Source organism: Theropithecus gelada, chromosome 7b, assembly GCF_003255815.1.
Source record: "Theropithecus gelada isolate Dixy chromosome 7b, Tgel_1.0, whole genome shotgun sequence".
Classification (NCBI taxonomy): Eukaryota; Metazoa; Chordata; class Mammalia; order Primates; family Cercopithecidae; genus Theropithecus; species Theropithecus gelada.
Window position 1 is genome coordinate 57,053,865 of NC_037675.1, and position 72,089 is coordinate 57,125,953.

At 43.3% G+C, this 72,089-nt stretch overlaps 1 long non-coding RNA gene and 1 pseudogene across 1 annotated transcript; one reads left to right on the top strand and one right to left on the bottom strand.

Annotated features, from left to right (window-relative positions):
* Window positions 1–25,697: 25,697 nt before the first annotated feature.
* Window positions 25,698–26,305, top strand: LOC112629188 (annotated as a pseudogene).
* Window positions 26,306–39,886: 13,581 nt separating this feature from the next.
* Window positions 39,887–54,845, bottom strand: LOC112629326. Its single transcript, XR_003120577.1, has 3 exons — window positions 54,760–54,845; window positions 50,865–50,953; window positions 39,887–41,528 (listed from the first exon to the last, which is right to left on the bottom strand). It is a non-coding gene; the product is annotated as an uncharacterized LOC112629326 (long non-coding RNA).
* Window positions 54,846–72,089: the final 17,244 nt, after the last annotated feature.

Consider the following 72,089-nt stretch of genomic DNA (forward strand, 5'->3'; position numbering starts at 1 on the left):
AATCCATTTGACACGTTTTTATTTTGTTGTTGTTTCTGCCCAGTGTAAATGAGATCTCCAGTAGGGAGAATGACTTTTAAATCTTTTGTGACCCTGGAGTACAAAACGTTCCCAATTCCTTCCCCTGAGCAATTTTTATTTCTGTGGCAAGTCACAATAGAGTGCTTACTTTTGTCAATAACAGTTGGGCAGCAGGAGAGGTGAGAGAGGCTGGCCCCATGAAGCTGGGTGGCTGGAGTTTGCTGCCAGTTAACTAGCCTGAAATAGGAGGGAGCTGGGAGCTGGAGCTGGGCTGGGGACAGAGGGCAGCTGTGGGCAGCTAGGGAGGAATGTGGGCACCCGCCCTTGGGCCCCTGTGCAGACCCCGGAGAGCTGATCTTGGATCAGCCTCCTCTGGATTTTTGCAGACACGATCCCAGGTTGCCAAGTTATCCAATGAGCCAGAAAACAATAAAACCACTGTAACCCAGCTGGGGGTGGATTTTGCTTGGTTCGGAGCCTATCTCGCCTGGATCTTATATTGGACTTACACAAAGGGATTTATTCCGGGATGGGTAACTATTTTGGCAGGAAAATCAGGCACTGTGCCCTAAACATACTGGGCACCTAACAAATATTTGTTAAGTCAGTGAATACAAATTTGCGGTAAGGAATACCATTTTCAGTTAATTTGCCACACAAGTACTACCCGGTGGGAAAGCAAGTCAGCAAAACATTGAAACCTATAAGGTGTTTCAGTGAAACCTGTAATGTAGCTTTGTTCTAAGATGGCCCTAAAAACCCTCAGGGCAGTGGGGCTGCCCTGAATGAGGTCTCAGCTGGGCTAGTTGTCTCAGCAGTCTTTTCCTGCTCTGAGATTCTGCAATTCTCTGAAATATGCCTGGTCATAATTGCAGGTGGTTTCTGCTGGGATACATATCATATGGCGTGGAGGGTGTGTGGATTTATCTTCCCAAGCACTATATTTAGCACACATGAAAACTGTCTGCTCTTAGTGCCCACTGGGTGGGTGGGAGGCCTGGTGGGGGGAGGAGGGCTCCTGCAGCACAGCGAGGCTCTGGAGGTGGCTAACTGCACACGGACAACGCCCGGCACACTGCATCGTCCTCGGTCCACATCGCCCTCCTCTATTCCTTGGGGAGGGCAGCAGTTCTAGACCCTGAATATCCACTAAAATCACCTTGGAGGCTTTTCAGGACTTCTGTTTAATCAGTAGCAGCTAGCACCTGAGCATTTTCTCTCTTGCTTTCTTTCTCTTCTTCATCTTCTTTTTCTTTCTCTTTCCTTTTTCTTTCTTTCTCTTTCTTTCTTTCTTTCTTTCTCTTTCTTTCTTTCTTTCTTTCTTTCTTTCTTTCTTTCTTTCTTTTTCTTTCTTTCTTTCTTTCTTCTTTTTCTTTTCTTTTCTTTTCTTTCTTTTCTTTCTTCTTTCTCTTTCTTCTTTCTCTCTTTCCTTCTTTCTCTCTCTCTCTTTTTTTTATTGACTGAGTCTCACTCTATTGCCCAGGCTGGATTTCATCTCAGCTCACTGCAACCTCCACTTCCTGGGTTTAAATGATTGTCCTGCCTCAGCCTCCTGAGTAGCTGAGACTACAGGTGTGCACTACCATGCCCCGCTAATTTTTGTATTTTTAGTAGAGACAGGGTTTCACCACGTTGGCCAGGCTGGTCTCGAACTCTTGACCTCAAGTGATCCACCTGCTTTGGCCTCCCAAAGTCCTTGGATTACAGGTGTGAGCCATCACACCCAACCGCATCTGTATTTTTCTGAAGCCACTCAGGTGACCTATCTGCGCAGCTGTCGCTGAGAGCCCCTGGTGTGGCAAAGAGCCTGGGCTCTGCAGTCGGGCACCCCTGGTTCTAGTCCCAGCTGGCCCAACTTCTTTGAGGTTACTTGTTGATGAAACTGGGAATAATAATTGCCCCCTCCCAAGCTGTAGTGACAGGTAAAGGAGGTAATGTTTCAAGGAAGCTCTTATTGTGAGGTGCCTAATAAGTGCTTAGTAATGCCCCTCTCCTTTCAGGCCGTCCTTCCCCTAGCTACATCCTTCCTTCCCGGTCTCATTCCCTCTGGCTCCGAGCTGGGTCTCCGGGCACTCTTTTGGAATCTCCATGTGACTGATGTGGGTTGTCTCAAGTCTTGACTCCCTGTGGAGCCTCTTCTGTTTTCTGCACCTGGAAAGAACCAGTTTCTGCACACTTTTGAGGCCCTAAGCCATAGCAGGGCTCAGAGGGATTTCCCAGGTACTTCTAGCAAAACTGACCTGAGGGGCCAGCAGTGACTGCCAGGGCAACACAGGAAACACATTGCTGGCTAGGAGTATGTCTCCATTTGGTCTGCTATTTGTGTGTGTGTGTGTGTGTGTGTGTGTGTGTGAATAGGGAGTGGGTAGGTGGGGCAAAGCAAGCCTGGGTCACACTTAGTAAGCCTGGGTCACAGGGGTCAGCTGAAGGTGACACGAAGAAGAGAGGTTCCATTCATTCTGTTGCTCACTTATCCTTTTATTTTTTTTAAAATGGCCCCCTGCAGATGCAGGTCCCTGGAATTAGAACAATGCCTCGGTTATGTTGAGTTAGGGAGTGATAAATATCCTAGAGAAGAATGCTCTTGTGTAGGCCTGTTGGTCTCCATGGGGGCTACTGACCCAACACAGTGTTTAACCAGGGCCAGCGGGTTCCTGTGGACATCTGGCCTGAGCCCGCAGTTAAACCTACCCCTCACCACTGTATCAAGCAGAAATTCTTAGTCATGGGTGTATTTGCATGGAGTTGAAGTACCCTGTAAATTAGCATAAATGTTAAAACCTCACCCAATTATTTCCCTAGTTCATTCTCTTCCCTTGGATTGCAGTGCTTGTCAAATAGAAGAAATGAATGTTCTTCCATGGTTTACCAGAAAAAGGTCATCCTGGCAGCAATTTTTTTAAACTGGATACTCTGGGTAGATTCTTTGACTTTGCCTAATACTAATAAGAAACCTAATATGAACATTTTATTTGACCACTGTTCTGAACCAGAGGTGATTTTTGCCTTTCAGAGGACATTTGGCAATGCCCGGAGACATTTTTGGTTGTCACAACTAGGGGAGGATGCTACTGGTATCTTAGAGAGTAGAGGCCAGAGATGGTGCTAAACACCACATAATGCATAGGACAGCTCCCCACAATAAAAAATTAGCCCAAAATGTCAATAGTGTTGAGGTTGAAAAATCCTGTTAGAGAAGCAAGTGTCCAGTGTTGGCACTGGGATGTGAATTCCAGTGGTTCTGTCCAACTCAACCCCAGCTCGCACCTGGTGGAACAGCTCCCTTGGCTTGGTGATGGTAATGGTTGGATCTGGGCACACTTGGCCAAATGATGATGATAACTATGTTCATGATTGTATTTCATTAGTACCTACTGTGTGCTGAGTCCAGAGCTGGGCCCCTTACAGATATTATCTTGTTGAATATGCCAGCATCACAGCCCTGAATGATGTAGATGAGGGAGCAGCACCTCAGACAAGTGAAATTGCCTGGCTGCAGCCACACAGCCAGTAAGCTAAGGAATCCAGGTTTGTACCCACGCCCCTTCCCTGCAGAGCATGGGTTGCCTGTTACCCACATAACCAAGGGAAAAGGCAGTGGCTAAGCAGCTGCATTATTTATTAATTTTTTCATTTTTTATTTTTTTTTGAGACAAAGTCTTGCCCTGTCACCCAGGCTGGAGTGCAGTGACACAGTCATGGCTTGCTGCAGCCTCAAACTCCTGGGCTCAAGCAATCTTCCCATCTCAGCCTCTTGAGTAGCTGGGACTATGGGCGTGCACCACCACATCTGGCTCACTGCAACGTCCATCTCCTGGGTTAAAGGGATTCTCATGCCTCAGCCTCCCAAGTAGCTGGGATCACAGGCATGCACTATCATGCCCAGCTAATTTTTGTATTTTTAGTAGAGACAGGGTTTCACCATGCTGGCCAGGCTGGTCTCAAACTCTTGACCTCAAGTGATCTGCCTGCCCCAGCCTCCTAAAGTGCTGGGATTACAGGCATGAGCCACCACGCCCAACCTTGTAGCTGCGTTCTTTCATTCAGCTTTAGGACAGATGTTTTTCAGGAGTTGGTTGTTCCCTCCTTTAGGTATCTGCTGTTGGATCCAGTCTTCACCTCTGTCACTTTTTTTAGACGCAGGGTCTCACTCTGTTGCCCAGGCTGGAATGCAGTGGTGTGATTGTAGTTCACTGCAGCCTTAAACTCCTGAGCTGAAGCGATCCTCCCACCTCAGCGTCCTGAGTAACTGGGACTACAGGAATGTGCCACCACACCTGGTGAAGTTTTTTTAAAAAAATTTTTTTTAAGAGATAAGGCTCTCACTCTGTTGCCCAGGTGAATCTTGAACTCTTGGCCTCAAGTGATCTGCTTCGGCCTCCCAAAGTGCTGGGATTACAGGCATGAGCCATCCCACCCAGCCATCTTTGTAACTTATAACCCTACCTTGATGCGTTTTTTATGAATAGTGATTTTGGCCATTACCCTTTCAGAAGTAACGGTAATATTTCACATCACAGGCAGGGTAACTTGCTTGAGTCTCTCAAATTGCCGGCTGGCTAAGGAAAGTGGGTGGCAGCCCCTGGCTTTCTCTGTTTACCTCCAGGTGTTCCCCACCAGCCAGAATGCTGCTGCTCCCATTCACAGAGGCCGTGGGGAGACGGAAGTTTGGGGACCTTCCAGGCTGCCCATGTGTGGTGTCTGGGAAGACTCCTGTCACTTCCACGCTGTCACCCACCAGCTGTGACTCAGAGGCTCCCTCTGGACAGCTATGGAGAGGTCCCAGGGCACACTGGGTAGCTAGGCCAGAGACTTGATTCTAACACAAGTTCAAAAGGCTTGTCACATGGCTTCTTTGGGCCTCGGATTCTGCATCTGAAAATTAGAAGATGTGCCAATTTACAACTCTTTTCCCTTTTTTGTGTCTATCATTCTGTGGACTCAAGACAGAGAAACATTTGAGTTCCAGTCTAAGGAGTACAAGGGGAAAGGGAAAGCTCAGAGAGATTCTCATCGGCCAAGTCAGAAGGGAGGCTGATTCTTCAGACTTTCAGAAGCTTCTGTGGCCTTTTCAATGTCCTCCCTTTGTTATTTTGTTTTCTTGTGATTAGCAGTAAAACCCTGAATGTGGGGTGTGAATGAGGAGGAAGGAGGCAAACTGATTCTGGGTCCTTCAGAAACACTATCCTTGGCTAGGCACAGGTGGCTCACACCTATAATCCCAGCACCCTGGTAGGCCAAGGTGGGTGGATCACCCAAGGTCAGGAGTTCAAGACCAGACTGGCCAACATGGGGAAACCTTGTCTCTACTAAAAATACACAGTTATTTTTAGTGTGGTGGTGTGTGTGTGTGAATAGGGAGTGGCTGGGTGGGGCAAAGTAAACCTGGGTCACACTTAGTAAGCCTGGGTCACAGGGGTCAGCTGAAGGTGACACGAAGAGGAGAGGTGCATGCCTATAATCCCAGCTTCTCAGGAGGCTTAGGCAGGAAAATTACTTGAACCTGGGAGGTGGGGGTTGCAGTGAGCTGAGATCGCACCACTGCACTCCAGCCTGGGTAACAGAGTGAGACTCTGTCTCAACAACAACAACAACAACAAAAAACACAAAACACTATCCCTTAGATCTCACTCCATGTTCAGTACTCCCAGAGCATCTCTGTCTTAGAGAGGGCCAGGGGACTATCTCTCCACTTCTGGCAAAATACTCCTGAGTAAATTCTCAATCTCTCTCTTTTCCCCTCTCCCAGATATACTCTGAGCTGGCTTGCCCTCTCCCTACCTATAGGGTGAGACTCTGCTGTGCTCACAGGCCCTGTCATGTAGGCAAACACATGACCTCCCACTGCCTGAACTCCACTATTCTGCACCTAAGGGGGGTCCTTATTCGCCGACTGGCCAGAGGGCAAGCTCCATCAGATTCCCTCTCTGGGGAATGTTCCAGTTAGAAGTCCCAGGAAGTTGCTTGTAAGTAGAAAACACTAAGGCCAAAAGACCCTGATGAGACGGGCATCAGGTGAAGCTGAGGAGAAAGCTGTGGACACGGGGCTCTGAGGACAAGTGGTCTCGAGGCCCGGGAGAGAAGAAGGGGTTTTTCTGTAGTGCCCAGCAGCTTTCCTGTCCCAGATGGCACATGATGTGCTGTCATGGAGTCCCAGGGTCCTCCAGGGTCCTTGCAGTGAAGCCACCGTGCATCCAGGCTGAAGTATGGGTTCCTGTGACTGGAGGGACCTGAAGTAGAGGACTCTGTGCTTCCCCTGTGATCTGAGGAGCAAAAGAGATGCCACTTTATCAACTAAGAGGGACCCTAGGGTTAAGGAAACAAAAGGTACCTGTGGGTGGAGGGTTCAGTGCTTGACTGGCATGCCAGTTTCCTAAATTCCTATGGCTATAGGAAAACCCACACTCTTGGAAAACTCCCTAACAGGAAGAACTATCAGGTAAATTGTCAGACCCCTCCTAACTGTGGTCTACATCCCAGACCACTACGACGCTGACTGGACAGAGGACCAGCCTTGCAGACACTCTTTTCTAAGCCACTGCAGACCTTAAACCAGTTTCAGCCAGCTTACAGAGGCTGCGCGCAAGCTGACTCTATGTCCTATAGTTCATCTTTCAACATCAACAGCCAAAGTCCACTTTGTGTTAAGGACAAATCCCCACTCCAAAGTGAACATGGGATGTATGCTATGTATATGTTTACCCATTATGCATCTGTTTGGCTCCCCTCATAAATATATGAAGCTTTCCCTCCAAGCCTGCTGAATATGTATGATACAGACCCTGTGAGGAATAAAACCCAACCTGTTCTTCCCCTCTTTGAAGAGAGAGAGGAGCTTTGCTCTGCACTGGAGACTTTCTCTTCCTGGTTTGCAAACTGTATTGCCAATCGAGCTCTCCGTTCTACCATGTAGCCATCCTGGGGTCTTTTGGATGGCACTCTCTAGCCGAGAGCTCCGAGAACTCCGAGAGCAGTATTCTTCTTCCTCATCTGACTCTTCCTTGAAGAAGGAGGTATTTCTCACTTGGCGGCACTAGGAAACCAACGTCACAGTCCATTTTCCAGGTGAGGAACTTGAAACGTGAAAGATACTCATTGAGGGTCAAGATTTGCATTTGTGATGGAACCTGGACAAGTCCGGATTGGCCATTTCCTGCCCTGAGCATCTGCTGCACTCAGGATTGGCCGCTTCAGGGCAGACAAAACAAGTTAGACAAGGCCTCTGCCCTCTGTAATGTGCACCAAGAGACACAGCAATTAGAAGAGACTCTAACAGGATTTGTTTTCTGACTTGCCCTTTGCTTAAAAGTCTCTTAGTACAAGTGGGAATTTGGATTTCATGAGGAATAGTGCAAGTATAAAATCTATTCTTTAAAGCCCAGCTTGGAGCAAGCCCTAGGCAAAATTGCGATCTCCGTGAAGCTGGCTTCTAGCTCCACGAGGCCCTTGTTTCTGCCTGCCTTGCCTTCTTTCTTTATTCTTCCATCTATTCCCGCAGCTCCACAGCCACCTTTCCCCTTTACAAAATTTCCCTCTCTAGTAAAGTGAAAGAAATGACTGTTAAGACAGTGTTACTTATACTCCTGGAGAATTTTACCTTTTGAGGACAAGCAGCCTTAAACCAAAGCACAGTTGCATTTGTACAGTAGAAAGAAAAGCCCACTGCAATAAAAATAGCATTTCTTCAGCACCTTCCGAGCACCTGGCAACTGCGGTCGACATTGTTGCTTCTCTATCTAGCAGCTGTTCCATGCCAACCTTCCTTCTCCCTGGTTTTGTGTTTCAGGAAGGTGACTGTATCCCAGAGTTAGGAGGAGCACGTTGCCTTGGTCTAATTCAGCCATGCTCCCTGGATTCCTGTGGCTGGGAATTGGCTTAGCATGGAGATGTGATGTAAACTTGCCAATGACACATAAGGCAGCTTGTGGGCAAGTCTTTCCTCCTCGGTATAAGCAGCGTCTCGGGACAATCTGCCTGCCTGCTCTCCTGCTGGTTGTTGCCCCATGGGGTTGTGCTGCTTGGAGCATCTTCCGCCATCTTGTATCCATTCAGAAGCTGCGCTGAAGATGGCACAGCAGAATGATGGTGACAGTCTGAGTCCTTAATGACATTAAAAGACACAGCTCAACAGCGTTGGAACTTCTCGTTCTGGGAGATAATACATGCCTTATAGATATTTTTCATGATACTTTTAGTTGGGTCTTCTGTTATTTAGAGCTGAAAGCATCCTAATTAATGCCCTGCTGAATGTTTTATGTAGATCATCTCACTCGATCCTCACAACTTTATGTTGATGAGAAAGCGAGGGCTTGGACAACTTAAATGACTTTTCCAAAATCACGCAAGGAGCAAGTGGCGCCGCAAACACATATACCTGCCTTTGCCATCAACCGTTATGGCCCCAAATCTGGTTCTTGCCTCTACCTCATTCTGTGACCTTCAATAAGTCCCTTAACCTTGTTGGGCTTCAGTTTCATCCATGAAGAAAGGGACTGTGCTGGGTGACCTCAAATGTCCTTTTCACTCTAAAACTATAAGAATAAAATTTCAACTCTAAAAGTCCCCACAGGGGACCAAGTCCAGGTACCATTGTGCAAGAGAGGAGGTCTTGATTTTGTTGACTCCTTGGATGCAGATAAGATAATCCAACTCTGGGTAATATAAGTAGAAACAAACGTGTTGTAACATATCAGGTGGATTACAGTCAGAGTAATGCCTAGGAATGACCCGGTGGGGGCTCATACCCCATAGCTGCCCACTGAATTCTGCAGCTGATGCCAATGCTACCACCACACTGGGCACTGGAGGCCCTTGCTGGTGGCCTTAGAATGAATTCTAGACCGTCTTTAAATTCTTCACTTGCTCCAGGGTGAAAGTCTCAGACTGAAGCATTTAGGTCCTATGGACTTAAGCTGTAGGCCCTGGTTGCCAGGATCTGGGAGATCAAGTATCTTAGGCTGGGTTTCCCCTGGAGCAACCCTGAAACAAGGAATTGAGTGCCAGTGGCTTATTTGGGAGGTAATTCAAGGAAACACTGGTAGGGGAGTGGGGAAGTCAGATAGGGAAGGGAGTGAAACAATAAAGGGTTTGTTATCAAGCAAGTTCCCCTGCGAGCAACTCCAGCTTAATCTTGCCTGGGAATTCTGAAAGACAGTGGAGGCCATGTGCTCAGGGTTATCCCACTGAGAGGCATGGTGGGGGGTCTAGGCTGTTTACCCATCAGCTCTTGGCAGTCATTGGCTGAGGGTCTGCTGGGTAGGGAGGTGAAGTGTACATCTCTGGCATTCTCTGCTTGTCCTGCAAAGTGGGCTCTGCAGGCCAGAGCAAGCCCTCAGGCATTGAGTTAGAGGAGTTGGCAACTGGAGTCTGACATTGCACAAGCACCTGGTGTTTGCTGCTTCTCACCAGCATTCTTACAAAGATGGGAAGAAAGTAAAGATGCCAGGCAGCCCCAAATGATCAATACCCATCACAGGTGCCTTGTGAAATCTTGTCAAGCAGACAGCAACACTGTGGGGGAGGCCGCAGCCCACACAGACCTGGGTCCTGGGGTGCCTGCCACAACTGGCTCGCTTTTAGGAAATGCAGCTGTGCAGGCCCCATGGTGTCTCTTGGCTTCCTATGTAACCTCTCATCTCTTATGGGACCATAAGCTTCTCAAAGGCAGAAAGAACCTTCAACATTTTAAATTCCCTTACCTCTTACCAATTGCACTCTTTACAATGCTCGGCACATAGCAGTCACTAATACCTTAAAAGATTAAATTCAGTGTTTTCATAAATACCATCATTTTTACTTTATATAGGTTGATGAAAAACTAAAATTGTTCATATTTAGAAGGACCCTGTAAGTCAAGCAGAGCACACCGTGTCCATGCCAAATCCCCTTCGATAGCACCCTTGTTGTGACAGGTGGTCACAGGTATTGTCCAAGGACTTCCAGGGGGCAGTGTGGTGTCATGGTGAAGAGTGGGGCTCTGTGGGCGGCCTGCCTGCTTTTGAATCCTGGCTGAGCAATTTATGCATAGTCTCGGGCAAGATGTGCAATGTTCCTTAGCCTTAGTATTTTTCTCCACAAAATGGGGATAATTATGGTATCTGCTTACATAAGGCCATAAGGGTTGAATAGAAAAAACAGATATAAACATAAGTCCATATACAAATAATATACATACATATGTATTTATATATCTATATCTGCATCTATATAAATACAGATATTTAGAACAGAGCAAATAACAAACATTCCATTCCCAAGGTGGCTATTATTATTCCAGAGACAAGTTATTCCATCCTCCTGAAGGTGGACGTTCTCATTGGGGAATAGCTGCTATTGTTAGCAGTGCGTCAACATATCAAGCGCAGATCTTTCAATATATCAAGCCCAGATCACTTGTCCATGCAAGGGTTCAATCTTCAAGCTACATTTTAAATTTAGCTCTCCCAAAGAAATAATTTTTTAGCTTTATTTCATTTTTAATTGACAAATAATATTGTATATATTTATGAGTATAAAGTATTATTTCCATACATGAATACATTGTGGAATGATCAAATCAGAGTAATTAGCATACCCATTACCTCAAATATTTACCATTTCTTTGTGTTGAGAACATTTAAAATCCTCTCTTCTAGCTATTTTGAAATATCCAACACATTAACTGTAGTCACCCTGACATGCAATAGATCACCAGTACTTATTCCGCCTGTCTAAAACTTTGTACCCATTGACTGATGTCTCCCCTTTCCCTGTTCAGCCCCCTCCCACCCCAGCCTCTGGCAACCACTATTCGACTCTCTACTTCTATGAGTCTGACTTCTTACGATTCCACGTACAAGTGAGGTAATGCAAGATTTGTCTCTCTGTGTCTGGCTTATTTCACTTAACGTAATGTCCTCCAGTTTCATCCACATGGTTGCAAATGACAGAATTCCTCTTTTTTATTTTTTTTTAAGCTAAATAGTATTGTATTGTGTGTATCTACCACACTGAATAATCCATTCATCTGTGGACGGACTCTTCGGTTTGTTTCCACATCTTGGCTGTTGTGGATAGTGCTGCAGTGAACATGGGCGGGCAGATGGCCCTTTGGCATATTGATTTGTTTCCCAAAGGAATTATTTTTAAACATGTGTTGATCTTGTTTGGCCTTCTGAAACTACAGAGGATAATTCTTTTTCATTTGCATGATTTGCCTTTTGTTTTGTTTTGGTTTTGAGACAGTGTCTCGCTGCAATGTGATGCCCAGGCAGGAGTGCAATGGCGTGATCTTGGCTCACCGCAACCTCTGCTTCCCGGGTTCAAGCGATTCTCCTGCTTCAGCCTCCTAAGTAGCTGGGATTACAGGCATTTTCCACCATGCCCGACAAATTTTTGTATTTTTAGTAGAGACAGGGTTTCACCATATTGGCCAGGCTGATCTCAAACTCCTGACCAAGTGATCCCCCTGCCTTGGCCTCCCAAAGTGCTGAGATTACAGGCGTGAGTCATTGTGCCCAGCTGTGATTTGCATTCTAATAAGAAAAGTGTGTTATCACTCGTAAGTGTGTTTCCCAAAGTGTCTTCTGAAAATGCTACCCTCCAGAGGACAAAAGTCACAATGCCCATTTGTACCTTAAGGGCTCTGAGGAGTCCTGGAATAAATTGTTCCTAAAACTAACTTGAAGAATGTGACATCTTTTAATATCCCTGCAGTTCCTTGGCATAGATTTTGATTTGTTTGCTCTCTTTTACCCAAGTTTCTTGGTGTTGGCCACAAATACTACAGACATTGAAAATAAGTGTTTTTCTTTTTCACAAAAATATGATTTAATAATCTTTTTTTGGAAAGAAGTTAAAAAACTTCTTTTTCCGCATCTTCCTCTTGCTCTTTTCAGAAGCGCATTTTCTACTGTGTGCACAATTGGAAAGAAACAAGAAGGGGACACAGAAAAAGCCTGCTCTCTCTGCACTTTCTCCTGCCCCTCCCGTGGAAACCTCGCAGCTAGAGATCAAGGAGAAATTCCACATAGTACTAAGCTTGCTGCTCTTTCCCCCCTACTGCTGCCCTTGGAGAGTGGTTTTCCCACATTGTGAGCATAAAAAATTAAAACTCAAAAAGGCGGGCATGTTTTCACCAGAACCTTCTCCTCTGCAACCTCTTCTCAGTGCTCCTAAAACATCAGTGCTAGAGAGGAGTATCTGCTCCGTTCATAAAAGGAGCGACTGGGCTCCTCACCCAAGTCAGTGGTTCATAAATACCATAAATTCAGGGTTTTCATAAATACCATAATTTTTACTTTATATAGGTTGATGAAAAGCTAGAATCGTTCATATTTAGAAGGACTCCATAAGTCAAGCAGGGCACACACCTTGTCCATGCCAAACTCCCTTCGATAGCATTCTTGTTGTGACCGGTGGTCACAGCTATTGTCCAAGGACTTCCAGGGGCAGTGTGGTGTCTGATGTTTTCACAGCAGAGCGTGGCATCTGGGTTCCAAGAGGGAATGTTCTAAGCACAGGTTGAGAAAAAGGTCAGTTCCAGGATTTGAATGACAATGGCTCCTCCTCATTGTTTTTGCCCTGATCAAGGTGCTCCTTTTACAGGCAAACTGTGTAATTAGGTTTGAGGGACAGTGCCCTGGGAAAGCACAGAGCCACAGGATCTCAGTGCTGGAAAGGAGACCTGGAGATCATCAAGCCCAGACTTCCCCTTTTACAAATGAAACAGCTGCAGCCCAGAGAGGTGAAGTGCTTTGGCCCAAGCTACACAGCAGAGATGGCTTCTTCCTCTTGCTCCAAAGATCTCTTCTTTCCTTTCCTTTCTGCTGTCCTGTGGTTGGGGGTTATGGGGAGGAGGGAAGGGCATATGGTTTCACAAGTCTGATTTTTGCCTTTCCCCCACTTGCAGCCAAGAAATGTATTGCTGTGCTTAAGATCTCTTTCATTCATTCAATAAATATTTATTAAGTGCGTACTGGGTGTCAGGCATTGTGCCAGGGCATTCTTTCACTGCGTCTGTTAAACAAACATGATTTATTTCTCTCTGAAGCTGGTAGAATGAGGCCTCGGGCTAGTTGCTGTATGCACAAAAGCATACCAGTTTGTATATTCTGCTTCCTGGCACCAGACACTTTGGCACCAGTCACCAAAGAACCCCACTGGTGTTTCCAGCACCTTGGTATTTCTTGAACCCAGACAGTCCATGTCTGAGGCCTCTGACTTAAAGCTTTACAGAGATGACCCACAGAACCTTCGTGTACCTGTCTCTTTACAGGGGATAAGAGGTGACCTCTTCCTTGAACACCCTGGTGGTAGTATAGCTCAAGGATGGCACACTCGTGCCAGCCCCCAGCTCCACAGTGCATGAGGCTTGGCTAAGCTCACTGGGGCTGTCTCCCAAATTCTTAAATTTGGCTTAAATTTGGTTGGGCACGGCTCACACCTGTAATCCCAGCACTTTGGGAGGCTGAGGTGGGTGAATTACTTGAACCTAGGAGTTTGAGACCAGCCTGGGCAACATGGCAAATCCCATCTCTACAAAAAATACAAAAACTAGCCAGATGTAGTGGTGTGTGCCTGTGGTCCCAGCTACTAGGGAGGCTGAAGTGGGAGAATGGCTTCAGCCTGGGAGGCAGAGGTTGCAGTGAGCTGAGAGTTTGCCATTACACTCCAGCCTGGGTGATAAATAAATAAATAAATAATATTTAAATTCAATAATTATTCACTGAGCACCTTCTTTATGCCAGTCACAGGTCTAGGTACTTGTAGGTATCATTGAACAGAACAGGCCAAGATCTCTGCCCTTGTGGAATGCACCTAAGAACTGGTTGGCACCTCCCTATGGATTCACTGGTAACTGAATCCAGAGAACAAATGGTGCATAGGACAGGCCCCAGAGGCTGCTCACCAGGATGGAGTAAGGAAGCGATAATGAGGCCTTCCAGAGGAATAAACTTTTTCCACCCCCCTCAGGTTTTCTGGGCTCTGACTTTGCTGTGCTCTCAAGCAGCTATTGCCCATGTCTTTCCTTATAATTGAGAGCTCTGATCTCTGGACACTCCCATAGCTGTGGGCAGTGGAGGCTGTGGGAGGACCAGCCTTACCTCCATCATTCAACCTGCAGAAGGGGGCTCTGTTGTGACTGGGGACAAGGTATCCAACTTATTTCTGCCACTGACCTGGTGGACAGAGTCTAGAAGGATGCTCCACTAACACTGTGGAACTCAGAAGTATTAAAACCCAGTATTTCCCTGCCCCATAAAGTCAGAAGACTGAAGAAGAAGCTGTTCCATTAGAGCCAAGGTTTTCAAAGTGTGGTCCTTGGAACAGCAGCCTCAGCATCGACTGGTGTGTGTTACATATTGTTGCTTAACGAGTTACTCTAAAACTCAGTGACTTAAACAAGAAACATTTGCTATCTCACAGTTTCTGTGGCTCAGGAATCTGAGCATGGCTTTGCTGGGAGCCTCAGGCTCAAGATGTCTCATGAGGTTGCTGTCAAGCTATCAGCAGGGGTGGAGGTCTCATCTGAAGGCTTGACTCAGTTTGGGAGGGGGATCCACTTCCAAGTTCATCACTTCCAAGTTCATGCATGTGGTTGTTGTTGGGCCTCAGTTTCTCACAGCATGAGCCTCCACATGTGTCTGTCTCATAGCATAACTTCCCACAGGGCAAGCATTCAGAGAGGGTGAGAAAGCACCTGAGATGGAAGCTACAGTCTTTGGAGAACATTGGAACTGACATTCCATTACTTCTGCCATATTCTATGCGTTAGAAGTAAGTAAGTTCAGTCTACATCAGGGGAGGCTATTACAGAAGGGTGTGAATACCAGGAGTAGGGATGATTGCGTGCCTTATGCAAGAGGCTTATCTTAGAGGCTGCCCACCGTACCTGGGAACTTATTAGAAATACGAATCATTGGACTCCATTCCAGACCTACTGAATCAGAAACTCTGAGAGTGGGGCCTGGGAGTGTGTGTTCTACACTCCTTCTGGGTGATTCTGAGGCATGCTTAAGTTTGATAGCCATTGGCTTAGAGTAGGGGGTTGGTGAACTTCATTTTAGGCACCAGAGGCCCCTGCTATCTCTGCCTCAGCTACTCAGCTCTGCCACGTAGAGGAAAAGTAGTTATGGACCATATGTAAATATTGGATATGGCTGTGCTCTAACACAACTTTATGAAAAGAGGCAGTGGATGGGATTTGGGCCCCCAAGCTATAGTTTGTCCACCCATGCTTGAGAATAGCAGGGGCATTTTATGTGATCAGCATTAGATGGTATTACCTCCATATTTCTTTTTCTTTTTAAATCAGGCAAAGCTGTTTTCTCTGTTTCCTTCCAGAATAGTTTGAGATAATTCTGACTCCCCAGCTCCTGAGAGATTACCAAGACTCAGAATAAAGGATTGTGTATATGCTTGAGTTTTCTGATGTATTTTTTTTTTTTTTTTTTTTTTTTGTGGCTGCCAGAAAATCGCAAGCTCTTTAAGATAGTATACAATGGAGGCTATAAATGTGGGCTTTGGAGATAGATAGATGTGAGCTTGAAATCTGGTTCTACCAGCACTGTGAACATGGTGACTTAGCCTCTTTGTGCCTCAGTCTTGTCATTTGTAAAACAGAGATGATACTAGTGTGCACCACACACAGTTATAAGCAGTTGTTCTAATAACCTACTGTCATGTGACCAATCACCAAATTTAGTGACTTAAAGCAGCAACGGTTCGGCAGGTCTTCTGCTCCAGTGGTGTCATCGGTGGCTGCAGTCATCTGTAGGCTGGGTGGCGGTACATCCAAAGCAGTGTCCTCTGTCACTCACGTGGCTGCCAGTTGGTGCTGGCTGTCAGGAGCACCTTCTTGTCTTCCACACGGCCTTTCTCTGTGGCTTGATGTTTACACAGCAGAACATGTGAACCTCTTGGGTTCCAAGATGTCCTAAGCACGGACAAGTCTTGGGAGCTGCACAGGATCACTTCTGCAGCCAGTGTCAGGAGTAGCTCAGATCCAAGAAAAAAAAAAAAAAATGCAGCCATCTTTAAGCCACTCCAGGAGTAAATGAAAGTAATCACAAGAAGTGCTTGTCGCATGCCTGGGCTAGGACAGAAAATAAATACTAAGTACTTACATTAGGAAGCAGGAACTCTCTTGCCTGATTCTTTGTATCCTGTCCATGAGGGCTTATTGCTATTCAGTCAACAAGTGTTTCTTCAGGGCCTGCTGGATATTTCTGGAAGGTCACTAGTAGGATTCCTCTCCTTTCTACACTCTTTAATGATGTGGTCAGTTTCCTACACTCTTTAATGATGTGGTCAGTTATCACGACACTTTGGTTTCCTGAGAGCCCTCTAGGCCTTGCACTCTCCATTCAGAAGCTACCTGCCCTTCAGCAAGCCCAGGGAGAAAAGAGGTGGGTTGGACTAGAAGGATGTTCTGAGATGATTTGATTGGAACAAGGTTTTTGTCCCCTCTCAGCTGCTGAGATAAGGATTCTCAGCCACAGAAAAGGGCAGTCTGTGGGTAGACAGAGGGTCAAAGAGGACTGTCAAAGAGAGGAAATGCCCTCTTATGCTAATTCTCCATAATAGAGACTCCTGTGAAATCTGCCCCTTTGGAGCCCGTGCGGAGGGGAAGTGCCGACTACTTAATTCCCACTAGGACACATCTTTGGGACAATAAGCAGCCCCCAAAATTTCACAGCATAAGAAAATGAGGCTTGTATTTGGAAAGTTTATTTTAACTGGGTGTGAAGGCTTATCTCAAGCTAGAATAAAGTAATAGTTGCCAAAAAAAAAAAAAAAAAGAAAAGAAAAAAAGAGACCAGGCAGGTAACATGAGTTAAGGGGCTGGGTGTCCCACAGTAGGGACTGGTGCGGACTAAGGGAAAATGGAGAGTGAGACCCCATTACAGGGGCAGTCGCTGTCTATTTCCACTTGTGGCTCTATGGGCTATTGTGGCTGGATCTTCACATTTTTAAAGAAAAGCCTGAAATCTAGACTTTTAATTGGAATTTTCCACATACAAAATGTTGGCAAATAATATAAAAATGTAAAACAACCATGTTGGCCCTTTACACACACACACACAGACACACACACACACAAACACACACACATCAGTGGTCAAAATACTCCTGGCAGATGTTCTGCAAGTTGACCTGCAAGAGATACAGGCAGCAGATTGGACCCTTTTCCTGAGCAACATTTCTCCTTATTGTTTTAGCTTGAGAGTCATATCACAGAAAAAATAGAACAAGAGCAGGGAGACATTGGGTATTTATGGAATGTTTTGGGGGTAAAATAGTTCTGAAAATATAATACAACCTTTTATCCTTACTTATTTAGTCACCAAAATGATGTCACCTTGCATGAGTGCTGATCTCTAGAGTATTAGCAAATGATTAAGTTTTGATAAGCTTCACATAAAAGAGCAAAGAAATGTCCATGTCTACCCCACTGACTGTTCGAAGGCTTGTGGTGTCTTCCTATTTTAAAGAGGAGGAAATAGAGATTCACTGAGGTTCTTTTAGGAACTGACTAGAAATCTCAAGGAAATCCTATTCTTGAACTGAAATACTAAGAGTATCTATGCTTGTATCCAGGTAAAACTACATGTGTTGAAGAGAAGTAATTACGACTAATATTAACTTGTGAAGATGGGAAGGCAGGGGAGATTTAGGTTAAATATAGGAAGTATTTAGAGATTGAAAGGGCTAAACAATGGAAAAAAGTGGAAAGCTTTTTTTTTTTTTTCTTTTTCTTTTAACATGGAGTTTCTAAAAGAAAGAATGAACAGCTTTCTTCCTGATATATCCTGCAAGCAATTCTGCTCGGAAGGGGGTGGGTGAAGCAGGCGCCCTATGGATACTTTCCCACCCTGTGAGTTTTTCTTGGGCCTAGCAAACAAAGGCCCCCCCAATTTACTAACTTACCAAAATGATTTACCAGCTGTCTCTTCCCCCAGGAGGTAAACAGGCAATAAAATAAATGAAATTCCTATTCTTCATTACTTGACCCCCATAAATCATCACCCACCCAGGGTGAGTATTTATCTCTAAGGCATCACAAAATATTTTAAATGCTATTTCCTTTATTTTTGAATGAATAAACAAAGAATCCAATGATGGTAAGTGTAAGATAATTCTGCAAGCAGTAACTGATGAATTTCAGAAAATGGAGACTGTGTGTGTGTGTGCGTGTGTGTATGTGTGTGTGTGTGTGTGTGTTGCGGGGAGTAAAGATTCTTGGGGGCTTCTCAGTTTCTTTTATTCCGTGCCAAACCTTTCCTAGGATTAAATCACTTTTGGAACTTCAGGTCCTCACAGAGCAGTTGATAAGATCATGTGGGATATTACTTTCCATATTTGGTTACTTATGCGGTTTATCTTGAACTAAAAGCTATTGTGCCCAAATAGGGGGCTTTTGTGTGGTGCTGGTGAACAGGGGGTTACTATCCTGTCACCATGACAACAAGCATTTGCATTAAGAGCAGGCTCCTCAGGCCACATTACAGTCACGTGGTCTAGAGGGACCCCTTTGAAGCCCCTGTAATCTTTTCCGAGCTGATTGTTAACATCTTCTAAACATAATCATTAACCATGTTCTGTAACAGATAATTACCTCCTAGAGTTAGCATATTCTATCCCTGGTCTGTGACATTCATATAGGGTAAGACCTATTTCAGTGTTACTTTACCTAAGCAAGCAAAATAAAGCAATTTGACTTCTTAAAATCTGAGTAAGTTTCCCTTTTACAGAAAAATATTGTGTTGACCCTGGCATCATGTGTATCTGTCATCCTGTGCCCCAGGGCTGTTCTTTGCCCCTGTATTTGAATACCTACCACAGGGAGCTTCCGAAATGTCATGGGCTCCTTTCTTCCTTCTGTATCTCCTCATTTTCCCATGATGTCTGCATACTTATTGAACTTCTAGTGCCAGTTTGTTTGTCTCAGATTTATTGCATTCACTTACAATAAATATTAGGGGCATACAAAGATACTTTTCTTTTTTTTTAATAAGTTTTCCCTGTGGATTTCTCCTTATCGCCTAACATCATTCCCTAAGACTCCCCAGGCTTGCGCCATGACCCAGGAAATTCATGTTTCTCTCTTGGCTCTTGTACAAGGGAAAGTCTCCTGTTTCAAATTCCCTAACCTCAGCTTATCTTTGAGGGGTACATTTAAAATTTCAGGAGAGCTAGATGAAAAGGATGATAAAAAGAACGCATGAGAGAAAAAAGAAAAGAAAAAACACAACTCCAAATCCGAAGCCATACTGGAGATTGATCTTCCTAACATCTAAGGATATGATTAAAGCACTGAACTGTAATATCCTGTTGTCGGACAACTAGGATGCAGAATCATTACGATGATAAAGAGTGCTTAGGTGTTTTAAATGTCACCTGGCTGGGGTACCCAGATTCTGGAGGTCAAGCATTTGATTGTGATACCCCGGGATACCTCTTGAGGGGTTGGCGTGGGACCAGGAGGAGGGAGATTGTGAATCATACATGTCTACTCCCCACCCTGCTCATCTTTCTTTGCCAGTAAAATTTGACCAAAATGAGCACCAGAGCTATACAAGTGCCATATTTTCTGAAATCCAAATTAGGACCCATGGTAAAGCCATCACGCTTGTGTTGGTGATAGAATCAATGTCTCCAAACTCCTACTGCTGAAGGAAGTAGTCAGACCTCTACTGTGAAAGAGCAAATGGCCCAGGAGAAGAGGCAAAAAGTCTACCTGCTGGATGAGGGGTGTGGGGTTCCCTTGGGGAGGAGCTGCTCTGTGCTGCATACAAACATATATACATATATATAATGTGTCTGTATGTCTAATATATGTATATATGTGTGTATATTATGTGTATATATAATTTTTAAACGAGCCAGTCTGGTCTTTAAAACAGCAGCTGGCTGGGCCACCTCTATCTACTCGATTTGCTTCTGGCTCCAGATGACTGATTCCTACAGCGTTACAGCTCCTCTTCCTCCACCTCCTCCTCAAAAAGCCCAGAAAATGGGGCCAGCTCCCTATTTGTGCTGTACTCCAGGCAAAACTTCTATCATAATGAGCTCCCTTGTGATGCAGAAACCAATAAACTTGTGCTATGAATGCCCAGTAGTGAACCAAATGATACATTTCTTTTTCCCAATTGAGCGTTGTTTTATTTAATATGCTCATACCTTTCTAATGGTAGGTATAAAATCGTCATATGTCTGGGAAAAACAAATTGAGCTCTGATAGTTTGTGTATGCACATGTGTGGAAACTTCTTTAACACTAGCACGAGTGAGTCCTTCTGTGGTGAGGTGTTAAGACTGGAGGCACAGAGAGCCCATGCGGCCATGTTTCTGAAGGCCTAAAGCAGAGGAAATTCTTGAGGTACAGAATATAATTTTCCCAAAATGGAAGGCAGCTGAGGTTCTGGAGTTAAGAATTCCTGCTCTTACACAAAGTCAGGTATTTCAAGAACCTTGTCATAACCGATTGGACACACTTTTTAGGGATGAATGGCAACGTGCTGGGGCAGGGAGGCAGCAGCTGGCTGTTTGGCCAGTCCATTGTTGTGCATTAATTTCACTTTATTTATTTATTTATTTTGGTCAGAGCCCCAGTGGTGATGAGCTCATTTTGAATCTCTCTGCCTGCCACATGTCAGTTCCAGAAATATTCCAACACGACGTGGCATTTGTTATGTGTTGTGGGATCCAGGCTGATCAACTGGATCCAATCAATGTAGATGAGCTTTATTCACTAACAAAATTAATAAACATACGTTGTGACTTGAGCCAGTCAGAAGACAGCTTATTCATAACATAATAGTTTAGTGCCTCTGGGATGAACTGATCCAGTTCTTGATTCATCTCAGGCAGGCAACAGTTCTGTTATGAACACAAATCAGTATGTGGGGGTCCGCAGAGGCACTGTCAGAGAGCTGCACTGATATCCATCAGACAAACCGATTAAATCTGCACTCATCAGAGCGCCCAGTGCAAGTGCCGTCAGTGCCCTTGAATATTGCCAGGAGTATTAATTGCATTGGTTTGGAAAAATAAATGTGTTTCTATCATTGATGGAAGCTATTATCTGGTGACAATGTTCTAGTATCTTGGTAATGTCTTTTAATTAAAACTGAGGAATAAATTCTGACCATGACCACATGTGTATGCTATTCAGGGAGCAGGTAGAAAGAGATTGAATTTTTCTATTTCTTACATGGAATAACACACAAACTCCATTCAATGGCTTACAAGAGTCAGCATTACTGACTTCAGTCTGCCATCTGATCATTCCCTGTCCCTCTCTCTTCGTGCGCTATTCTCCCCAGATGCTGGCTGTGTTCCTGCCTTAGGACTCTGTGCTTGATAGCCTCTGCCTCGAATGGTTTGTCTCCCAGATGTTTGCATGACTGGCTCTCTCTTGTCACTTACATCTCAGCTCAAATGCCACCTCCCCGTGGAGACCTTCCCCCATTACCACATAGTAAGGCCCCATTCTCTCACTCCCTATTATATCATCCTGGTTTATTTCCTTTCTAGCACTTAGTGCCCCCTGAAAGTCTCCTGTTGAATAGGTTATTTGTCTATAGTGTAACTCTCCCGAGTTCTCCACTGTGTCCCCAGCTGCTGGCACTGAGTCTGGCATGCAGTGGTGCTTAATCAACCTTGCTGAATGACTGAATTTCTCTGGCTTCTATACCTGCTTTTGGACAAGTCAGTGGATGTAGGGTTTAGAGGGCAGAACATTTCACCAAAGGGGTTAGATGCTGCTAGTATGGATGCTACCTCTAACTTACGGGGTGGCCTTGGATAAGTCACTCAACCTTTTTGGGCTAATTGACCACCTCCTCAGCTCTAAGACAATGTTTCCAAATGCTGGTTTTGGTTGAGATGGGAGCAAGCTGGGTAATAGGTATTTTCTGTTTTAATCATCTGAGTTTTAATATTGAAGGGGATGGGAATGGGCTATGGAATTTTATCCCGGATGAGATGGGAGAGAGGTACCTACGAAGGGGCCAGTATGCAAATCATTGAATAGCTTCCACACTATTTAACAAATATCCAGTCGGCATACCATCTGGGAGAATGGTTTTCTTTCGTGACCTGTAGCCAATGAATATTTACAGGTCAGTAAAGTTAGATTATTAGTAAATGAAAAAACTAACACTCACCTTAAAATAGTTTCTGCCTAGATCCCCAAGATCCAGTTCCTCTCACACAGCTTGTGAAGAAAGCTTAGGCAAAGCTCCAAGGAGAAGCTGAGCTGTGAGTAGTAGGAAAAAGGTCCCTGTGCTCCCCTCCCCATGGGGCCCCAGGCTGCTCTTTTATCCTGTGCTGAGGACAACCCCATCTTTCATTCTTACCCAACACATTCAGGTTCAGGAAGCCTGAAAAGCAGATTCATGAGGGGGTGGCTATATCCTTCCCAGCTTTAAAAGGCACTGCACCATAATGTGTTTTTAAAAGACCACAGCAGGTTGAAAAATGGTGAAACACAAATGACAGAATGCTTGTGTGAAAGTGGAGATACTACTCCCAAGGGCGGGGACTGAATACTGTCTTCTGAGAAAAACAGAAAATGATGCTGTTAACTAAAAACAAGAACAGGACAATCAACTACACATATATTCTTCAAAGAAAATGAGGCGCTTTTCACTAGAAGTTTTGGAGCAGTAGTTTTGTTTCAATAGATATGAGTGGAACTGACGTAATTTTCTGATATTATTACTTGTTTCTTGCATAGCAACCATCCAACCTGCCCCACTACATTCATACACTAAGTGGAATACTTTTTATTTTCCTCCTGAAAACCAAAACAGGAAAAAAGGAAACTTTTCAGAGGAGCTTTCTATTGAAAGAAAACTCTCTGCAGCCAGTGAAGAATTTTCCTGTGCTCTACACAAAACATACAGTTATTTTATATCCAATCAGCTTACGTTCACCCAGAAGTTATTATTATTATTATTATTATTTGAGATGGAGTCTTGCTCTTGTCGCCCAGGCTGAAGTGCAATGGTGCAATCTTGGCTCACTGCAACCTCTGCTTCCCAGGTTCAAGTGATTCTCCTGCCTCAGCCTCCCAAATAGCTGGGATTACAGGTGCCCACCACCACGCCTGGCTAATTTTTGTATTTTTAGTAGAGATGGGGTTTCACCATGTTGTCCAGGCTGGTCTCCAATTCCTGACCTCAAGTGATCGCCCGCCTCAGTCTCCCAAAGTGCTGGGATTACAGGCATGAGCCACTGCACCCGGCTGCCCAAGTTATTTTATTGGAGGGAGAACATGATACTTTTTATTAAAAACTATTTTGTTTTTTAAAAATTGACTATTTCATACACATTTATTAGGTTTCTGGCTATGATAATTCTATCGCTTATAGCAGACCATTGGCTCTGCCAGGAGCACCTAGAAAATCTGGGTAAGGCACAAAATAAATGTAGGTTTAAAAGCATCAGAAAGATACCACGCCTGCTAGAACTTGAAGGGCGAGAGTCTGGAAAAAATAAAGGCTAATTGAAATAAGGCATTTTTAAAACATGCTGCTTTCTCCTTGGCACATTTTGTGAGTTTAGGCCTGGGACAAGAAGCTGAGAATTCGGGCAGAGGATTGACTTCCAAGATCCAGGGCAGACGTCTGAGTTTTAAACAATCTCATGAAACTGAAGAGACAAAATCTAGAGTCCATATTTGTAGGGCAACCAGGAGTAAGGGTCCAAGATTCTAGAGAGAAGTGAAACAGAAGCACTGGTTTTCCCTTCAAGGCATTTACTGATTAGTATCTGATAATCTGATTAATACTGAGGCAAAAATGCAACCAGAAAACTGATGAAACAGAATGGAATCAAAGGCAGTTTTGAAGAGACAAAATTTCAGTTCAGAGCCCATCAAGAAGGAATAGCCACAGGAATCATACTAGATTCTATGTTGGGACCCATGGATCTTGATTGGGCTGAGGAGATGAGCCTCTGTGAAATGCTTGGCAGAGAATAGGGTGCATCTCTGAAGGGCTATTATATAATGTAGAGCTTCTATAACTTTTCATGTACAATATTCAGCAGTCAATTAAAAATTATGAAGTATACCAAGAGAAAAAAGTAAACTGGAAAAACAGACCAAGAAATGACCCAGACACAGGAAAGATCAGACATTGGTTTTAGAATAACTGGAATTAATTATTCAAGAGAATAGATGACAAAATGAAGAATTTAACTGAGAATAAGAATTTATATTTAAAAAGAACCAAATTGAAATTCTGGAAATAAAAAACACTACAACTGAAATTTAGAACTGAGTAGATGAGTTTAACAGCAAATAAGACACAGGTAAAAAGAGTATTAGTGAGTTGTACAATAGGTGACTAGAAATATTCATAGTGAATCATGGAGAAAAAAGATGGAAAATACATGAACGAGTATGAGACATGCAGAATATGGTGAATAGGTCTAATATTTGAATTTGAATTTAACAAGGGAAGAAAGAATGGGGTAGAAGAATATTTGCAGAGATAGTCAAGAATTTTCCAAAACTGATCAAAGACATCAAGCCATAGATACAAAAAATCACTGTGAACCCAATGCAGAATAAATATAATGAAAACCATGCCTAGGCACATTATAATAAAACTAATGAAAACCAAAAACAAAAAATCTTAAGGAAAGTCAGAGGAAATAAAAAGATATGTTACTTTTAAAGGAACAATAACAAGACAGAAAGCTAATTTCACAACAGAAACAATAAGATCCAGAAGGCAATGACATGATATCTATAAAGTGCTGAAAGAAAATAATCTTAGTTAGGTGTGGAGGTGCATGCCTATAGTTCCAGCTACTTGGGAGGCTGAGGTGGGAGGATTGCTTGAGCCTGGGAGGTGGAGGTTGCAGTGAGCTGAGATTGCACCACTGCACTCTAGCCTGGGTAACAGAGCCAGACCCTGCCTCAAAAATAAAATAAAATAAAAAAGAAAATCATCATCAAGCTAGAATTTTACATTAAAAAATTGTTCAAAAATTTAACCTAGAAACAGACATTCCAGACAAATAAAGAACTATATTTCAATGGCAGAAAGATAAATAAAAATTTTAAAGAATGGGCAAAAGGCATAAACAAGTATTTCCTAAAAGAAATACAAATGGTAGATTAACATAAAAAAAGGAACAGAGAGTAAAGAATCAAAATAAAACTGTTGTAAGTTCCAAAGCATATTTTCGTAATTCATTAGATCTTTTAGCTGGATAAAATAATAATAGACACTATACCAGCCTTCAATAATGAAGCCAGGAAGATAGAGCTTTATCTTTTCATTTTACAGAACTCATTTTATCTCATCTGCTTTACAGGGAGGAAACACAGAGGCAAAGAGGTCAAGATACTTACCCAAATTTATGAAGGAAGAGGTAGTAGTGGGACTCATATTTTACTGTCCCTGTAGTCTTAGATCTTCTTAGACCCTTCAACTGTTCCTGGAAAAAGGCAGTTCAACACTGGTCCCTGTCCTCTTGGGACTTACATTCTAATGGCAGGAGACAGACATTAAACAAATGATAAGGACTTTGAGGAAAAATGAAGCAGGTAAGAGGATATGAGGCATAAAATTACCTTTTCGGATAAACAGGTTGGGGGGGGTTCTGTCAGAGGAGGTAGTGTTTGAGCAGTTATCTAAATAAAGTGAAGGAGCCTTTCCCAGGCGGCTGCAGAAGATGGCAGAGGTGCAGGTCCTGGTGCTCGATGGTCAAGGTCATCTCCTGGGCCGCCTGGCGGCCATCGTGGCTAAGCAGGTACTGCTGGGCCGGAAGGTGGCAGTCGTACACCGCGAGGGCATCAACATTTCTGGCAATTTCTAGAGAAACAAGTTGAAGTATCTGGCTTTCCTTTGCAAGCGGATGAACACTAACCCTTCCGAGGTCCTACCACTTCCGGGCCCCCAGCCGCATCTTCCGGCCGACAGTGCGAGTCATGCTGCCCCACGAGACCAAGCGAGGCCAGGCCTCCCTCGACTGCCCCAGGGTGTTTGATGGCATCCCACCACCCTAAGACAAGAAAAAGCGGATGGTGGTTCTTGCTGCCCTCAAGGTCGTGCGTCTGAAGCCTACAAGAGTGTGCCCTTCTGGGGCGACTAGCTCACGAGGTTGGGTGGAAGTACCAGGCAGTGACAGCCACCCTGGAGGAGAAGAGGAAGGAGAAGGCCAAGATCCACTACCGGAGGAAGAAACAGCCCATGAGGCTATGGAAACAGGCCGAGAAGAACCTGGAGAAGAAAACTGACAAATACACAGAGGTCCTCAAGACCCACGGACTCCTGGTCTAAGCCCAATAAAGACTCTTAATTCCTCATGCTTGGCCTGGCCGGCCCTTCCTCCCTCATCTCCCTGGAATGTGCGGGACCCAGGGGCAGCAGCAGTCCAGGTGCCACAGGCTGCCTGGGACTTAGGAAGCTGGGAGCAAGGAAAGGGTCTTAGTTACTGCCTTCTAATGTTACTTGAAAGCACTCGGAGAATTGTGCAGGTGTAATTTATCTATGACCAATAGGAAGAGCAACCAGTTACTATTAGCACAAGGGAGCCGGAAGACTAATTGGAGGGGCCCTACCTTGTGAGTGGAGCGTCTGTTTAACTTTCCACCTGGTCATATACCATACTCTGCAGCTGTTAGAATGTGCAAGCGCTTGGGGACAGCATGAACTTGCTGTTGTACAAAGGCTATTTATGGCAGCATAGACTGGGAAGATGGGCAACCAAGGGAATACAGGCATTGCCTGTGCTCCTCACCTGTATTTTGTAATCAGAATCAAATAAATTACTTCTAAAGAAAAAAAAAAAGTGAAGGAGCAACTCATGTAAATGTTCAGGAGAAGAGCATTCTAGGCTTCAAGCAAAAAGACCAGTATGGCTAGAGCAGAAAGAGTAAAGGGGAGAGTGAAGTTGGGACAAATAGCTGTGTGAAGCTATGGTGAAGAGTTCAAGTTTTACTTTCAGTGTTGGGCAGTCATTGCAAGACTTTGAGCAGAGAAATAACAGGATCTGACCTAAGTTTTGAGAAAATGACGCTGACTGCTATGTGGAGAATAAAGGGCACTGAGGATGGATTCAGAGTTTTATATTAATCCAGGGGGTATTATATTAGCCCAGGCAAGAACTGATAGAGGCCTGAACTAGGATGATAGTGGTGAATTAATGATAAATAGTTGTATTTGGAATATATATTCTAAATAAAGCTAACAAAGTGGGAAAGTAAATTAGTACAGCCATTATGGAAAATTGTATGAAGGTTTTTCAAAAAACTAAAAATAGAGTGACCATATAATCCGGCAATCCCATTTCTGCATCGATATGGTTAGGCATTGTATCCCCACCTACATCTCATCTTGAATTGTAATCTCCATAATCCCCATGTGTCAAGGGAGAGACCAGGTGAAGGTAATTGAATTATGGAGGTAGTTTTCCCCATGCTGTTCTCATGATAGTGAGTGAGTTCTCACGAGATCTGATGGTTTTATAAGGGGCTCTTCCCCACTTCGCTAGGCATTTCTTCTTCCTGCTACCTTGTGAAGAAGGTGCCTTGCTTCCCCTTCACCTTCTGCCGTGATTGGAAGTTTCCTGAAGCCTTCCCAGCCATGCTGAACTGTGAGTCAATTAAACCTCTTTCCTTTGTGAATTACTCAGTCTCTGGCAGTTGTTTATAGCAGTATGAAGATGGACTAATACATAGGTGTATGTCCAAAGAATTTGAAAACAGTATGTCAGAGATATATCTGCACTCCCATGTTTATTGTGGCATTATTCACAACAGCCAAAATAGGGAATCAACCTATGTTTCCATTGACAAATGAATAAAGAAAATGTAGCATATGTACACAACGGAATACTATTCAGCCTTTAAAAAGAAGGAAATTCTGTCATGTGGGACAGCATGGACATTATGCTAAATGAAATAAGCCAAGCACAGAAGGACAAATACCACGTGATCTCATTTATATGTAGACTCTGAAACAATTGGACGAAGAGAAGAATGGTGGTTATCAGAGACTTAGGGGTAGGAGAAATAGGGAGATGTTGGTCAAAGGGTATAAAGTTTCAGTTAGACAGGAGAAATACGTTTTTTGTTTTGGAATTTATTGCACAGCATGGTGACTGATGAAGAATAATATGTTGCTATGGGAGGATTGCTTGAACCAGGAGTTGGAGACCAGCCTGGTCAACATAGTGAGACCCCATCTCTATTAAAAAATAATGAAGAAAAGAAAAAAAAGGCCGGTGCCGTGGCTCACGCCTGCAATTCCAGCACTTCTGGAGGCCAAGGTAGGTGGGTCATTTGAGGTCAGGAGTTTGAGACCAGCCTGGTCAACATGATAAACCCCAGTCTCCACTAAAAATACAAACATTAGCTGGGTATGGTGGCAGGTGTCTGTAATCCTGGCTACTCAGGAGGCTGAGGCAGGAGAATTGCTTGAACCTGGGAGGTGGAAGTTGCAGTGAGCCAAGATTGTGCCACTGCACTCCAGCCTGGGTGACAGAGTGAGACTCCATCTCAAAATAATAATAATAATGTATTACATATTTCAAACTTACTAAGAGATGGAATTTCAAATGTTCTTACCACAAAAGTACTTAAGGTGATGGATATGACTATTAGCTTGATTTACAATTCAACATGTAAACATATAGCATCACTTTGTACCCCATAAATGTGTACAATTATAATTTGTCATTTTGCAATAAACACAACAGAAAATAAAATAAAGCCCACAAGATTTACTAAAGGATTATTTTTGTGGGATGAGGAAAAGAAAGGAGCCAAAGATGATCCCAAAGTCCTTAGGAACTAAGGGAATAGAGGAAACATTTTGCATTTGCCATACACCAGGACAAATACCGCTAGAAGTAAGAATAATGGGTGTATCAGCCAAGGCACCTAACATGAGCATGAGATGGAGTGTGGCCTTTAGGCGTTATAAGGAAATGATAATGCGTGCGTCTAAGTCAGAGTTAGTCCTACCAAGGAACAGAAGCTTCGAAAAAATAATGCTCGTGTGGACCCTTTTTCAGTCATCTTAGAAACCAGCCGTTCCTCTCTCAGATTGAAGGCAGTACTAGCCCTGCTTCTGGTATAGAGAAGAGTTCAGACATGGAAGATGGGCTGGTCTCACCAAATGCTGCATCACAGGTCATGCTATGCTGGAGCTGAAAGGGATCTCAGAGGCTATTCAGTCCAATTCTTCAATTAGATGAGGAGAGGAAAAGCTTAGAGTTCTAGACACAAAATTACATATATATTTGAAGACTTATTTAACCTCCATGCATACTATATGGCCTTTTGTGCTCATGATTAGCTATTTCTGCTGGGTTCATATCTGAAGGAAGGGAAAGTAGACTCTTATGGCATATACTCTTTGTCTGTTCCTGTTAGTCATTCGTTGAATTAGAAAAATGCTCGCTGAGTATCTTTCACATATCTGAAACTGTTTTCAGCTGAGAATACAGCAGTGAACTGGACAAACAGCTCTTGCCATCAGGGTCTAGAGGGAAGAAACAGAAAACGGTCAAATAGGTTGGGTGTGGCTGCTCATGCCTGTAATTTCAGTGTTTTGGGAGGCCAAAGTGGGTGGATCACCTGAGGTCAGGAGTTCAAGACCAGTCTGGCCAACATGGTGAAACCCCATCTCTACTAAAAATACAAAAATTAGCTGGGTGTGGTGGTGCGTGCCGGTAATCCCAGCTGCTGGGGAAGCTAAGGTGGGAGAATCACTTGAACCTGGGAGGCGGAGGTTGCAGTGAGCCGAGATCACACCATTGCACTCCAGCTGAGGTGACAGAGTGAGACTGTCTCAAAGAAAAAAAAAAAAAAAATCAAATAGATTATTTAGAAATTGTGGTATTATAAAGGAAATAAAACAAGGGTTGTGTAAACTAGTGAAAAACAAGGAAGAGCTACTTTAGATAAGGTGGTCAAGGCAGAATATTCAGAAGAATAGAGTAATTAGGAGTTAACTAAAGAAAATCTGAGAAAATTTCAACAGGCCTTGTTCAGCTCCAGACCCCCAAGGACAACTCAGGTTTGGACATTTGAGGTGACCCTTGAGCTACTCTTCCTGTCTGACATCCCTCAGGTTAAGATGCCCTAAGTTGCTGGGAGCTTCACCAACTTGGCATGGTCCAATTCATGGAGACCATAGCCAAGAATGGCCTGAGAACCAGTGAAACTCCACACTGGTGGTCTGGAGAGAGGGAGCATCAGGACATTCAAGTTCTGGAACTTTAGCCCTGTATGTTTCCAAACAGAATCAGCAATGCAGAACTTGGAATGCAGAAGTCTTGAGGGCCTCTTAATTAGTTCTTTGTTCCAGGAAAGAAGTCTGGAAACTCCATGCTGTTGAGAAAACTTCCAAAACAATGAACAACTTGGAGTGCTCACAGATCATCAGAGCCACTCTCCTTCTTCCAACCTGGTGGTGATATGTATTTATTCACATGCCCTTTGCCCACCTCCCCCTCTTCTCCCACTCTGAGCTCCCTGGAAGAGAATCTTCGATTCATTTATGCCTCCCGGAGCTCCTGGAACAGCACTGCCTTACAGATAGCAGGTGCTCTATGACTGTTTCTTCTACCCATGTATCTGGCAATTTGCAGAGCTTATGTATCATGAGTCTGAGCTTTTTCAGCTGGGGCCTCCCAGAAAGGCTTGGCTCCTGGTCCTCCAGCAGAATAATTCCATCCCTCGGAGTTGAGAACCATCTGGAGTGGAGGCTCCCAGTGGGGAAGATGGAAAATCCAGCGTCGAAATCAGGCTGGGCTAAAGGCAGAATGCCCTCAGAGTTCACATTCCAGTGAGGTCCTGAAGGTCTCTGCCTGAGCTGGGGTTGTGGACCAGAATGGGGGCTTCCTGAGACTCCTCTTTGTACTCAGGGCAGAGGGCTGAGCATCTCATGTGCTTTACCATCCAGAATGCCAGGAATCTATCCTAGAATTTGTATTCAGATGGAAACCCTACTTTCCACTGCTTTTCATTTTTGGCCTTGAATCAAAAGGAAAGTCATTCTAAATGAAGAATGTACTTAATGACCTTTCCCAAATGGAAGGCAAGATGCCCATAGCCCACAGTGTTAGTCTAAATCAATTCCTTTCCTAGCATGAAAAACAACAATAACTTCCCAGAAAGGGGAATACCAGAGGGGAACCTGAAGGGCTCTGGGGGTACTTTAGACACTCAGTAGTTGATTGTTTCCAAAGGTAAACGGTACTTTTACCTTGTTGGCTTCTGAGCAATTTGTGGGGTTATGTGTACCAGGCTTCAACAAAACACCATTGTGAGGCTGAGCACCGAGTGCTTTGTGTGAAGGGCAGATCTGTGTTGGTGTGTGATGTGCAACCACGTATGGGCAGATGCCTGCTGTTTGGAAGGAATTGCAGGGCAATTAAAAGACTTTTTGAGAGTTGGCAATATTGTTAATTCCTTTGCCATTTTATATGAGCAGGAGGATTAATTAGTGTTGGCTTTATGGAGTTATATCTAAATGCATATGTTTTGGGTTAGATATTTCTTTTTACTAGATTAGTCAGACTTGTTCCCAACTGTGCAGGCCACCCCATGGGATTCATTTGTGCTTGCCTGAATGCTTCTTGTTTGCTGGAGTGTGTTATCCAGGACTGACACCAGCACCATTTACAGCGAGGCTGATTCTGTCCTCACAATATTACTTTTGAGGAAGAAATCAGAAGAAAAAATGGGTAGGGATTTAGAATACAAGGGCAGACTCGGTCACAGAATTTCTTTTTTGTCAATTTCTGCAAATGACTTTTTAAAACAGTCTTATTTTCCCAACTGTATTTCTTTGATATTTCTTTGTTTTCTTACTTTTATAGAAGACAAAAAGAGACAGAACTCTTTGCAGTAGGGGCATCTTTTTGATGAAGCTCAGAATAGCCCTCCAGAACCATTTACCCAGACTTCTTCAGTGTTCAGACATGAGCCTGTGAGGCTCCCAGTTCCTCCTTCTCTCAATTAAGCCATAATTAGCAGAATAGTTCTTACTTTGGTGACCTTGGAAATACAAGATATTCCAGAAATAGAGGTATTCATGATTCTTATTGCACATGGTAATGGGGGGTGGTTTGTCTTATTCATTTCCCAGCACTGGTTCTAGCACATGGGGGTGTATAGTCAATGAATAAATATTTGGCCCAGTGCTTGGGCCATCATCTGGGGCAGGGGTTCTCCATGTAGCTTGTATGAGGTTTACCGAGATGGATTGTTAGCAGAGTCATTCTAGGCTCCAGCATCCTGAGTTAGGAGTCAGTAGATCAGAGGGAGGGTCCAGAAATCTGTATTGTTAACAGATGCCCTGATGCATATGGATACACTTGCCCTTTGGACCTCACACCCTGTGGGGAAAACTGCTCTGGGGAAGAAAGCGTTTTAGAACTTTAGAGGAAAAGTTTCTCCCACCCAGCTTAGGCTCCTTCCCATTTTGGTTCATGCCCAGGTTCTTCTCTGAGGATCCCTCGTGATGACTCCCTCTTTCTTGCGTTGTTGCTTGGGCAATGTCTCCAGGTGCCACTCCTTACCTGCCTTCCGCTTTCAGACCACTGTGGACTCTACTTTGCTCCAGATCAGATTCCTGCTGTTCCTCTGGAGCCACCTGAGACTAGCATGACTGGATGAGACCCTCTGGTTTTGCTCTAGAGTTACACACGGTTACTGAGTGATCAGGGTGCCTGGTTTAGGTGAGCTTTCCGGGCAGCTGTGCTGTGTGTTTGACACAAGACACTGAGTGAGGTTCATTATGTGAGCTTAGGTGTGTGAGTGAGATGATATATTTAAACTTGGCACGGTGCAGGATTCAGAACATAGGCTCCCTCAGGGGATGGAAACCCCCTGAAGGCTAGAACTAGGTCTAATTTCGAAGAGCCCCTGAACTAAACTAGACCTGGGATAGTTAATTTTACCTGTCGTCTTGACACATAACATTGGTTCACTGGGTGCCCAGATGTTTGGTGAAACATCATCCTGGGTGTGTCTGTGAGGGTATTTCCAGAAGGGAATAGAATGTATGATAGGATAGCTTGCTCTCCCCAGTGTGAGTGGCCCTTATATAATCCACTGAGGGCCTAAATAGAACAAAAAGGTAGAGGAAGGGAGACTTCACCTCTGTCTGCTTAAGGTGGGACATCTGTCTTTTCTTGTCCTCATTCCAAGATTTATATCATTGACTCTGTGGCTCTTGGGCCTTTGAACTTGGACCAGAGTTACCTCACTGGCTTTACTAGGTCTCCAGCTTAAAGATGGCCGATAGTGGGACTTCTTCACCTCTATCATTACATGAACCAATACCTTATAATAATTCTCTTTATATCCCACTGGTTGTGTTTCTCTGGAGAACCTTGACTAATATAAGGCCTCCTGAGAACTGGAGCTAGAGCTGGCATTCACCTGAACATTAGATACCAGTCTAGTATACTCACACAATAAACTAAATAGCAAATACAATAACTAAATAGCAAAACCCCAGGGATGTATCAGGTGGGCAGTTTCTAGCAACAGCTAAACACTGAAGGGGGCATTGACAAAGTGATATAGGAGGTAACTATGCACCAGGGCCTTCCGAGCAGACCTGGTCAGTAGCACATGGCAGGAAAACGTCTTCACATTCAGAAACTGGGAATACTTAACACCACCCCTCCTCATCCTCTCCTCACTGCTGAAGGAGCAGAGAAAACATTCTGGAGCAGGCGGATTTTGTTGTCTGCATTAAATAAGAGTTGTACTTCTACAATAGCATAAATGTGTGCAGTAGCTAACAAAGAAGAGAGGAACTGTCTGGTAAGAAGCTATATTAGTTGAGGGCTGCTGTAACAGTACCACAAGCTGGGTGGGTCACACAATAGGAACTTGCTGTCTTGCAGTGCTGGAGGGTGGAAATTTGAATCAAGGTGTCAACACGGTTGGTTCCTTCTGAGGGTTGTGAGAGTCTGTTCCAGCTGGGCATGGTGGCTTACACCCGTAATCCCAGCACTTTGGGAGGCCAAGATGGGTGGATCACCTGAGATCAGGAGTTCGAGACCAGCTTGGCCAACATGGTGAAACTCTGTCTCTACTAAAATATAAAAAAATGATGGGGTGTGGTGGGGCACGCCTGAAATCCCAGCTACTCACTTGAACCCAAGAGTCGGAGGTTGCAGTGAGCCAAGATCACGCCACTGCACTCCAGCCTGGCCAACAGAGTGAGACTGTATCTCAAAAAAAAGTCTGTTCCATGCCCGCCCCCATGTTCGGTGGTTTGCTGGCAGTCTTTGGCACATAGGAATGTTGCCTTTTGTCACTTAGTCTTCTCCCTGTGTGCATATCTGTGCCCAAATTTCCCCCTATTATAAGGATACCAGTCACAGTGGATTAGAGGCCCTCCCTATTCCTGTATGACCTCATCATAAATAATTACATCTGCCATGACCTTATTCCCAAATAAGGGCACATTTTGAGGAGCTGAGGGCTAGGACTTTAACATACGAGTTTGCTTGTTTGTTTATTTAGAGATGGGATCTTGCTAAGTTGACCAGACTGGTCTCGAACTCCTGGTCTCAAGAGATCCTCCCATCTCAGTCTGCCAACGTGGTGGGATTACAGGTGCGAGCCACTGCATCTGGCCAAACTTCAACATAAGAGTTTTTGAGGGACACGATTCAACCCATAACAGTGTCAACCCATAACAGTGGTCAACAGTGTCTGCCACATGAGGTAAAGCAACACGGTTAACTTTACCGTGACAATCTCAGCTGTTCTACTTTCTTATTTGCATGTATTGTTTAATTCAGTCTAAAGATAACTTGTGCTCTTTAAATGTTAGATGATGATAATAATAAAATCAATTGGAAAAGGATAAGGTCTAGGCACTTCAGAGAACATAAAAAATTAAAAATATCATTACTGTCATTATCATCATCAATCCATCCATTTTTGTATCTACCTACTTCCTTGCTCTAATAGCCGTAAAAAAGAAACCCACAGCCACTCGACTGGCAAATAATATTAAAGCCCTCAGATAGAAATCTAAGAAGCAATAACACTGTGTAGTTACTAAACTCCACACTCATGAGAATTGTTAAGTAACTCTAATCATTTATGAAATTTAGTCTACTGGAGTCATAAAATTGATTTTTCAAACATTTATATTCATTATTTAAACACTTGTTCCCAGACTCCGTCATAGAGAACACATAGAAAAGTCAGTTTATTCAGTTCAGACATTTTGGGACTATGTATATATCAAAATTTATAAATATTTTAAATACCTTTTTAGAGCTATAAAGTTATTATGTAACATTCTCTTAAAGTAGCTGAATCTATTTACTCCAACTTTTTATTTCAATGGAAAGCATACTTCCAAGAAAATAAGAGCATGACACTTTCTACTTAAAATCGTTTTTGAAAAAGCTCATTGAGGCATCAAATAAAGACAATAAAGAACCTTTAAATAGAATTATTTTTAACTTTTAAACATAATTTTATGTTTAAATTGCTGCTGTTCCCTGGATCTTTCTGATGAATGCTCATCAGTGGGGCAGACAGGTGCCAATCTGTGTTGGCAGTTTGTGGGAAGGAGGCACCTGACTCATGGACCGTGTCTGACCCAGTAAGAGAAGATGCAGGCCGGGCATGGTGACTCATGCACTCAATCCCAGCACTCTGGGAGGCTAAGGTGGGCAAATTGCTTGAGTCCAGGAGTTTGAGGCCATCCTGGATGACATGGTAAAACCTTGTCTCTATAAAAAACCCAAAAATTAGCCAGGTGTGGTGGCACACACCTGTTGTCCCTGCTACTTGGGAGGCTGAGGCAGGAGGATGGCTTGAGCTTGGGAGGTGGAGGCTGCAGTGAGCTGGAGTGCCACTGCACTCCAGAGCGAGACCCTGTCTCAAAAAAAAAAAAAAAAAAAAAAAAAAAAGTGTGGTGTGGGCTTGGAGGAGGCTGGCTTCACTGAGTCATGTGCTATGTGTATGGGAAAAGACTCGACACAGAAATGGCTGTGGCCCCCACAAGAATTTGGAAGGGGCTGAGATTCATCTGAAGCTGCTCCATCTTGTGCATGGCCTTTGCTTTCCTTTTCCTTTCCCCTTTCCTTTTCCTTTTCCTTTTCCCTTCCCCTTTCCTTTGAGATTCATCTGAAGCTGCTCTATCCTATGAATGGCCTGCCTTTCTTTTATCCTTCTTTCTTTTCATTCTCTTTCTCTCTTCTCTTTCAAGTTTCACTCTTGTCACGCAGGCTGGAGTGCAATGCCATGATCTCGGCTCACTGCAACCTTCGCCTCCTGGGTTCAAGCAATTCTCCTGCCTTAGCCTCCCAAGTAGCTGAGATTACAGGCATGTGCTACCACGCCTGGCTAATTTTGTATTTTTAGTAGAATGCAGTTTCACCATGTTGGCCAGGCTGGTCTTGAACTCTTGACCTCAGGTGATCCAGCCACCTCAGCCTCACAAAGTGCTGGGATTACAAGCGTGAGCAGCCATGCCTGGTCCTGCATGGTCTTTCTCTTTCTCCCGTGATGTTATGCAAAAAAGGTCTCTGTCTGGTGAAGATGTCCTAGGTGACTGCCATGCCAGGGCCACCACTTCTTTGGGCCATAGAAGAAGTATCTATGCCAAGAAAGGGTCTAGGCCTTGGAAAAGATGTTTTCCTCGTGCCCTCACACAGCAAGGGCAGACCAGCAGGACTCTTTTCATGGGATATACCCGGGGACCTCTTCTGAACTGCAGAGCCTGGAAAATTTGTACCAAGCTTGTTCCTTCCCAGCAGCCCTGCCCTTTGGTAAACTTCAATGTCACCAGCTGCTTCATTTGCTCCTGCTTTATTTACGCCTCTCTCATCTGCTCTACCAGCCACACAAACATGGGGCACCCACTAGAGTGTTGCTATGTCTTTTTTAAGTGAAATTCACATAACATACCATTAACCATTTTTAAGTTTACAGTTCAGAGGCATTTACACATTCACAATTTATGTGAATATACGTCACCTTTACCTACTTGCAAAACATTTTCCTCACCCCAAACTTGAACTCCACACCCATTAAACAGTCCCTCCCGCTTTGCCTCCGCCTGCGCTAGCTCCTGGCAACCAGTGGTGCAGTTTCTGTCTCTAGGGTTTTACCTCTTCTGGATATTTCATATAAATGGAGTCATACAATTTATGGCTTTTAATGTTTGGTTTCTTACAGTTACCAGGATTTTTTTCAAGGTTCATCTATGTTGTAGCATGTGTCAGGACTTCATTCATTTTCATGGAAGAATAATATTCCATTGGATGGATGTACCATTTTTTGTTTATCTATTCATTGATGAACATTTTGGTTTATTGCTATTGCTATGCCCTCTGTTTCCTTTGTTTACTTCCTTTTTTGGGCAGAGAACCCTTGGCTAAAATCGTTGACCATGGACTCATGGGCCTCTTGAAAAGGTGACATACACGGTGTGTAGACTCTGGGGGACTGAGCTTTACTATTCCAGAGGGTGTTCGTCCCTCTCTTTCTGAAAGGGCTTTCTGACTTGATGAGCCACCAGCTTAGGACTAACAGCCCTTCCTGCAAGGGTGTTCTTCCTGAAATGGGTAGCACTTGCGCTTTCCATGGGAAGAGCTGATTTCATCTACCTTTCCTGGGAACTCAGCATCACTCTTGCAGGTTGTCTTTCCTGTCTCACAAGCTGGCTTTTTGCTTATTTCTATTGCTCTCACATTTCTCCAAAGACTCATACCTTCTCATACTCCAAGCATAGAACTAGGGCTTGGAGGTTGTGATATAAACCCAGCAAGTGGCTAGCTCTTTTCAGTGTTCATGTTTTCCCCACTTGAAAGTGGGGCCTGTGGAAATGTTAAGTTGCCTTGCAGTTTCAGAAATGCCAAGTGCTAAAAACATGTGCTTAATGGAAGGCCTAGGTGAGTGTGATTTTAAGAAACCTCAGCTATCGGGCTCCTCGTGGCTAATGGCAATACCAGGTTACCAGGGTGCCCATTGGTATTATAGCCCATGGCTGCCCAAGAATTCTCCTCTGTCAGTTGTATCAAGTATGCCCCTATAAGCCCTACCATGTACCTCCAGTCCTAGGGCTAGAGCTGGTTTTGGCTTACTTTCCTCATTGAGACAGTTTAGGTTCACCCAGAGGTGACTCAACACTTGTAAAATCCCCAGTCTGTTGGCATGATTAAGTGATAGCTCATATATATAGATATATATGGTCTTATGTTTATGTATTTATATATACATATGTATATGTATATGTATATGTATATGTATATGTATATGTATATGGAGTCTTACTCTATCACCTAGGCTGGAGTGCAGTGGCATGATATCTTGGCTGACTGGAACCTCCACCTCCCAGGTTCAAGCGATTCTGCTGCCTCAGACTCCAGAGTAGCTGGGATTACAGGTGTGCCCACACGTGGCTAATTTTTTTTTTTTTTTTTTTTTGTATTTTTGGTAGAGAAGGGGTTTTCCATGTTGGCCAGGCTGGTCTCAAACTCCTGACCTCAAGTGATATGCCCGCCTCGACCTCCCAAAATTCTGGGATTATAGGAGTAAGTCGCCGTGCCTGGCTGACAGCTCTTTAAATGTGCAGAGTGTTCTCTACCATGAAGCCCAGGTGGGCCCTTATGACATAGGGGGAAACCACTTCTAGCTGCACTTGAGCTTGGGAGGTGGAGGCTGCACCTTGGGGGGCCTTGCTGAGCCCTTGTAGCCCACACCACTGATGCCTCCTTTAGTTTGTACTTTTAAATTACAAGAGTGAGAGGATCACATCACAAAGCCAAAGATTTCAGTTCTATTCTGGATGAAAGAAAAATTTATCCTAGCCCTCCCCACGAATGCGTGCCTAATGAGTTGGAAACAAAAACCCATCAAGTTTTCCTGTCACTGTGAGGCTTGATTCACCTGTTTATTCAGGCTTTTCCTGGAGTTGGGGTGACTGACAGGTTGCGTGTGATGTAAGGGCCTCCTGGAGACCCATGAATGACATCTGGGCCACTGTGTTTTAGGACAATGTTCATTAGGTCAGAGCTGTGGACAGAGAGGAATGTTTTCATTACAAGGCTTGGTGCAGCTTTGCGAGAAAAGGAATCTAGGGAAGGCTTCCAACACCCAAATTACGCTGCAGGCACAGGACCAATGGTGGCACTCTCTTTTCCACTCCGTCCTGCCTGACCCTCCCCTGTCAGCACTGTCTCAATTTACTTATAATCAAGACCAAGCAGAAGTTCTCCCCTACCACCTCCCTCCACGTCATTACACAAGCACCTTCCAGAAAGAACACAAGGGCCAGCTCTGAGAATTCCAGGGTAATCCGCTTCGTGACCTGCCTTGTGACCTGCAGTGGAAGGAATTTGGGCCTTGTGCCAACAGGCTGATGCCACGAAGGTTAACTAGTATTAAAAACAGGGTGGAGAACCCCATCAATAAATAAGAGGAAGTAAGATTTGGGACTTCTTCTGCAGCCTGATTAAATAGGGAGTTTTATCAGGGGAAATTCTGCACCCATATGGGGGCTCACCTTGGGTCCTCAGTACTGACACTGCCGTCTCCTCCTACTCTCTCCTGCCATGTACCTGTCTCCTGGGAACAGTCAGCCCAGTATTGTCCAACGAGCTCACATCTCCATGGTCTATTCTGTATAAATGCAGTCAGTGAGGAATGTTTCTCTGTGAAATGGGACCTGAGGCTTGCGGTCCTTAGGTTTGGCCTGAAAGGAGACGGGGGAGGTGGGAGAGCCCTAGACCCCGGGAGTCTCTCCCTGCCTGCTGCAGGCCTTTGGCTGGGTACATTATACAGGCTGACTTGATGTATCCTCCCTGTGATCCTGTAAAGTACAAATGACTATATTCCAGATGAAGAAACATGGTCTCAGATAAGTTAAGTTTATTTATTTTCCTCCTTGCTGTTCTTGAAAGATCTGAGGTATTTAACAAAAATGCTTAAAGAAAAATATTCAAAAGGAAAACATTACAAGCTTGATGGGAGAGGAAAGATGAAGGCAATGCTTGGAAGGGAGCAATAAGTCACCCAGAAATGTACACCATGCTGGGCTGGTTGAGTGGTCAGAGGTGGCCACACATTTGGCTCGGAGTTTCCTAGAAGCCAAAACAGAAGGAACACAGTTTATATTTAGAAAAGTGAAGCAGCTGACACAGGAAGTAGAGTAGCCAGGATTTGAACCCAGGTTTATCCAATGCCGGAACTCATTCATTCCCTCATTTGTAAGGTGGGACTTGTGTTGTGGTCTTCAATGGAGGCTGAGGTCCAAGTCACAAGAAGTCCAAGGCACAAGAAGCTCAACTGCAAGTCCTGCCACACAGTGACGACAGCCACAAATGTGCTGTCAAGATTTGGATCAAACACTTCATGCCAGGCTCATCAAGAAGCAGCTAGATGGGGCCTGCCTGCCACATATTCTCCTCCCAGTTGTCCCTCTCTAGCCCGTATGGATCCTCCTAGCACCCAGGCCATGTGTGTGGTGAGGGGCTGACATCTCATCAGTGGAGAGGGGATGATTGCCCTTCTTGGATGCCACATGTAAAGACTGGGGAACCATATGAAGGGAAACTAGTTGGCTGGAGGTTTGCTGAGTTGTAGAACCCACAGGCTCACCCTATGCTGTCACCAAAATTCAGCATGATGAGAGAGCTCTTGGACAGGTCAACCTGGGCCCCTGGAGGGCGAGGGAACATGGATGTAAAGACTGGTGCCCACACAGGCCTATAGAGTTCTGAAGGCAGAGGCCCACTGGAGTTGTTGGTACCAGTCAGACTTGATGGGATTGTGGGGCAGTGTCTCTGGGAAGAGGAGAGGGCAGCTCCAACCCTATCACGTTCTCCACAGCCCTTGGAGGGCAGGAAAAGTATCTCAGAAGGTTGTTGTCTTCTTGGCTCATTCTTAGAAGAGTTACCTGGGCAGGTAAAAACAAAAACCAGAATCCCCAAATCCTTTAAGGTAGAGACTTTGAACAAATTGTTGAAATCTATTAAGTCCTCCGTTTGTTCATCTATGAAATGGGCATAGGACCCTCTCCTCCACCCTGCTAAATTTTGTGAGGCTTCAGTGAAACTGGTATAGTGTGTGTCTCATGGGCCTGACTCACATAGGTCACTCGAAACATGGTTGTGGAATCTGGTTTCATGTAATCTTTGTTTTCTTCTTCTTCTTCTTTTTTTTTTTTTTTTGAGTCTGTTCTGTCCTGAGGAATCCCCAGGATATACCATTCTTGTGAATTGTAGTCCTGTCTTCTTACTTGTATTGCATTAAAATCTGGATAATTTTAAAAACAGATTCCAGAGCCCACTCAAGTTGTTTCTGTCTCCATCTGCCAGAGGGGAACACTAGAATCAGAAGGTTAAACGTTCCCCAGGTGATTCTGTAGTGAAGCATGAGTACTTCTGCCTCCAGCTATGCTTGGAAATCCTGAGTGGAGTGTAGGTGTTATCTATCCCTTGTTCAGATAGCACTCTTCTGCTTCTATAAAATGTGTGAAATTCCCATAAGGCTCTCACCTTGGCCTGAAAAGCAAAGTTATTTCAAAAGAGTGCAGAGAACCATCGTTAACTGTGAATATTCCAGCTCTGATGGCTTATTGGATCAGCTCATCAACTTTAGATGTCCCTGAAGGAGCAGGGCTTCTAGATAGATGCCCTTTGATGAACGAGTAGGTAAGAATGATTCCAAGCCATAGAATCTTGCTTGGGCAGCCAGTGAGAGGTGGTACATTGAAGAAGGAAGAAAGGGGAATAGAAAAGGAAGCCAGTCTCTCTCATTTAGTTAGCCTTTGTATCATGAATATTTTTTTCACTTTTTATTTAGAAATAATTTTGTTCTGTAAAGTAAATAGATTTAAAAAATTCTGGCACATAAAAAAGTTTTAAAAATAGTACAAGGACTTCCTTATATATGTTGCTCAGCTTCTTCAAATATTAACCCCTCAGAAACCAATTCTGTGATCAAAACCAGAAAACTAACATTGATAGGAAAGAACTTTACAATGAGAATTACAAACTATTGCTCAAGGAAATCAGAGATGATTCAAACAAATGGAAAAACATCCCATGCTCATGGATAGGAAGAGTCCAGTATCATTAAAGTGGCCATACTTCCCAAAGCAATTTACAGATTCAATGCTGTTCCTATCAAACTACTAATGACATTCTTCACAGAACTAGAAAGAAAACTATTTTAAAATTCATATGGAACCAAAAAACTCGAATAGCCAAGGCAATCCTAAGTAAAAAAACAAAAAAACAAAAAAACAAAGCTGGAGACATCACATTACCTGACTTCAAACTATACTACAGGGCTACAGTAACTGAAACAGCATGATACTGGTACCAAAACAGTTACGTAGACCGATGGAACAGAACAGAACCCAGAAATAATGCCACACATCTATGACCATCTGATCTTTAACAAAACTGACAAAAACAAGCAATGGGGGAAAGGCTGTCTATTCAATAAATGGTGGAAGGATAACCGGCTGGCCATATGTGGAAGATCAAAACTGGATCCCTTCCTTATACCATATACAAAAATCTATTCAAGATGAGTTAAAGACTTAAATGTAAAACTGCAAACTATAAAAATTCTGGAAGTCAACCTAAGCAATACCATCCTAGATAAAGGAATGGACAAAGATTTCGTGATGACATCAAAAGCAAAAATTGACAAATGGGATGTAATTAAACTTAACAGCTTCTGCACAGCAAAGGAAACTATCAACAGAGTAAACAGCCTACAGAATGGGAGAAAATGTTTGCAAACTACCTATCTGACAAAAGTCTAATATCCAGAAACTATAAGGAACTTAAAAACAAATTTACAAGAGAAAAACAACCCCATTAAAAAGTGGGCAAAGGACAGGAACAGATACTTTTCAAAAGAAGACACATATGCTGTCAACAAGCATATGAAAAAAGCTCAATATCACTGATCATTAGAAAAATGCAAATCACAAAGAGATACCATCTCATACCAATCAGAATGGCTATTATTAAAAAGTCAAAAAATAACATGCTGGCAAAGTTGCAGAGAAAAAGGAACACTTAGACGTGGTAGGAGTGTGAATTAGTTCAACCATTGTGGAAAGCAGTATGATGATTCCTCAAAGAGCTAAAAACAGAACTACCATTTGACCCAGCAATCCCATTACTGGGTATATACCCAGAGAAATATAAATCCTTCCACCATAAATACATGTGTACACATATGTTCACTACAGCACTATTCATGATAGCAAAGACATGGAATCAACATAAATGCCCATCAATGACAGATTGGGTAAATATGGTACATATACACCATGTAATACTACACAACCAGAAAAAATGAGGTCATGTCTTTTGCAGGAACATGGATGGAGCTGGAGGCCATTGTCCTTAGCAAACTAACACAGGAGCAGTAAGCCAGATACCATGTGTTCTCACTTGTAAGTGGGAGCTAAATGATGAGAACTTACGAACACAAAGAAGGGAACAACAGACACTGGGCTCTACTTAAGGTTGGAGAGGAGCAGAAAAAAATAACTATTGAGTACTAGGCTTAGTACCAAGGTGATGAAATAATCGTACAACAAATGCCTGTGACATGAGTTTACCTGTATAACAAACCTGCACATGTACCCCCAAACCTAAAATAAAAGTAGAAAACCCAGCTCAGTGATCACAACCAGAAAATTAACATTAATATGAAATAAATTACAGATTAATTCTGTGGAATTCAATTTGATTTCAAATTAAATCATTCAAATTTCTTCAGTTATTCCACAGATATCTTTTTGCTGGTCCAGGATCCCATCCAGGATCCCATATTACATTTAGTTGCCATTTTTTTCCCCCAGCATCCTTTAACCTGGAACAGTCCCTCTGTGTGTGTGTGTGTTTTTTTTTTTTTAATGACTGATGCTTTTGAAGAGTACTAGCTGGCTGTTTTGTAGGATGAATGCCAGTTTGGGTTTGTCTGATGTCTCCTCCTGATTCAATTCAGGTTATTCATTTTTGGCAGGAATATCACAAGAGATGATGATGTTCCCTACTAAGGGCATTACAGGAGGTGGCACAAGATTAAACATTTGCATTTTTAGAAGAACACTTTAGAAGGGCATATACTTACTTTTACAATGAATACACAGTTTTTAGCAATAATGAAGAACCTGCTCTATAAGCTCTCCTTCTCTTCCCTCTTGCACCACGTCTTAACCTTACTGCTCAGCCTTTCCTTCCACATGCTTCCTTCGCTAAGCGTGTCTGCCTAGAATGTAAGGACTCCTCGTACAGGGGCGAAGTACTTTGGGAAAGATTTGTACAATCGCTCAAGAAAAGAAGCCCCAAAAATAATAAAAATGTAGTGATTGCCTCTAGTTAAGCACAATTTTTTTTTTTTTTTTGGAAAGAAAATTGGATGTAATAAAAGTTGAATGTGGTTGAAGAAACAAAGACATTTATGCATCTGTGTGTGTGCAAGATTTGCCAATAAGGGAAAAACTTAAAGTGCAGAAAATATAGTTGTTAGTACAAAATTAGCTCATGTTTCAAGTGGGTAGGAGTGAAATACTTCAAAATAGTGTAGAAAGAGAGGGGCTGAATGGAACTGCGAATAAGAAAGTAAGAGCCACGAGATTTTTGCCTGCCTGCATAGTTAGAGGTCACGTAATTTTAGGATAAACTTTGCCAGAGTGACAGCATCCAGAATGTGCTTGTGTTGCATGGATGGGTTGTTTGCCTCACTTGGGTCCTTTAGGAATAGATTAAAAGCTTTATCATAGGAAAAGTATTAAGGCCACCAAAGATGAACTTCAATTTTATAGTTGTTCATCCATTTGATGATGTTGGCTGAGGTCAAGAAAAAAATAACCAGAGAATAAGAGGGCTTTATTCTTAGAGTTTAATGCCAATGACCTTATTTTTGGAGAAAATCATATTGTACTCAATTTGAAAGAGGAAAACAAAAGAGAAAAGGACAAAATACACAGAAAAAAGAAAATACACAGAAAAACATTTCCTGGATCAAACACTTAAACATTTTGGCATCCTTTAACATCTCTTTTTATCCATATACCCACAGAGAGAGATTTGCCATCTTATAATGAGACTGCACATGCTGGTTTCTATCCTGCTCTCGTTTTAGTCCTTTTTTTCTGCTTAAAAGTAACAACTGCTTATTGTAAAGAAAAAAAATCAAACATTTTAGATCATATGTTTCATCCAAACATATGATGCAGAATATGAAAATTTCCCCTAGTGATAAACATTTAACTAGTATGATGTATTTTATTTGATTTTCTGTATACTGTCTCAGAGCTTAGTCTTTTCCATGTAATATATCTTAGGCCTAATACCTTTCTAATGGATGTAGAGTGGGTCACTTGACCTTTTTGGCATTGGAAGTTTCTTTTCTTTGGAATGTGGTGTTTCTTTGGAATGTGCATTGATCACCTGCCTCTTAAGAGTTTCTCTCATTTCTTATTCTATATTTTTGGGACATCTGTCTCCATTGGCTACCTCATCTCTGTTGACTCTGATGCCTGGAGAGGCCAGAGAACAAATGTAAATGATGAAAAGGGGGTGTGACACAATAGGGAAGGACATGGACTCTGGTGGGCTGAGAAGCTGGCCTCCTCTGGAAGTATTAAAATCTAATTCCACCTCATCCTCCTCCTCCAGAATGCTGCTGGGACTCTCAGCAGTCTTCCTGTGTGCAACCCAGGTTCCATTCCTTGTTGTCTCCAGCCTGGGTTAAAGCGAGAATTTCTTTCTCTTTTTTTTTGGGATGGAGTCTCGCTCTGTCACCCAGGCTGGAGTGCAATGGTGTGATCTCGGCTCACTGCAACCTCCGTCTCCCTGGTTCAAGCGATTCTCCTGCCTCAGCCTCCTGAGTAGCTGGGACTACAGTCACATGCTGCCACGCCTGGCTAATTTTTTGTATTTGTTTTTAGTAGAGATGGGGTTTCACTGTGTTAGTCAGGATGGTCTCAATCTCCTGACCTCATGATTCACCTGCCTAGGCCTCCCAAAGTGCTGAGATTATAGGCATGAGCCACCACGCCCGGCCTAAAGTGATTATTTCTTAAATGCATTACCCATGGTAGCCCCAGTCCATCCATGACAGACTTTCCTGAAATACAGATTGGAAGCTGCTATTTTCTCTATCAAATTGTACCAGGGCTTTCCATTCTCTATGCTGGTGACTGGCTTCCAGTATGCAGACACACACATTAGGCAGTGTGCAAGAGGTGGACAGGAGGGAAATTTTGGAACTATGTATATTCCGATGTTAAAAAAGCTGGAGGCTGGGTGCAGTGACTCACACCTGCAGTCCCAGCACTTTGGGAGGCTGAGGGAGAAGGGTTGTTTGAGCTCAGGAGTTCCAGACCAGCCTGGGCAACATAGCTATACCTCATCTCTACTAAAGATAAAAGAAATCAGCTGAGCATGGCGGCCTATGCCCGTATATCCAGCTACTTTGCAGGCTGAGGTGAGAGGATTGCTTGAGCCCAGAAGGTCAGACCTGCAGTGAGCTGTTGCACTCCAGCTTAGGTGACAGAGCACAGCCTGTAGAGGAGCCAAAGCTCCACCGAAGTGCAAAGAAGGTGCCATTCGAATTCATCCTAATGCCGCAATGGACATGAGCCCAGGGACGAGCTTTTGGTATCTAGTTTTAACTAAACTCTAGTAAAATGGACAAGGGGCTTAAAAATTGCTTCAAGGGCTGCAGAAGATACTAGTGTTGAAGTGCAAACAAACAAGAAGCTAAGTCTGGTTCAAGCGCTTGGTCAGCTGCTTTATGAGGTGACAGCAATGACAATCTATGGAGCCCTGCCAAGCAGTTGGCTAAACAAATTCAAAGTTATCAAGAAGACTGTTTGAAATGCAAATGTTAAATAGAAGTTTTGCTAGGTAAATGTACATTGTGCTTTGAGGATGTGCCTCTGCCAGTATGAGGCCATCACAATCAGCAAGGCATTTAAAGATTGTAAGCTCCTCCTTTTAAGTTTCTATGTATTTTTATCTCTCATAAGATAGTATGACACATTAATGTAGTGAATCAGATATATAATTTCTAAGTAAATAAACACAAATACCTATGTTAGGGTTATGTGCTTAGAGATTTTTTTAAATGAATAGAGTGTGTGACCACAGGTTTGGAAAACAGTGGTCTGCAGAGCCAGGTTCATGCTCCTTAGCACTGCATGTCAGGCCGGTAGTCACAGTGCCTAACCTTTTTAACCTCACCTCCACTCTCTCTCTCTCCATGGGCAAAATCTACGGCTTATGCGTCCTATTATGGCTTGACTGTATCCCCCAAAAAGTGCATGTTGGAAACTTAACTGCCAATGCAGCAGTGTTGGGTGGTGGGGCCTAATGAGATGTGATTTGGCCATGAGGGCAGGGTGAATAGGTGAATGCCATTGTCACAGGAGTGGATTCATTACTGTGGGAGTGGGTTTGTAATAAAACAAGGAGTTTGGCTCCTTTTCCTGATAACTTCTACCATGTTTTGAGCCAGAAAGGCCCCTGCCAGAGGGCAGCCCCTTGTTCTTGGACTTCCCAGCCTCTAGCATTGTGAGAAATAAATATCTGTTCATTATAAATTACCCAGTCTGGGCTGGGCACGGTGGCTCACACCTGTAATCCCAGCACTTTGGGAGACAGAGGCAGGTGGATCAGGAGGTCAGGAGATCAAGACCATCCTGGCTAAGATGGTGAAACCCCATCTCTACTAAAAATACAAAAAAAGTAGCCAGTTGTGGTGGCGTGCACCCGTAGTCCCAGCTACTCGGGAGGCTGAGGCATGAGAATGGCGTGAACCCAGGAGGCGGAGCTTGCAGTGCGCTGAGATCGCACCACTGCACTCAAACCTGGGTGACAGAGCAAGACTCCATCTCAAAAGAAATTTAAAAAAAATTAAAAATAAATAAATAAATAAATAACCCAGTCTGTGGCAGTCTGCCATAACAGCACAAAACAGACTAAAGCCAATTTACACACTAGGTTCCTTGGCTTCAGTTGTTTTCTCTGCCTGTCAAAGCTCATTATCCTTGCCCAGTCTCCTCCTTTTGTAGCCTTTCTCTCCTCTCCAAGGTGGGATCAAACACCACCTCCCCTGAGTCTGTCCTTATTCTCAGTCACTCTTTCATTCCTGTCTGCTCTTGCTCACATGGTTTCTCACACCTCTGTTCAGCTTCTATGCTTGGGCAGGTGTTGCTGGCTTGTGTGTGTGTGTGCGTGCATGTGCGTGTGCATGTGTGCTGACCCTGTGCTAGGTGACTGGAAGCTCCCTGAGGAGGAGCCTGTGACTATTGCTCATTCTTCGTCATCCCTCCTTTTCCCTTCTCTACTCCAACAAGGCACTTATCCATTCAATGCATTTTTTACAGAATTGACTTTTTTTTAATGTTCTCATATTAATGACCTTTTATACTAGAGCACAGTCTACATTTCCTGTACAAAGAATGAGGATCATGAGTAATTGAGGAAATGATGAAATCCAGCCGTTGTGACACTGTTTCTTATCTAGGATCTCTCACTTTCTCCCCAAAGCCGCTTATTAGGGAAGTTTTTACAGTGATTGAACATGGCGAAAGAGCAGAGGACAAATCTCAGAAGGACAATGAGATAAAAATGGAAGATTTTCCTTCTGGTTCTTTTGTTACAAAAGCCTTGTTTTAAAAACAAATTTCTCTACCTGCCAATAGCAGAAGTCACTTCCTTGGCTAGAAAAGCATTTTCTTTTCCTTTTTCAGTTCTCTAAAACTTATGTTGTATCCATTTTTAGGCAAACAAAAACTTTTTTTTAAACCTAGGTATAAATAAGTTATAAATGTTAAATGCAAAAGAAGGGAGCTTTTATAGTCAGTATTACCTATGTTGGTACCAATCTCAGAAAGGGCTACTGAAGGGAGCCATATATGGCAAGATGCTGCCAGTTCTGTGGCTTTCTTGTTTGCCCGCTGCATTACTTTGGAGGGCTGCCTCGAATGACCTTTATTGTTTATGGTTGAGCTGCACATGTAACAGTGAAGAGAAATCTGAAATAGTTGACTCCATCTTGCTTCTAACCTCACAAGCTAACTGCCTTTTCTCATTTCTGCATGCAGGCCAAGTTAACTACGGTAGAAATTTAGTTTATAGTTTAATTTAAAGCAAAGGTGATAACAGTCCCTTCCCAAAACTAACCCCTGAGGAGATAAGGAGGGTATACACACAAATAACCATGTTATGTTAAAAATGTACAGGAGCCTTGTGACCTGACCAAGGACAAGATGTTTTGCATCCCTTTGGATTCCTGCTGATACTCAGATGTCTGTGGTCACTGTGGTCACTTGTGGCCTGACCTCAACCCCTAACCTCCTCCTTGTTTCCCTTTCCCCAATATAAAAACAAACTTGAGATTCATGCCTTTATTTTTATTTTTATTTTTTCAAGACTGAGTCTTGCTCTGTTGACCAGGCTGGAGTGCAGTGGCAAGATCTCGGCTCACTACAACCTCCACCTCCCAGGTTTAAGTGATCCTCCTGCCTCAGCCTCCCGAGTAGCTGGGATTATAGGCGCGAGCCACCATGGCCAGCTAATTTTTGTATTTTTAGTAGAGACAGGGTTTCACCATGTTGGCAAGGCTGGTCTTGAACTCCTGACCTCATGATCCACCTGCTTTGGGCTCCCAAAGTGCTGGGATTAGAGGTGTGAGCCACTGTGCCCGGCCGAGATTCATGCCTTTAAAGATGGTTCTTTACAACACTAGTCTGCCATCTTCTTGGTTTGCTGGCCATTGAAATAGTTGTTTTCCTTGCCCCAACAACTTGTCTCTTGACTTACTAGTTATTGTGCAGTGAGTGGTATGAGTTTTGGACTTGACAACACACATACAAACCAAACAAAAAAGTAATTTTCAATTATAAATCTCTTATAGTGTGTTTAAGCAAGTATAAGAACATGCATGTGTTGTAAGAATGACAAAAAGATAATATCTAGTTTTGGCTACGTGGTGGGGCAAAGCACCTTCTTGTCTCCTGTTGGCAAGAGTTTGAATTGGTATAATTTTTCTGCAAGAAAATTTGGAAAAATTCTTTAAGCACTAAAAAGGTGCATATTTTTTGATGTAACAATGCCATTTCTAGCCATGTATTCTAAAGATATAATTACAGTTTTGAACAGAGATTTAGCTATATGGATGTTCATTGTAGCATTGTTTATAATAACAATGAAAATTAGTAATGACTTACATGTCCAATAATAGAATCTTGGTAAAATAAATTATAGTTTTTCCATACAACAGAATAATTAGCAGCCAGTACAAACTGAATTGTAGCAGAATTTTTAATGATACAATATATTAAGTCAATTAAGCAGGCCATAAATAGTACATTCAGTCTGATTGTAATTTGTTACAAAAAACAAGTGTGTGCAACTTTGATTTTCCAGCTTCCTCTAGCAACAAGAGGCTACACTTGTGGCTCTATTCCCCATCTAGTTTGATTGCACGACATTCTTTCTTCTGGAAAATTCCCCTTCCCTGTATCTCATTACCTTAGCCTGGAGCTTCATTTCTTTGCAGGACACCTCTCGTTCCCTTAATATCTCTCTTTATGAGGCTTTGCAGAAACATGGACAATGGGTTAGTTCTCCAAATGCAGGTTAGACTGAGCTGTGATGTGTAATGCAACTTTGCTAAGTGCTTGGGTATAATATATGGAAATTGCAAACAAAGAAGAAAAACTTAAAATTGATTATGAGATACATTTGCTCCTAGAAAACTTAAGCTTGTGTCAGTTCACCCATTGTGTCCTGTGGCTGGCTGTTTCTTTCCTTTTCATCCAGCCCATGGCCATTTTGCAAGGGCTAACTTATTACCTCTTGCCAGAGTGTCCTTCAGCTTATCTCTTCCCAGGAGGCCTTGCCACCAATCTCTCTGAGACCTTGAAGAGGGAAAAACAGCTCGCCTAAAAGGAAACATCATTTGTAGAAATTAATTCCACCCATATGAAGGATAGTTGCATTTACATTAATTGTGCTGAGTGATTTAACTTAGTGTGTGAAACCTCCCCATTTCAGAATGGGGGTTCAGAAAAGGCCATGAAAGAGATCTCTCCACACCTCTTACTCCCCCAAACAAAAGGACAACCTGACTCAAAAAGAAATACCAGCTATCATTCTAGAATGCAAAACTTCTTGTGATAATAAAGGAAAATACTGTACCTTTCCCCTATACTTTTGCTTTTTACCAATAGTGTTAATAACAACATAAAAGAAATTCAGTGTCAACTAGAACACTTATTCTACCTATATATGGGTATATAGGTAGAATATACCTATGTTGAGATGTGCCCTAACATATAAGCAATAATGACCTCTAGATGAAGAGTTTATTAGTTATCTATTCCTGTGTAAGAAATTATCCTGGAATTTAGCAGCTTAACACAACACTTTATTATGTCACAGTTTCTGTGGGGCAGGAATGTGAGTGTGGCTTAGTTGTCTTGGGGCGTCTCACAAGGCTGCAGTCAAGGTGGTGGCTGAGTCTTCACTCAAGGCTCAACTGGGGAAGGCTGTGCTTCTATACTTACTCAGTGGCTCAGGGTACTGGCTGTTGGCTATGGGCAAGAGATGTTAGTTCCTTGCCATGTGAGCCTCTCAATAAGGCTACTTCCAACATGGCAGCAAGTTCTGTGTGTGTATATGAGAGAGAAAGCAGTGGGTAGACAGAGAGGGAAAGGTCACAGGCTTTTTAGTAGTGTAATGTGTTGGGGGTCCACAACACCCATCCCTTAGCTTTGATGATTCAGGAGGAGGACTCAGAGGGCTCAGCACATAGTCATACTCATGGCTGTTATTTATTACTGAGAAAAGATAAAGCAAAATCAGCAAAGGAAAAAGGTGCATGAGGTAAAGACCAGAGGGAACCAGGCACAAGTTTCCAAGTCCTCTGACAGTGCAGTCACACAGGACAGACTTCACTCCCCTAGCAGTGAGCTGAAACACGTGTGAGATGTTTGTCACTAGACAACCTCATGGAAGCCCAATTCCCAGGGTTTTTTTATTGTGGGTTAGTCACATTGACAAATGATGTCTAGCACATACCCATATTCTAGATTTCCAGAAGGAAGGCTGATGTTCAGCATAACTATTGTTGGCACAAACAGCTTAGGCAGAAACTGAGTCCTTCTTATCAGGGTATGGGGGGAACTGTTTCTCATGAAATGCAAAGGCCAGTCTTGTAAGCAGGACTATCTAAGGAGAACAGTCTCAGGCCTGCTATGTTAACTCTTTTCTGCATACCTAATCTTAGAAATGACACCCACTGCTTTTTCTGTATGTGTTCACTAGAAGTGAGTCACTAGGTCCAGCCCCAGACAAGGGGAGGAGCTTACAGAAGGACGTAAATGCTAGGAAAGAAATGTCACTGGAGGCTGTCTTAGTGACTACCCACTACATGGGGTGATTTTACTTTGTCTCATTTGTATTTTCTGTCTTTCTCTCTAATGATATGTAGTACTTTTATAGTAAGAAAAAGCCATAAAAACATAATTATGTATACAACTTTGGTGGAAGAAAATTGGGCTTCCTGTTGGTACCGTCTACACGCACAGGTGTGGATTTTTATGGTGTAATAATTCTCGATGGTGTTAGAGATGCTGAAGTTACCTATGTGGAAACATTGGAATGTTGCTAGTTACAAGGATAAGTGCTGGATTTTAAAAAATTTTGGTATTTTTAATAGCAGCAGCAGTGGTAGGGGAGCTGAACTTGACAATAATTTGTGAAATGGCAGGATGTGGAGGCTAAGGGAAACCCATCAGGCTCCAGGAAGCTTCAGATCAAGGCAAATATTGTGCCTTGAGATGTTTGTCAAGAAACCCTGCAGGTCATCGTTTAATGTATGTCAATGTGGGGACAGCTGTGGGGACAGAATGAGGAGGTGTGTGGAGGGTGGAGGATGGAGCAGGGCACTTCTACCCTGAGCTGTGGGTGGGGGCACGTGGCAGGGTAGCAATTTCACTGCTGCTCTGAAGGGAAAAGATGAGATCTGGGAGAGAGAAGGAGAATGTACCTCTTCCCTCTCTGCTTTTCAGCTCAGGATTTCAGAGAGGAAGGGACTCTGGCCTGGGAGAGGAAGATGAACCTATCATAGAATGACTGAGAGCTGTTGCCTGCTGGTCTAGTGTCCATGGTAGCAAAGATGCCCACTAAACTTCAGAGGTAGGCAATGGCACAGGGACTCAGGTGTACCGCTGCTGTTAGGTATCAGAATCCTGGACATTTCATGAGAGAGAGGCAGAGGGCAGGAGAGGAGAGGCGCAAAGCATTCAGAAGGTCTCCTCTAGTATCCACAACACCCCACACTTGCTTCATCTTTTTCCCCCACAGTCATTAAAACCTTCTAATGCACGATTATTATTTTATTATGTTTGTTTTTTGTCTTTTGTCTCCACCTTAATATAAGTTTTATGAGGACAGGAATTTTGTCTGTTTTGTGTCTGTTGTATAAACAGGCACTCAACAAACATTGTAAAATTGAAATAAAAAACACATATGCTAGTACTTCATATTCATTGCCTTGCTCTGTTGCTTATTGGTATTTAGATAAAACTGCATGTGTTTGCCTTTTAACTTTGTGAATTCATCTGTAGAGCTCTATGAACTTTAAAACAGATTTTTCAATATTATAAGTGAAGGAAACTAGACACAAAAGGCCATATATTGTATGATTCCATTTATATGAGATGTCCAGAATACACCAATTCATAGAGATGGAAAGTAGATTAGTGGTTGCCAGGGGCTGCAGGGCAGAGGGAGTAGAGAGTGACTGCTAATGGGTATGGGTTTCTTTTCTGGGATAATAAAAATGTTCTAGAATTAGATAGTAATAATGGTTGTGTAGCAGGACGAGCTGCAGACCAAACTCCTCAGACACTGAGTTAAAGAAGGAAGGGGTTTATTCGGCCAGGGGCATCAGCAAGACTCCTGTCTCAAGAGCCGAGCTCCCTGAGTGAGCAATTCCTGTCCCTTTTAAGGGCTCACACCTCTAAGGGGGTGTGTGTGAGAGGGTCATGATCGGTTGAGCAAGCAGGGAGTGCGTGACTGGCGGCTGCATGCACCAGTAATTAGATTGGAACAAAACAGCATAGGGATTTTCACAGTGCTGTTCTATACAATGTCTGTAATCTATAGATAACATAACTGATTAGGTCAGGGGTCGATCTTTAACTACCAGGCCCAGGATATGGCGCCAGGCTGTCTGCTTGTGGATTTCATTTCTGCCTTTTAGTTTTTACTTTTTCTTTCTTTGGAACCAGAAATTGGGCATAAGACAATATGAGGGGTGGTCTCCTCCCTTAGTTGCACCACTCTGTAACTATACTAAAACCCACTATAGGAGAGAAAAGTAATATACTTTCTTCATCTATTGCAAGGTTCATGACTGACACTCCTATAACAAAAGACAGATTAACAAGAGAAAAGGGTAATACATTTATATAGTCCATTCTCATGCTGCTAATAAAGCTGGATCTAGTGACTCACTTCTAATGAACACAATACGGCAAAAGCAGTGGGTGTCATTTCTAAGATTAGGTGTGCAGAAAAGAGTTAACATAGCAGGCCTGAGACTTTTCTCCTTAGATAGTCCTGCTTACAAGACTAGCCTTTGCATTTCATGAGAAAAGGGTTCCTCCCATACCCTGCTAAAAATAATAAATATACCCAAGACTGCGTAATTTATAAAGAAAAAGAGGTTTAATGGACTCACAGTTCCACATGGCTGTGGAGGCCTCATAATCATGGCAGAAGGTGAAGGAGGAGCACAGTCATGTCTTACATGGCAGCAGGCAAGAGAGCTTGTTGGGGGGGGAGCTGCCCTTTATAAAACCATCAGATCTCATGAGACTTATTTACTATCACAAGAACAGCATGGGAAAAACCCACCCCATGATTCAGTTATTTCCCACTGGGTCCCTCCCATGACACTTAGAGATTATGGAAGCTACAATTCAAGATGAGATTTGGGTGGGAAAACAGCCAAACCATATCAGCATTTATTCAACCAAAGCTTTATAGGACATGAAAGACTTCAGAAATGAAGAACCCAAGACTCAGGGAAAAGTGTCTATTTTTGTGCTTAGGTTTGATGAAGAATGGATAGTCATGTAGAAGTATAATTGGTCAAAAAGAAGGTGTGGCCTAATGGCAATAAACTGAGGGGAACATAGCAAGGCCTGTTTGTTCAGATTCTTAATGGCGTCTCTACATCTTCATTCTTTTCCTCTGGACATAGAGCAGGACACCCGTTACATGAGGGTCTTATGACCTATTTTCAGGGAAAGCAGGACAAAGAATTCTCTTATGGCCAGCTGTCACACAGAAAAGCAGAAGGTCTGAAAATGGCCTTATTTCTGTGGTTTTCCCAATTTCCGAGGCATCATATTTTGCAGTAACATGTCCTGAATCCTGATGCCACTGAATTGTGTACTTTAAAAGGATGAATTTTGTGGTATGTGAATTATATCTCAATAAGATTGTTACTAATGACCCACAGATTTGTCATTAATTTCCCATGAGGTAAAGGTGGTTGTTTCTTTCCACAGATAAAATCTAATAATATCTTTCTGCAGATGTATCAGGGGGCTTGTTGGCCACCTGATTTTTGACTCCTTACCATTCGGTGACATTAGGCAAGTTACTGACTTGACTCCTGGGGCCTTATTGCTCTCCTTTGAACAATTAGCACACTAATACCTACAACTAAGTGCCATGTGGGAGGTCAAACGCATTGGCCCATGTGCAAAGCCTACCACTGAGCTTAACAGATGGACACAGAACTCAGTCCCAGTCCTGTCCTCCTCCTACCTTAGAAGACCTGTAGAGCACCTGGGCCAGTGGCAATACAAGTTATTAGAATCTGATCACTGAGGTAGGATCCATTTCCTGGCATCAGAAATAATGCATCACCTCTTGAAGCCTGTTTTTCTGCAGCAGTTCAGCATGCTTATGTTCACTAGTTGTCACAGAAAGTCCTTGTCACTTGCTCTTCGTTCTCATAAAATCCAGAGCACAGGCTCTAAGACTATTACTGAGTGCAGACAGACTCCTCCACTACTTCCTGTTGGCCGGGTGGCTCTGCAGCCTTTCCCTCGCACACAGCAGTGCACTGGCAGATGCTTCACAGTCAGTTCTCTGGAATATATATATATATATATATATATATATATATATATATATCTTCCTGATTTGTAGCATGTGCCAATTTTCATGGTGTAAATACTCCCACCATGGCTAATTTCAAGCTACCGATGTGATATTACTGAACACAGAGTTGGGAGGAGATGGGCACAGCCAGCTCTCTCAAGATGTGCAAATGTGCCCCAGCATACCGCTGACTTTGTGGGATAATTAAACCATCACTGCTTAGCAGAGCTTGTAGGCCGCTACTAGACACAACTACTTAGAAAGAAAGGGGTTTCCTCACATGAATTTTCACAGCATGACACCTCTGCTGGGGCTTCTGACTTCTGAGAGCTCAGCATGTAACACACAAAATTATGAGCTTGAAGCTAGTGTTGAAAATCTGCACAGGGATTTAGAGAGGAGGTGAAGAGGTGGTTAAGATCCCACAGTAAGCCTGTTTTGGAGCTATATGTATGTATTTTTACCATATGTACCCTAGTATTGGAGACAGCACATTCAGGTCATTCAGATAGCATCAGACACTATGACTCGCAGCCTGGAAGAACTGAGTTTATGCATATTTGACAAGGTCAGAATCACATAACTAAGGTCTAAGGATTACAGGATGCATGATAAAGAGGAAGGCAAAGGTGTTTGGTAAGTTGGCAGCCTCATACACAGAAGCTATGTAAACCTAAACTAAGGAAGTCCTCAATCCTCTGGTGGGCTGGCTCGTCCCCTTCGGGGTGGCAGGTTAAAGATGGAATGAGTTTCTGAGAGCAAAAACAAATATTGATTGAGGTTATTATGGAAATGATTTTGAATGCTGAGGCTGTTTAGAGACTGTAGGATGGAACGTGGAGGTGGACCTGTGCTGTTGTTTGCTGTGAGAATAATCTTCTGGTTAAGGACAGTGGGTTGGTTAGAGCAACCTACCTTGTATAACAAACAAACCCCAGTGATTTCATACAAACACTGTCTTTCTCACATACTTGTCAAATGTAGGAGTTTCTTGTTTGGCTGAAAGTGAGGCAGCTCTACTTCAGGTAATCATTCAGAGATCCAGGTTGACAGAGTACTGTCTTCAACATGTGACTTTCAATATTCCCCTGTCAACAATACCAGCCAGCAAATAGGGGAGCAGCAAGTAAGGAGAGAAGGCATATCTACTTTTAAAAATTATTTATTTATTTATTTATTTTTAGAGACAGGGTCTCGCTTTGTTGCCCTGGCTGGAGTGCAATGGTACAATCATGGCTCACTACAGTCTTGAATTCCTGGGCTCAAGCGATCCTTTTGCCTTAGCCTTCTGAGTAGCCAGGGCAACAGCGTGTACCACTTAGCTTGGCTCATTTTTTATTTTATGTTTTGTAGATACTGGGTCTCCCTATGTTGCTGAGGCTGGTTTCAAACTCCTGGCTTCAAGCAATCCTCCTACCTCAGCCTCCCATAGCACTGGGTGTCACCACGCCTGGCCTCGTATCTACGTTTTAACCACATCTGTTCCATTCACATTTCTCTATGGACTCCTTTTGCAACAGAGCAATTCTTGAACTGAGTGAGCATTAATTGAAGACCCTCTGCTTTTATGACAAGTTCTGTGACTCTTCAATCACTGAGTAGACTCTGGCTACCCAGCCACTTCCCAAGAATAGATCTGCATTACAGAGGGGAAGAAAATCTTTGCTGGGCAGTAAGCTCTGTCTGCCACAGATAGGAGCAAAATGTGCTCAAAACGGTGCTAACCAAGAGTTTTCTTTTGTTAAGACTATCTGCACTGAAATAAGCTGGACAAGTTAGCATTTTATCTCATATGTTTCCTTTCAGAGGAAACGTTACGTTAGTCAAGACAGTGTGGTTCTATGTTAAGCTGATAGGGCATGGGGAATTGCACTGGGTCTCTCCCTAGCAGGGCAGTTCTTGAGGGTGTGGCCTTTCAGCACTGGGGGAGTTATTAACTGAAGGCCCCTGCCCTTTCTTCCATAACAACTCCTCTGATTCTTAGTTCCTAAGGCTCTTGTTAAATCTACTAATTTACTAACTCACTGCCCTTGGGATTTTAATTGAAACCAGCATGAGTAACATGCTTTGGCAATTATTGGGGCAAATAGAGTACCCTTTACCCCCAACTAAAGTCACTTGCTAAGAATTCAAACCTATTCCATTTCTTTTCATGCCCAGAGATTTCTAGATTTATTTCCTCAGATTCAAGCCTGGAAGACAATGAACAGTAGATGAACATGTTGAAAACTGATGTTTTGGCCAGAGAAAATAAATATCTGTTCCTCAGTGTTTTGCACATGTGGGGGCACAGTGATCCACTTCGTTTGTTCTCCTCAAACAGAAAAGCAGGCAGTTAATTGAGCTTATGGCAATTAGTGTAGCTGTCAGGTGTGTGACCAGGCAAGGCCGTGGTGCTGATGGCAACAACAATGGGAGAGAAGAGCCCTGGCCATGGCTTTGAAACTGCCTTTGCAAAATTCTGACAGTGAGAGAAATCTGACATGGCTCACTCTGTCTTATTTCTAGCCTTATAGGTTGGTTGTCTTTGCTCATTCCTGGGTGTAGGCCAAGCTGACTTTGGGAGAAATTTATAGTTTAAATGATAATAGCCCTTCCCCAAAACTAAACTGTTCTTGTAAAACTAATGAAAGGGCCACCAAGTTAGGGGGATGAGAAGGGCTAGAATTACCAGCCATTATGCTGCAGCTCATAACATTTGCAACTTCCCCAATTACTCTTGCAGATAACATCACTATTGTAGAACCTAAGACTGGCCTTTTGAGATGTCTTTTCAGGTTTTTGCATTTCTAACGATGGGATGGCCCCACCTGGACCTGCCAATCAGTCCTGTGGCCCCCACCCAGGAACTGACTCAGCACAAAAGGACGGCTTCAGTTCTCTATAATTTCATCTCTAACTCAGCCAATCAGCATGCCCCCTACCCTAGCCCCTTGCACACCAAGCTATCTTTGAAAAAACCCTAACCTATGAGCATTTGGGGAGATTGATGTGAGTAATAACTGTCTGCTCACGTCAGTTGAACTCTTTCTTTACTGCAGTACCATGGTCTTGGTAAGTTGATTTTGTTTGTGCAGCAAGCAGGAAGAACCCATTGGGTGGTTACAGCTTGCATAGTTGAGCACCGTGCAGAGGAGCATGAGTCACCAGCTATCCCCAAGATATTCACAGCTCTGTTCAAACATGAAGATTGGCAACTTTATACTTTTCTTTTGATGATATTCCAAAAGTCATTTGGTGGGCTTTAATATTTATGCCCAAGACAGTCACTCAGGTGAAACCTCCTTTCCAAAGATTATAACAGAAAAATAAGACCGTGAAAGAGATCTGACCTGAGTCCATCTTGCCTTTAAACTCCAAGCTGCCTTTGTTTATTCCTGGGGTAGGCCAAGCTAACTTTGGAAGGAATTTAGTTTATAGTTTAACTTTGAAACAAAGATGATTACAGCCTCTCCCCAAACAAACTCCCTCCTCGCTTGGTGTATTAGTCCATTTTCACAATGCTATGAAGATACTACCTGAGACTGGGTAAGTTATAAACGAAAGCAGTTTAATTGACTCACAGTTCTGCATGGCTGGAGAGGCCTCAGGAAACTTACAATCATGGCAGAAGGGGAAAGCAGGCACATCATACATGGTGGCAGGTGACAGAGTGACAGACCCAGGGGAAACTGCCATTTATAAAACCACAAGATCTTGTGAGAACTCCCTATCATGAGAACAGCATAGAGGAAACCACACCCATGATCCAATTACCTCCCACCAGGTCTCTCCCCCAACACCTGGGGATTACAATTCAAGATGAGATTTGGGTGGGGACTGAAAGCCTAACCATATCACTTGGGGACCAGGTTGCCTTTGTGAAACCAATTAGTGAAAAGATTAGAGATTATGGTTTAGGAGTCATGTAGCTACAGGCCACAAAATCACTAATCACCCCAGTTGCTCCTATAGATAACATCACTATCGTAAAGATTGGTGTTTGAGATATTTTGCAGACTCTGTATTCTGATGGATCAGCTGGTGCCAACCAGACCAGTAAACTGGCTCCTCTTATCTCATGGTCCCCACCTGGGAACCAACTCAGTGCAAGAGGACAGCTTTAACTCCCTGTGATTCCATTGCAGACCTGACTAATCAGTATTCCCCATTCCCTAGGCCCCTGCCTGCCAAACTATCTTTAAAAAATCCTAGCTTCTAAATTTTCAGGGAGCCTGAGTTGAGTAATAATAAAACTGCAATCTTCTGTTCAGCCAGCTCTGTATGAATTAAACTCTTTCTCTATAGCAATTCCCCATCTTGATAAATTCACTCTATCTAATTAGAGAGCAAGATGAACCCATCAAGCTGTTACACAGGCTTCCGCAAAAGACAATGGATTAATGCTACCAACTATTTCCAGGCAGCTCAGCCCGTGAGGGCTAAAAATGTTGAAGATTTCTGTATTGAAAATCTCCTCTTCCTATCTCACTCCCTATTGCCTCTCTGTGGCTTCTTTTTCCTTTTATTGTCCTTGATATTTCACCAGTGTGAACTTGGTGGGGACTATGGCCCTCAGATGATGAACCAGATCCCAGACATTACACCCTTCTAGAGTTAACACTGACCAAAGATGTCTAATTGCCAGGATGGGGATATGCCTTGGAGCTGGTTTTCTTCTACATGATTGGGGTGAGAAATTGAATGGCTCCCACAGGGCTCTAGGAATGTGGGTTTGGCTGCAAGAACTCCAAGTAGCCTGATATTATGGCGTCTTCACTGAACAAATGCATTTCCTGCACTAGTCAGGATGAAGAAATATCGATTCTTATGCCAACAAGATCAAAATATTCAATTGTGTTTTATTTTCTCTGAGTGACAATCCATCTATCTTTTAGTATTTTCCTTACCAGGAAAGTTGAATGTGGAAAAATCCTAGAGCTCATTCAGGAATGGCAAATAGATATCATTTCACATGTGATCTCTAATAGATTGGTTGTGCCTGTCTGGAGAGTTATGCTGAGCAGAATTCTGACACTGCATCTACTTTTTGTATGAACAACAATCACAAATTGATTAGTAATGTCTGCCCTGGGTGTAGGAGTCAGCAGTAGACATGTTTACCACATTCACTCATTCATTCAATCACCAAATATTGTAGGCAAGGCACTCTTCTAGGGACTATGGCACAGTTGTAATTGCTGAAGTTCTGTTCTAGGTACGGGGCAGTGTTCTAAGAGCTGACTGTATTTATTCCTAACTGACCCATCAATTTACAGGTCTTGATAGGTCAAATGATTCATCCAAGGCCACAAAATTAGTAAGAGAGTCAATGAGAATACAGGACAGGACCCTGACTTCCTTGTGGTCTACCTTGTGACCCTTTCACCATCACTTGGGTGAACTGTTTATGAGCAATTTTTAATCTAAAGCTGTAGTTGCAGAAAACCTCTTGACCTACTCCCATATTTTTAGTCAATGGTGGACCTTCAATGTGGGTTGTAGCCCAGGAATAAGGAGAGTTTTCTTCCTTCTTGGAACCTTCCATGCAGAATCACCTGCCATTTTCAAGAATGTAACAGAGGCAGCAACGCATGTGGAAAATTCCTCTTTGTTGGCAAAGACCAATGTGACATTTAGTTGAATGAGGATATTATCCGAAGGCCCTATAGGGGTTAACAGTGCCTGAGGGGAGTGGGAGCTCCATGGATCAAGGTATCACATGGTAGTTGGGTGAGGTTTTTCCATGTCTGAATTCCAGGAAATTTTCCCTGATATGGTTCTGTTGTTCAAAGTAAGCCTGTTCTGCCCAGGGCTTTTGAAAGTAGGCATGTCTAGATGGGTGGTGGAGGGGCACCTGGGGGGAGAGATCATATTTTCTCAGTAGAATTCAGTTTATTCCACCAGTTCCTGAACTCCCCACCTCACACCCATACTTTGTGGAAGGGTGTGTGTGCCTCCCTGCTGGGCTTTTCATCTGAACTTCAAAGCACTGTAAAACAGACTATTCTCTTTTCCTGCTTGGTCTCCATGGAAAAATGGTGAGATCTGACCTCCTCCCAGTGTCCAAACTTCCTTCTCAGAGCTTTAGAGTCCTGGATTAAGATTCCAGGAAGGGCAAAACCCAAGCCACAAGTGGGGAAGGCTTTGTTTCATGCATATGAATCATTCTTTCAAAGAAATCATAAAGAGGCTCATTTATGTAACTGTGTCTATTTAAGGACTTTTTGAGAGGGTTTCTAGGAAGTTAAGAAAAATCCAAGATATTCTAAAACACCTCTACCCATGGGACACCATTCTAACAAGCTCATTATCTGTCATCAGATGTAGCAAGAGTTGTTGGGGCCTGGCCCAAGTCCCCTTAGTCTATCGTGGACATCATTCACAGATAGCTCCTGTACAGGCACAATGGCTTCCTCGGCTCCCTGTATGAGAATATTCTCTGGCTGTGCTTCCTGGGAACAGACTTGAAGTGCTGGGGAATCAATACTCCGGGAGCCTTGCTCAGCCAAATAAGGGACACAGTGATCAATTCTGAGGTATCTTCTGCACAGTCCCTAAGAGGGTCCCAGTAGGACTGAGCCCTGGCTATCTGCAATTGTAAATTTCTGATTTATGCCCCTTAATTGGCTGACCTTCTTTCCCTATCTCAATTTCCAGCTCAGTCATTGTGCATTCTGGTCACCTCCATAGAAACACTCGCACCTAAATCCTGGTCTCAGGGTTGGTTTATGGAAGAACCCAAACTAAGACCTGTCAAGCCTCTGTGTCTTCTGCAGGGCCGAGCTGCCAAGAACTTCTTGAGGTCAGCAAGAAGGTCTGCAGCCTCCCCCTCTCTGTTGTTAGGTAGACAGATGTTTGCCCAGCCGGGATTTATCTTTTCCAGGGCAGGAGACATCACAATGTGGACAAAGTAAGATTCACAACTTGATGGAGATACCAGACTGACCCAAAGAGACTGCATCATTACTAAGCCCCGCACCTGCCTGGGTGGTAATAAAGAGGGAGAGCTCAGTGTCAGTGGCCATGAGATGACCCAACCTGGTCATTGACACACCAGGTGGTGTCTGTGGATCAGTGTTTGAGAACATCCACATTATCTTGATGGGGGGCTAAAAGCAATGGGCTGGTTTGGGAAGACGAGGAGCTGGCCGTGCCTACTCCATTGGGGTGGGCTGCGGGCAGAGGGAAGCTATGATCAAGAGATAGTCTCTGCTCCAGAAGAGTGCAGGGTCTCTTTTCCTTGTGAAAATCAGTCTCTTTATTCCCTTTGGGTAGCTGCATAAACCATCTCCTGGTAAATGCCAAATCCTCAGGCAAAATGGCCTTGTGTGCCTGGTACAGAACATATGAACCATGTCATGAGTTTGAGCCCATATTGGACCATGGTTACAACTGAAGCCAGCTGACCTTCCTCCTCTTCCTGTCGTAGCTGAGGTTGAATCATGTGACTTTTCAGACATCTTTGCCCTACTTTTAAGTGACACAACTAGGAAGTACAGTCACTCGTCCCCAGCCCAGCTGGAGGGCTGAGCCACGTGTCTATAGAGTGTCACTGACCTCTGGCCCTTGCTGCTTTTAACAAGTGTAGGGCCAGGTTCAGTTGTGTGGCATTGGCAGGGACTAGGGGAGAAGGAAAAGGCAGAAAGAAAGAACCCTTTCGAAAGGAGTAGTCCTTATCTGAGAAATAGGAGGCATTCCTTTCTGGTGCATTTCTTTCTTCCGCATTTCCCTGCAGTGCCTTCAAAGGCCTGGCCTTCCCCGTGCTCTGTTCTCCTCTCCACTCCTTCAGGACCAGCTAAGCTGGAAACTAGTGAGCACTGGGAGGTGACCAAGTGCGAATGGGTTAACATGTTGCTAATGATAATAGCTAATACTTGTTGAGCGGCTCACTTTGTGCAGGCACTCTGCTAAGGATGGCACAAGAATTACTTTGCCCAATTATCTCAACAATCCCAGGAATTAGGCACTATAATTAGTTCTATTTTTAAGATAAGAAGCTGAGACACAAATGTTAAGTAACTTTCCCAAGATCACACTAGTAAGGAGTCGGGCCAGTGTGTTTTTAACAAATGTTAATTCAGCACCTATGTGGTGTGAACCCCAAATATCAGAGAGAGGTCTTGGCCGGGCGCAGTGGCTCAAGCCTGTATTCCCAGCACTTTGGGAGGCCTGGACGGGCGGATCACGAGGTCAGGAGATCGAGACCATCCTGGCTAACACGGTGAAACCCCGTCTGTACTAAAAAAAATACAAAAAAACTAGCTGGGCGAGGTGGCGGGCGCCTGTAGAGAGGCTGAGGCAGGAGAATGGCGTAAACCTGGGAGGCGGAGCTTGCAGTGAGCCGAGATCCGGCCACTGCGCTCCAGCCTGGGCGGCAGAGAGAGATTCCGTCTCAAAAACAAACAGAGAGAGGTCTCAGTCAATTTAGGAAGTTTATTTTGCCAAAGTTAAGGACGCATGCCCATGGCACAGCCTCAGGAGGTCCTAATGACATGTGCCCAAGGTGGTTGGGGCACAGCTTGGTTTTATACATTTTAGGGAGACATAAGACATCAATCAATATGTGTAGGAAGTACATTGGTTCTGTCCAGAAAGGTGAGACAACTCAAATCGGGGAGAGGGGGCTTCCAGGTCATAGGTAGGTAAGAGACACATGGTTGCATTCTTTTGAGGTTCTGATTAGCCTCTCCAAAGGAGGCAGTCAGATATGCATTTATCTCGGTGAGAAGAGGGATGCCTTTGAGTTCTGTCTGTCCTTTGTCCACAAGGAAATTCCTTGTGAGGAAGGTATGTAGCTTTTTTATTTTATTTTTTTAGATTTAGTAGCTATCTTTTTAGGAATAGAATATGAGGTAGGTTTGCCCTAAGCAGTTCCCAGCTTGACTTTTCCCTTTGGCTTAGTGAGTTTGGGGTCCCAAGATTTATTTTCCTTTCACAGTGCAAGGCATTTATTCTAGGTGAACAAGACAGGCTCACTGTCTAGCAGGTAAGGTCAGGTAAAAATCCAAGAGGCAAACCTAGGAGCACACTCTAAGAGAGTGATTAGTGCCATGTAGATGATTAAAGGACTGAAGTGCTTGAGCTGCTCAGTGGCCCTTTTCACCTGGGGGGTCAGAGAAGGAAGCCTTCTTAGGAAAGTTGACATTGACACTGCAGTCTTAGGCCAAGGAGCCAGCCTCTAAAGATGCCGGGGAAGAGAATTTCTGCAAACAGTTGCTACAGACGACATAGCTGAGGCAAGGACAGAAAGGAGAGGGAGAGACTCCATGAGAAAAGGAATGGGAGATGGGGCCCTTCCAGAGACTCTCGAGTCACGTTCTTCATTTCATCAGGGCCTTTCAAAACTGAAAGGGGCCCTGTGGCTATCCTATATAAATTGGGAGGACAGGCAGGTAGGGCTCATGGTTAACAATGTGACTAGGACCAGGATCCCAGGGTGGGACCTGGTGCACACCCAGCCTGCTCTTGGGCTTGGCATCTGACCTCATCCGGGAGGCCAGGCTGTGCTTCAGGGTAGGAGCTACCCAGAGGTGTGGTCAGAGGGCTTTGTATCAGGCCCATGTTATCTCCACTCCTGGCAGGACAAGGCCTGGGCAGCCATCTCTGGGCTTGGTGCCAGCACCTCTCATTGAAAAACAGTGGGACTGATTGTAATGATGTTTTGCAAAGGAAACAAGGGAGAGAACGTGACGTGGGCTGAGATTACAGCTCACCACATTTCAGGCCCAGGCGAGTTCCAGTAGCAAAGGTTCGAACTCCTCCCTGAGAGTGTTTCCAGGAAACCCCAGGGTGTGAAACTATAGTGCCAGATGTTCTAGTAAAACAAAAACTTCCCAGAACAAATAATAACAATAACAGAAGGGTGAATTAATCTCATAGATATGAGAGAGTGAGTTTCAACACTGTAACTAGCAGGCATCTGAGTGGTTCTGGACAAATTCCATATGCCACATGCCTTGTTTCTTTCTATCCTCTAACCCTTCTCCTCTCTGTGATTTATGGGACCAGCTCATCTGAACCACTGAGATACCGATCTCAAAGAGCCAAGCAATTGGCAAAAGGGGATGTACAGCCACCCACAAACAACACAGTTCACACATTAAAAAAGGTACTTCTGACAGAATGTTAGACCACATGGCCAAGGCTAAAGGTTGCCATCTAGGTCCTGAGCCATAATTCTGTGCTGTGGAGAGGGGAGTATGTGGCATGCTCCACCAGCATATCCCAAGGTGCTTGAGTGGCACAGCTCTCCCAAAGAGACAGAGAGAGGTGTGTGAGTTGCTCTGAAAAACAAATGCCTGAGAAAAGGGGGGCACATGTGAGGGCTGAGGGCCAGGAAGAGCTGTTAAGCGAACATCATTTATGTTAGGTGCTTTAAAAGCAGGTCAGGAAATTTTCATGTTCATACCAGTTCCTGTGTAAGCCTGGATTTTCCTTTATGCCTAAGTCTTAAGTTGTTCTGATAAAATCATTGCAATCTGGACAGAGGTGAGGGTTTCATTGTGATGGGCTCTCCTAGTCTCCTTGTGTTTGGTGATGGGAAGAACAATGAATGTGTCACAGATTTGCATGGGATCAAGTAGGGCCTCCGCGCACAATGGTGTGTGTTGTTCCCGGCACAAAGATGTTTGGCCAAGGGGATGAAAGTGGGGCTGAAACCCCTAGCCAGCATCCTTGGCAAAGTTATTTGCTCTGGTATGGGTCTGTCAGTGCAAGGAAGGGACATGTTTTAAAAATTGATTCTTCTAGCAGGACACAGTTTCTAATTCCCACAAAGATGGTATTATATGAATTCTTTTCATGAAGAAAAATACTTTTCGTACCATTTTTTATGACATGAATATCTTCCTTCACTCTCTTTCTTCCTTCAGTTTTTTAAAAAACACTTCCAAAAATGTCTTCTGGGATGTTAATAAGTGATATGCAAAACAAGGATTCAGTGGTAAAATACACTTTAGATATGCTGGGTTAACCATAAAAAGATTTTTTTTTTAATTGCAGGATTTCTCAGAGCATTTATTATATGACTTATATTATAAACTTCCCAGAGGTGGTTGCAGTGAGTAGAATTTCCCAAACATATATAACTGTGGTGATATAAAGGGTGGTTCCCCTCCAAAATTCAAGCTGAAACTTAATTCCCAATACAATAGTGTTAAGAAGTGTGGCCTTTCTGAGTTGATGAAGTCATGAAGGCTCTGCCCTCATGAGCAGGATTAGAACCCTCACAAAAGGGTTTGAGGTTGAAGGAAGTGTCCTTTTTGCCTTTCTGTCATGTGAGGACACAGCGTTTGTCCCCTCCTTAGGATGCAGCAACAGAGTGCCATCTTGGAAGCAAGAGAGCAGACCTCACCAGACAGCAAACCTACCATTACCTTGAGCATGGACTTCCCAGCCTTCAGAACTGTGAGAAATAAATTTATATTATTTATAAATTACCCAGTCTGTGGTATTTTGTTATAGAAGCACAAACAAAATGATACAATGACTGGGGAAGCATCTTAGCGGACTTGTGTTCTGCAAATACTTGTAACACTGTTTTAAATTATCGATGCTTCATTTCTTGGAAATCCAACTGGGGGAGGATTGTCCTGGGAACAAGTCATTGTTTCTTTTATCAAATGAGAGTGAGTCAGCACAAATTTCAACCAAGTGCCTTGACTTCCTAGTAGAGTCACAGCCTCCTTCGTGGAACAGATATCATGCCTTTACAAAAGCACTAAAGGAATATTAGAGGGTTCACAAAGCCTTTAGGACATGGGAGGGCTTCTCTTTGGATGGATGCTGTGGTTTAACAGCCACTGGACAGGATCTCCATCATAGGATCTTCCAAGCATCAACGACCAATATGATTCCTTGGAAACGAAGAGATTTGGACGATATCTAAGAAAGGGAATAGGAAGAGGTAGTAGAATTAAGAAAACAAAAAACATTTTAAGCTTGCTGGCAATAAAGAACCATCCAGAAAATGTCTGATGACTTCTCTGACATGAATCTTTCAAATATGAAAAACCATCTGTGACATCACCACCCCCTTCCCCAACAAAAAACAAACAAGAAACCAGAAAGGTCAGGATGTTCTACGCCCTTCTACTTCTTTCCCATGTACTTCACTAGAGTCACCGTAGGATTGAGGGAAGTTTATGAAGGGCTAGAGTTTCTAACCAGATCCATGGACCACAGCTCTCCTTATAGCCCTGAAGACATACAACCCAGAAGGATAGAAAAGGCCTGACTGCCAGGTGGGTACACAAGCTGTCTGCTCCACTGACCACAGGTAGTGAGGGGGCCAGCCTGAACTCCAGCACAGAGTGGAATTTGAGAACATGCTCTGTAGCTAGTTACTGCTCCTGGAAAGCCAAATAACAACTTCTCAAGACCTCTCAGGGTTGGGAAGCTGAGAAAAGTCTTCAATGCATCCACGTGTTGAGGTTCTATTGGATTATTCTTCCTAAATTCAGATGGAATTGCTTATTATTTTATTTTGCTCATTCAGCTCTGTGATTCATGCAAACTGGAAGTATTCTGACCCAGAAAACCACCAAAATTATAGCAGCTACCACTATTTTTTACTGAAATATTCATTTTAGTTTGTTCTCTTATGGGTCTAGAACTAGTAAAAAAAGAAAAAATTAAAGGACATCACTGTATCATAATAATCAAGTCCCATCAGAGAGAGGTATTTCTGCTTTTGTGCTTGGAAAAAGGAAGATTTCTTACACTGATTGGAAAAGCAGATGAATTCAAATGCAAATTATCTTGCCTGCCTGTGGGGTTAGAGGAGGTATATATTATAATGATTCGAATACCCATTTAAATGTGGCTGTATTTGTCTTCCCATATTTTTACTGACACATATTCTCTGTGTGTTTGTAAGCCACGTAGTAAAGAATTTGGTGAGTTTTAAAAGCAATTTCCCTTTTTGTACACGGAGCTATTTCCATGTAAGAAGTTCTACAGATGTTTGAGAAGAATGACCATATGTTTTGGTTTGCGCAGACAGTCCTGGTTAATGCTTGCTGATTGACTAGCGATTGTTAATTATTTTTAGCTCCTCATTTCACTCCCCTAAGTGTCCTCCTTGGGTGATGAATTATATGATCTCCCTACTTACAAATGGGAGAAGTGAATAGGTGGAAGAAATGCGATCATTGCCAAATTTCTAACTATAAATGGATGTTTCTCAAAGGAATGACAGGCTATCAGCTGTATCTACATCAGCTATTGTAAGAGTGTAATTAAGGACATAATGAAGATCCATTTGCAGACAACCCAAAGGGAATGATAGGAATTTTAGGACAAATGAAGGAAAACACACTCTATGTGACGTGAGCAGATTGCAGAGAGAGAATTGGAGTTGGCTGTGATGACTGTGCAGCTATGGCTGCGCCAGAGGCTGCAGCATGGCAAAGCTCATGATCAAGTTTCTTGTAATTCTTATATTTTGTTGCCCATCAAATTATAAACGTAGAAGTAGTACCAAGAAATGTCCAGGAGGGAGGAAGCAGTGGGCTGTCTATGCCACCCTGCCATTGTAGGGAATGTGTTCTCTGTTGCTCCTGATTTGAAGTTCAAAATACTCTTTCAGATTCCCTCATCACCCTCACAGGCAAGCACCTTCTCTGGGAGCTGAGCAGGGCTATTTGCAGGTGACCGTACTCTGATCACCATTCCGTCTCTTCCAGTCTGACTTGCCTCTGCCATGAAAGCCACGTTAATTATGAATATACAGGCCCTACCGTCCCAAATTCACCCTGCAACTTTCAGTGTCTACCATATGTGCTCTGGATGGAATTCCTGTACTCATTTCTTTACAGTGAGTACTGTTAGGCTTTCTTATTAGAGGACACTGGAGGGACATTGTAGAAGAAAGACTCTCCTGGCCACTTTCTGCTGCTGCACAGTTGATGATGGGGTTGGTGTGATGACATTTGCTGGTGCTTTGTCTCAGACGTTAGCCCAGAACCCGTGGCCCTTTGGCAACCTTGTGACCTGGCCTACCTTGGGGATCACCTTCCCACAACCATCCCGACACAGCCATTGTGCACTCCAGGCCTTCTACCCACAGTGGTTCCCCAGCTCCCTCTGTGAGCCCTCCACCAGCTGGCCTTACTTGCTTTCTAAAAGGACTGTTTCCTGTCTGCCTGGTGACTGTGGACCAGCTCCGGTGCAGGCAACCCAGCAAACTATTCTGCCATTTACTGGTCCGCAGTTGTACCTTCTCCATTGTGGTCTGAGCCTTAGCCTCTTCCAGGATTACTCTTTCTTGGTACTCTCCCTTAGCCCTAGTATATCTTTTAAAGTTCTTGTTATATCTTACAGTTCTCCTATCATGGCTTAATTCTTCATGGTAAACATTTCACCTTTTAAAAGAGATTTATTAAGAATTTGTTTGAACCAAAAGCTTTATTAAAAACCTAAAAAAGTGTAATATATACTCATGCTGAAAAATGCAAATAATATAGAAGGGTATACATTGAAAATTGAAGGTCTTATTCTTCTCCACTCTCCCCACTTCTGTTTTATAATCGTTGCTACTTCCCAACTATAAAAATCATTTATAACTTTTAATATACTCTTCTACAAACTTTCTGTGCATCAGTAAACATATGCATAGATGTTAACTTTCCTGTTATGCTTTTAACACACTTTTGAACCCTACTTTTTTCTTTAGTTAATATATATTGGGCAGCTTTCCATATCAACATATTTTATTTTAAAAATATTTGTTTATTTGTTCATTTAATTATTTATCTTTATTTTTCAAGAAATACAAGTACATACTTATATAAAATATCGAAGAGGTATAAAAAGAAAAGTAGGCCAGGCATGGTGGCTCATGCCTGTAATCCCAGTACTTTGGGAGGCTGAGGTGGGTGGATCACGAGGTCAGGAGTTCGAGACCAACCTGGCCAACATGGTGAAACCCTGTCTCTACTAAAAATACAAAAATTAGCCGGGTATGGTGGTGCGCACATGTAATCCCAGCCACTCGGGAAGCTGAGGCAGGAGAATCGCTTGAACCCAGGAGGCAGAAGTTGCAGTGAGCTGAGATTGTGCCACTGCACTCCAGCCTGGGCGACAGAGCAAGACTCTGTCTCAGGAAAAAAAAAAAAAAAGAAAAGTAAAAATTTCCTGAATTACCACTCTCTTTTAATCATTTTGGCTACCACCATAGTTTTAAAAATACACACACATTTATATACAGGGATACATTTATTTCTTGAGTCATCAACTTTAGACAGTATTTATTAATTTTCCCATTTAGAAAAAAGAAGTGCAGCTCGCTACCAGCACTCATTTAATAAAAACACGCTCTTCAAGCTGAAGCAAATCTGACTGATTTTCAATGTGAAAATAAAATATCGACACTGTTCTTTGAGTTATTTCTAAATACAACCAACATCAGAATTTTCTTAATAATCAGAATCATCTATAGCAGAAAAGTGGGAGTCATCAAATGAATCTTCAAGGGCCAACAACTGTTTGAGAATTCTAGCATTTGACATTTTCAGCGATTGAGAATTACTATATTTTGTTGATATTAACGGAAATACTACCACTAAAAACAGAATACTATAAATAGAGTGATGTCTTTTGTTTCCAAAGTCAATATACTAGACCAATGTGAAAATAATAATAAAATAAGATATTGTGTGGCAAAGTTATCTTGGGGTAAACGCATGGCTGCAATTCCCACTGCCGAGTATTCTCAGGGCAAATGGGAAAAGGGTTAATTCCCTCATGCGTAAAATAAGAAACGTAGGATGTCCTGGCTTTCCTCCACTTCCATCACCCTTGTTCCCTCCGAGCTTTGGTCAATAATTATATTTTTTCATATCCTCAAGGTTTACATTTGTTAGTTCCATGTACATTTGCACAGTTGGTCAGACTTTCTACATTGTACGTAGA